Source organism: Oncorhynchus keta, unplaced genomic scaffold (assembly GCF_023373465.1).
Source record: "Oncorhynchus keta strain PuntledgeMale-10-30-2019 unplaced genomic scaffold, Oket_V2 Un_contig_5219_pilon_pilon, whole genome shotgun sequence".
Lineage (NCBI taxonomy): Eukaryota > Metazoa > Chordata > Actinopteri > Salmoniformes > Salmonidae > Oncorhynchus > Oncorhynchus keta.
This window is the reverse complement of record NW_026288181.1, coordinates 6,126-68,001: the sequence shown is the minus strand read 5'-3', so window position 1 is coordinate 68,001 and position 61,876 is coordinate 6,126. Positions and strand designations below refer to the sequence as shown.

At 44.2% G+C, this 61,876-nt stretch overlaps 2 protein-coding genes and 1 long non-coding RNA gene across 15 annotated transcripts in view; all 3 read left to right on the top strand.

Moving 5' to 3' along the window:
* Window positions 1-7,740: 7,740 nt before the first annotated feature.
* Window positions 7,741-29,748, top strand: LOC127925183 (serine-rich adhesin for platelets-like). Of its 13 annotated transcripts, none has more exons than XM_052510031.1 (7): window positions 7,741-7,856; window positions 7,947-8,018; window positions 8,220-8,338; window positions 17,063-17,108; window positions 17,240-17,337; window positions 17,480-18,275; window positions 29,514-29,748. In XM_052510031.1, exons 1-6 carry the CDS (start codon window positions 7,809-7,811, stop codon window positions 17,853-17,855), a joined length of 759 nt encoding a protein of 252 aa, XP_052365991.1. In that variant the 5' UTR covers window positions 7,741-7,808; the 3' UTR covers window positions 17,856-18,275; window positions 29,514-29,748. The 13 variants fall into 13 exon arrangements, with proteins under 13 accessions (XP_052365991.1, XP_052365989.1, XP_052365987.1 ...); XM_052510029.1 differs by having other exon boundaries at window positions 7,798-8,018; window positions 17,480-17,953; window positions 18,169-18,275; XM_052510027.1 differs by having other exon boundaries at window positions 7,798-8,018; window positions 17,480-17,953; window positions 18,092-18,275.
* A 9,150-nt stretch (window positions 29,749-38,898) lies between these two features.
* Window positions 38,899-53,310, top strand: LOC127925185 (uncharacterized). Its single transcript, XM_052510033.1, has 9 exons — window positions 38,899-39,024; window positions 51,206-51,251; window positions 51,383-51,480; window positions 51,623-51,856; window positions 51,930-52,102; window positions 52,211-52,401; window positions 52,619-52,796; window positions 52,966-53,019; window positions 53,141-53,310. Exons 1-9 carry the CDS (start codon window positions 38,915-38,917, stop codon window positions 53,308-53,310), a joined length of 1,254 nt encoding a protein of 417 aa, XP_052365993.1. The 5' UTR covers window positions 38,899-38,914.
* An 8,379-nt stretch (window positions 53,311-61,689) lies between these two features.
* LOC127925184 (uncharacterized) overlaps window positions 61,690-61,876 on the top strand; it is a 784-nt gene continuing 597 nt past the window's right edge. Inside the window, exon 1 of the long non-coding RNA XR_008120030.1 lies at window positions 61,690-61,706. This is a non-coding gene — a long non-coding RNA (uncharacterized LOC127925184). The remainder of the gene's footprint in view (window positions 61,707-61,876) is intronic.

The window sequence follows — 61,876 nt, the reverse complement described above, 5'->3', positions numbered from 1 at the left end:
TGTTAGCATTTCTCCTTTGCCAAGATAATCCATCCACCTGACAGGTGTGGCATATCAAAGAAGATGATTAAACAGCATGATCATTACACAGGTGCACCTTGTGACAAAAAAGCCACTAAAATATGCAGTTTTGTCACACAACACAATGCCACAGACGCCCCTCCAGAGTTTTGAGGGGAATGTGCAATTGGCATGCTGACTGCAGGAATGTCTACCAGAGCTGTTGCCAGAGAATTTAATGTTAATTTCTCTAACATAAGCCTCCCACAACGTTTGACAGTACATCCAACCGGCCTCACAACCGGAGACCAAGTGTAACCACTCCAGCCGATGACCTCCACATCTGGCTTCTTCGCCAGCAGGGTCGTCTGAGACCAGCCACCTGGACAGCTGATGAAACTGAGGAGTATTTATGTCTGTAATAAAACCCTTTTGTGGGGAAAAACTAATTCCGATTGGCTGGGCCTGGCTCACCAGTGTGCACCTATGCCCCTCCCAGGCTCACCTGTGGCTGCACCCTGCCCAGTCATGTGAAATTACATTTACATTTAAGTCATTTAGCAGACGCTCTTATCCAGAGCGACTTACAAATTGGTGCATTCACCTTATGACATCCAGTAGAACAGCCACTTTACAATAGTGCATCTAAACCTTTAAGGGGAGGGGGGGTGAGAAGGATTACTTATCCTATCCTAGGTATTCCTTAAAGAGGTGGGGTTTCAGGTGTCTCCGGAAGGTGGTGATTGACTCCGCTGTCCTGGCGTCGTGAGGGAGTGTGTTCCACCATTGGGGAGCCAGGGCAGCGAACAGTTTTGACTGGGCTGAGAGGGAACTGTACTTCCTCAGTGGTAGGGAGGCGAGAGCAGGCCAGAGGGTGGATGAACGCAGTGCTCTTGTTTGGGTGTAGGGCCTGATCAGAGCCTGGAGGTACTGAGTGCCGTTCCCCTCACAGCTCCGTAGGCAAGCACCATGGTCTTGTAGCGGATGCGAGCTTCAACTGGAAGCCAGTGGAGAGAGCGGAGGAGCGGGGTGACGTGAAGAACTTGGAAGGTTGAACACCAGACGGGCTGCGGCGTTCTGGATGAGTTGTAGGGGTTTAATGGCACAGGCAGGGGAGCCCAGCCAACAGCGAGTTGCAGTAATCCAGACGGGAGATGACAAGTGCCTGGATTAGGACCTGCGCTGCTTCCTGTGTGAGGCAAGGTCGTACTCTGCGGATGTTGTAGAGCATGAACCTACAGGAACGGGCCACCGCCTTGATGTTAGTTGAGAACGACAGGGTGTTGTCCAGGATCACGCCAAGGTTCTTAGCGCTCTGGGAGGAGGACACAATGGAGTTGTCAACCGTGATGGTGAGATCATGGAACGGGCAGTCCTTCCCCGGGAGGAAGAGCAGCTCCGTCTTGCCGAGTTCAGCTTGAGGTGGTGATCCGTCATCCACACAGATATGTCTGCCAGACATGCAGAGATGCGATTCGCCACCTGGTCATCAGAAGGAGGAAAGGAGAAGATTAATTGTGTGTCGTCTGCATAGCAATGATAGGGAGAGACCATGTGAGGTTATGACAGAGCCAAGTGACTTGGTGTATAGCGAGAATAGGAGAGGACCTAGAACAGAGCCCTGGGGACACCAGTGGTGAGAGCGCGTGGTGAGGAGACAGATTCTCGCCACGCCACCTGGTAGGAGCGACCTGTCAGGTAGGACGCAATCAAGCGTGGGCCGCGCCGGAGATGCCCAACTCGGAGAGGGTGGAGAGGAGGATCTGATGGTTCACAGTATCGAAGGCAGCCGATAGGTCTAGAAGGATGAGAGCAGAGGAGAGAGAGTTAGCTTTAGCAGTGCGGAGCGCCTCCGTGATACAGAGAAGAGCAGTCTCAGTTGAATGACTAGTCTTGAAACCTGACTGATTTGGATCAAGAAGGTCATTCTGAGAGAGATAGTGGGAGAGCTGGCCAAGGACGGCACGTTCAAGAGTTTTGGAGAGAAAAGAAAGAAGGGATACTGGTCTGTAGTTGTTGACATCGGAGGGATCGAGTGTAGGTTTTTCAGAAGGGGTGCAACTCTCGCTCTCTTGAAGACGGAAGGGACGTAGCCAGCGGTCAGGGATGAGTTGATGAGCGAGGTGAGGTAAGGGAGAAGGTCTCCGGAAATGGTCTGGAGAAGAGAGGAGGGATAGGGTCGAGCGGGCAGGTTGTTGGGCGGCCATAGATTAGGGCCTATTGAATTCATTTAATTGACTGATTTCCTTATTTGAACTGTAACTCAGTAAAACCATTGAAATTGTTGAATGTTGCATTTATATTTTTGTTCAGTATAGTTCAAGTCAAACTCCATGGAAGTTGCTAGCATGACTGGCTCTGAGGTAGTTTGCGCTCAGATACACTCTGATTACCGAGAGTCCTCTCCTTAGAGACTCTGCCTACACCACCACCGACAGGCCCCATAGGGCCTGCAGACAGACTTACAAAGAAAGGCTCCTACAGTCGTTAAGTGAAGAGTTTTAGGGGAGACGTGACTGACACCCACCTGTGGTTTAGCTAGGCCTGCTGGATGCAGGATTCTCTCCCAGCCTCCCCAGTGATCCTCAACACACACTCACCCCATATACTTCATATACTTCATATAATTCTAAAGTTGCATGAGATAATTTGATTCCTCTCTCAGACAATTTTACATTACATACAGTCCCAGTGTTTGGACACACCTACTCATTCCAGGGTTTTCTTTATGCCAAGAGCATTCAAAGCTATCATCAAGGCAAAGGGTGGCTACTTTGAAGAATCTAAAATCTAAAATATATTTGGATTTGTTTAAAACTTTTGGTTACTACACGATTCCATATGTGTTATTTCATCATTTTAACGTCTTCACTATTATTCTACAATGTAGAAAATAGTAAAAATAAAGAAAAACCCTTTAAACTTTTGGCTGGTACTGTATGTTTTATTATAAGATAATATACATCATGGTTATAGTGTTTCTTATGCCTCATAGATTAAAATGAGACTGTTGAGTGCGACTGACGATCTGGGGAATTGAGAGACAGTAAAAGCGTGGGTTAAGGAGATTGGATAAGGAGAGAAAATGGAGATGAAGGAGTCTGAAAAGTCACAAAAGTTGTGATGAGCTAACAATATGGCGTTCATACTTGGTTCTTGAAACAAGAACTGAGGAAAGAGACACTGAGACAAGAGAACTGAGGAAAGAGTGTGTGAGGCTCTTTTTTGATAAAATAGCTTGACAGACATGACCACATCAGCTCTGTGATGTCACCAAGTGGGGACTAATGTTCATTACAATAATAGTTAGAATCGTCATCACAATAATAATGCCAATACAGGAAAACAACAACACCAACTCCTTAAAACAACAGTTGTTGAGACAAATAACCTTTCACTTAGCAGATGGTTATTGTTAAAAGTAGTGCTGCACTCGACAAATGTCATTTGAGATGCCCCTATAGAAAATGGATAGAGCTGGGTCGACGAACTCGGAACGCACCACAGGAACCATCGCAAGCCAATCACTATGGAGATGACCATGGAACTCTCCAGCAGCGTCCTCTTAGATGGAACATCTCCTGGGAATCTTGAGTAGTTCTAAACAGAGTGCAGCTGCAACCAAACTCACCAAGTCTGTTTTACCCTGCTTTACAGAGCCCCATGGCTGGGTGTTTTTTAAGCTCCACACCCTCAGCTGACTCCTGGTCTCCCTGAAGCTTCCTCTTGATCATCAGGATGACAAGGCCCAGTAGCACGTAGGCACATGCATCCAGAGCCAGCACCACACCTAAGAGTGAAAGAGAGACTCCAATTGGACTCAGACGCCAGCCTGGTCTCATTGACTAGATGTAACATAGAAAATGTAAATCTGGGGACCGAGACACTACGGTTTCATATTATATGTTATGTTTGGTATGGATATGTAAGACAGATAGTTACTTATGACAAAAATGAAAGAAGGGTGGTTCGTCAGGGTGGATGGGTTGGCATATAACACGAATGTTTAGCAACCCAAAGGTTGCGAGTTCCAATCTGATCACGGCCAACTTTAGAATTTTAGCTAACTAGAAACTTTTTTAACTACTTACTAATTTTTAGCTAATTTTTCAAATACTTAGCATGTTAGCTAATCCCTTCCCTAACACTAACCTTAACCCTTTTAGCTAATCCTTCCCCTAACCCTAACCTTTACCCTGTGACCTAACGCCTAAACGTAACCCTACACCCTAAACTAGCTAGAATTCTCATCATACGTTTCATAAATTTGTAACATGTTGTATGTTTTGCAAATTCACAACATACAGTATAATATGAATTGTAATTCATAACATATTATAAAAAATGGGTGATAGACATTCACAAATGAATACATACCATACATAACATATCATACCAAATGCGGTGTCTCTGATATACATACAGAATAATATGAAATGCTCTGAGACCAGGTTGCACTAGCACCTCCCCTGCTGATAAGAAGGCAACCTCTGAGTTACATTCAATGATACATTATTGACACACACTAATGAAATGGACATGGAAAGGTAGTGGTTCAGTAACGGACAGAAAACAGGGGTGATGAATATACACAATAACTGATAGCACAAGTAGAGCAACAACACTGTTAACAAAGGAAGGATTGTATAAGTGGCATAGCTACCTGCAGAGTATTACACAACAAAGTAAACACAGAGAAGTAACTTACAATAGGCAATATAGTAACTATAAAGAACAACAAGCAAGAATGATACACATTTTACACACTCACTTTGTGCACGCACACTATACCACGAGTCCAGTTAATGGGCAGAGATAGAGAGGTTGATCTCTGGTTGAGGGAGACTGGGAGGAGAAGCAGGAGTTGGGGATCTGGGACACAAGCTGACTGCCTGTGATTTGCTGAACCCCTGGCGACCATGACCCCTAGAAACTAATCAGTGGACAGGCGTGAAGGGACAGTTTACGACACCGCTGGCCTGCTTCGCTACAAACAGATTTTTCCTGCAATCTAGAGCCGTAATCATTATGCTTAATTGATTTTTCTGACATGTCTGGTAAGTATGCAGGCCATTTCAGCTTTCAGGATTTCTGTACAGATCCTTGCAGGCCGTGGATTATCATGCTGAAACATGAGGCGATGGCGGCGGATGAGTGGCATGACAATTGTCCCCGGGGTCTCGTCACAGTATTTCTGTGCATTGAAATTGTCATTGATAGAATGCAATTGTGTTCCCTGTCCATGGCTTATGCCAGCCCATACCATAACCCAACTGCCACCATGGGGCATTCTATTCACAACGTTGACATCAGCAAATCACTCGTCCACACGTTGCCATACATGTGGTCTGCAGTTGTGAGGCCAGTTGGACGTACTGCCAAATTCTCTAAAGCCTCCCGGCTTATGGTAGAGAAATTAACATTAAATTCTCTGCAACAGTCATTTGCATTCTCCTCAAAACTTGAAACATCTGTAGCATTGTGTTGTGTGACAAAACTGCACATTTTAGAGAGGCCTTTTTATTGTCCCCCAGCACAAGGTGCACCTATGTAATGATCATGCTGTTTAAACAAATCCAAATATATTTTATATTTGATATTCTTCAAAGTAGCCACCCTTTGCCTTGGTGACAGCTTTGCACAGTCTTGGCATTCTCTCAACCAGCTTCATGAGGTAGTCACCTGGAATGAATTTCAATGTACAGGTGTGCTTTGTTAAAAGGTCATTTGTGGAATTTCTTTCCTTCTTAATGCGTTTGAGCCAATCAGTTGTGTTGTGACAAGGTAGGGGTGGTAAACAGAAGATAGCCCTATTTGTTAAAATACCAAGTCCATATTTTGGCAAGAACAGCTCAAATAAGATGAGAAACGGCAGTCCGTCATTACTTTAACTTTTGTTTGGTTGCTACATGATTCCATATGTGTTATTTCATAGTTTTGATGTCTTCACTATTATTGTACAATGTTAAAAATAGTAAAAATAAAGAAAACCCTTGAAAGAGTAGATGTGTCCAAACATTTGACTGGTTATGTATATATTGTATATTGCAAATATGGTACAATCCAAGTGTGCAAAGCTCTTGGAGACTTACCCAGAAAGACTCAAAGCTTTAATTGCTGCCAAAGGTGATTCTAACATGTATCTTGAAAACATGTAAATCATTTTCAGTACATTTGCAAAAATGTCAACCATGTTTTCAATTTGTCATTATGGTGTATTGTGTGTAGCTGGAAAGGATAAAAAATTATAATTTCATCCATTTTGAATTCAGGCTGTAAGAAAACAAAATGTGGAATAAGCTAAGCGTTATGAACACTTTCTGAAGGCACTGTATATCTACAAGAACAATATAAATGAGTGACTCTTTGAAAGGGGGTCATATAAACATGGCCTTATTGTTTTCTTCTTCACAGCTATCATGCTATATTGGGCATCGTTTCTCAGACCAAATCTCCATTCTGGCTTAAACAAAGCAATCTGATCATACTCCAGTCAAATTCAAACTATAGGGAATGGCACAAAATGGCTTCTGTAAAGCACCTATACATTGTCCAATCAACATCCACACATTGATTTCATTCTTCGCATCTTTATTAAAACAAACACACTTGTGCAATGTTCAAAAGTGTGTGAGAGATTACCATTAACGTGTGTCTATGTGTGGGGTCAAATTTGGCTGGTCATACATTTGCAAATAGCCGAGATTGGATATTTCAGCACCATGGACAGCAGCAAAATCGGAAAAGCGAGATCTGTCATTCAGCACCACATGGCAGTAGACAGCGGCCATCTCACGTGAAGTTGGCACTGGGAAAATCCCACGTAATGGGAAACGAGGCTTAGGAGGCAAAAATACTGAAGGAGAAGACTCCCACAGGAACCTTATGCGAAACTGTTCTGCCACATTCATTTCAAATGTTACATATTTCGATCTGCAAATAATATAAACTGACTTTTCAAACTACACTGTACAGATTTAGCGTGTCTGTGCATCATAGGTACAACTGCACGAAATTCCCCTCTCAAATATCTGTTTGTGAGAAACAATAAGAAAAACAACTGTTAGACTTTTACAATGCGCACTGTCGTGCATTTTTATATTACCAACAAGACAACGAAGTGATGGTCTATACGCGCCATGGAGACTTATAACGGATACTTCCCACCCAGCAAAAGTTCCCACGCTGAGCGATGTTGTGAACTACACGATTATGCATATAATTCAAGACATACGTTTATTAGCATTCATACATATTTTTAACCGATTAGCTTTGCAAAAGTGTACCTTATGTCAATTCAAAGCTCGGAAATATTGGAATAACGTAAGAGGACTCTGACACTCTAGGCGCACAACAAGATAACACAACAACCACATTTTCAATTGACAATCATTGCTTTAAATATATACGGTTAATAGATTTGTATAGGCATTGGTAAACAATGAATTTAACTTGTAAACCAAGGTTGGATTAGTAGGTCTAAGCAACATGCAGCTGGATACTCGCGTCATGAATCGAAACAGGTTCCAATCCTCATATATACACATTATGACAAAATAAAGAGCTTAATCTTTCAAGACATAAAGACATAGAAGCATACCCATTTATAAAGGTTCTACACATTCCATTTCTCCATAGCAATAGAATGTAAACATTCTATTTTGTGCCAAACATTGCCTACAACTCAATTCTAAGTGCAGCATATTGGACGACTCCACAGTAATTGATCATTCGCGACATTAACTTATTCCTGTTATTTCTAGAGCATCTCGTATATCTATAGCGCTGCGTTTCTACCCCATCTTACCATGGATAGGGTTTGGTGCATTCCGGAGTTCACTTATGGTCCCACAAAGGTAATCTTTGGAGATGTTCATTTTAGCATACTGTAAATGCCTGTGCACAATGTGCATAACAAAGCATCATTATTGTCATTCTCTTCAAAGGAATTCTGCAGAAGCAGCCTTTATTTCCAGACTCTGCAGGCCTGCTGGGAGGAAACATATTACAATAAACAGGTTAGATTCATCCCCCAAAAACATAAACAACAGAAAGAGAGTTGTATTTCAAGACAGTTTAGAGAAGATGGTCATAAGAGTTCTTAATAACACTCGCAAATTGTGATGCATGAACAGTTGTGAAATGTTGCGAGAGGCCCTTCAGAATGCACATGATATGGTATTTCATGGCACTGTCTCACACCTTACCTCATCTTGCAGAAGAAGCTCATGGTCCACTATCTGCTGCTCCAGAGTCAAGGCCAGGTCCCGCACCATGTCACCACGGAGCACATGAGCGGCTGGCTGGTGTCTCAGGGCAAAAAATCCCTTAGGGAGAGGTGAGTACCGCTTCATCATTCACCTTCACTGCCATTCCCTGCCACCAGCAGTACTCCAAGAGGTGTGGGTAAAATAAACAACAGAAAAATCGGAAGCCAGGAAAGTTGAATTGCTCTGTGCTTTATTTGAAGGGTGTGGAAGGAAACCCTGGAGGAAGGGAATGACCTCGCTCGGCTGGTAAGACAATGAGAGTTAGACACATACTACAAGTCAGTGAGCTCTTTACTAGCCTTTCAACAAGTAGTTAGTACAGCAGAATAGATATGTTGTGAAATTTCACTAATCGGACTTCCTGTTTTTTACGGCAGACATGGGAAGTCAACACTTGCCTAAAAATGATAGACATAGAGCACGAGGCTGTCTGCAAGCTCCGCCGCTCCTTGCACTCCACCTCGCCAGCTGACATGTGAGTTCCATGTACTGCCCTGCATATGACTTGATCCATTTATCTACACATCTGTAACTATGCAGAAACAGACTAAGACAGTGTTCTCTGTGAGCACATTGCACATCGTTTAGCTTTGTATTCTCCTTTTTGTTGATTTCAGCGACCCTAAGGTCCACAGCATCGTGGAAAGAGCTGTAAGGAGCATTATGGGCGAGCTGTCCAATGAGCCTCGTAGCAACCTGCTCAGCCCAGCCCAGGTGGTTGTGGAGGTGGTGCCCAGGCTCCTCCTGGCCCTGTGGATTCAGCCAAAGGAAGGCCATTCAGGGCACCCAATCCTAGTAAGCGGGATGGCTGTGGGCATGGTGGCGGCCGTAGTGGAGAAGCTCTCCAGCATGTTAAAGGCCCCTTCCCCTCAAATCCCTTTCTCCCGCGCTGCGGCTTTTGAATCTGTGTGGTCAATCCTCGGGAGAATCAGTCAGTCCTTCTCCACGGATGACCTCCAGAGCCCATTTTATGTGAGATCTGTCTGTGCCTTTGTGGCTGACGAGGTCCAGAGCTGCTTCCCCCCTGCAGCCACCTTACCAGTCCTCCCTGTCGTCGCCGCGGCCATCTCCACCGCACCTCCAGACATTCTAGCAGGTGAGTAAGCAATGATAGAGAGCACTCTGACAGATGCCTGTTGTGATGACATCTCGGTGACTTGTAGTAGTAGAGCTTATCAGGATTGTTGTTGTCACTCCTAACACAGAGGCAGACCCGGCTTCTTCCCACATGGAGGTTGTGAATATCAACGCTAACACAGAGGCAGACCAGGATTCTTCCCACCTGGAGGTTGTGGACATCACCGCTAGCATAGAGGCAAACGAGGCGTCTTCCCACCTAGAGGTTGTGGACATCACCGCTAGCATAGAGGCAGACCAGGCGTCTTCCCACCTAGAGGTTGTGGACATCACCGCTAACATAGAGGCAGACTCTGCTTCTTCCCACCTTGAGGTTGTGGACATCACCCATAACATACAGGCAGACACGGCTTCTTCCCACCTGGAGGTTGTGGACATCACCCATAACATACAGGCAGACACGGCATCTTCCCACCTGGAGGTTGTGGACATCACCCATAACACACAGGCAGACACGGCATCTTCCCACCTTGAGGTTGTGGACATCACCCATAACACACAGGCAGACACGGCATCTTCCCACCTGGAGGTTGTGGACATCACCCATAACACACAGGCAGACACGGCATCTTCCCACCTTGAGGTTGTGGACATCACCCATAACACACAGGCAGACACGGCATCTTCCCACCTGGAGGTTGTGGACATCACCCATAACATACAGGCAGACACGGCATCTTCCCACCTGGAGGTTGTGGACATCACCCATAACATACAGGCAGACACGGCATCTTCCCACCTTGAGGTTGTGGACATCACCCATAACACACAGGCAGACACGGCATCTTCCCACCTTGAGGTTGTGGACATCACCCATAACATACAGGCAGACACGGCATCTTCCCACCTTGAGGTTGTGGACATCACCCATAACATACAGGCAGACACGGCATCTTCCCACCTTGAGGTTGTGGACATCACCCATAACACACAGGCAGACACGGCATCTTCCCACCTGGAGGTTGTGGACATAACATGTAAGACAGAGGAAGACCCGGCCTGTTCCCATCTGGAAGTTGCGGACATAGGCCCTAAAACAGAGGCAGACAGAGCTTGTTCCCACTTGGAGGCTGTGGAAATCACCCCTAAGACAGAGGCAGACCCGGCTAATTCACACCTGGAGGTTCAGGACATCACCCCTAAGACACAGCAAGATCCAGCTTCTTCCCACCTTGAGGTTGTGAACATCATCCGTAACAAAGAGGCAGATCCGGCTTCTTTCCACCTGAATGTTGTGGACATCACCCCTAAGAGAGAGGCAGAGCCCATCTCTTCCCTCTTGGAGGTTGTGGATGTCACACCTGAAGAAAGGACTCTCAAGATGTCCGTCTTCGCCACTCCGCCAACTGACATCCAAGCAGGTGAGTTACACTGACAGGTGCCGTTTGTCATGACATCTTAGTAGAACCTTTCAACTGGCCAGTGTTTAGAACCTGCGGTTTGCATTTGTTTACATTCTGTCCCTCTTTTCTCCCTTTCCAGAGGATGTTTCTGTGGTCATCCCAGATGTCACCCCACATGTCACCAAGGATGTGACACTGGATGTTCCATGTAGAGCAGCATGCAAAGGGAAAGTCCGGCAATTTTTTTTCAGGCTTTGGAGGGCAGTGTGCTGCTGCGCCTGCCACAAGGAAGAGGAGGAACAATATTAGTTATTCATCAGACCTTCAGAAATGAGATTGAACCATAGACCATTAAATTATTTGCATTATAATAATTGGATTCAATTCTGCTTTTCCTGTTTACTACTTAATTTCAGAACATTTCTATAAACGTTCACTTTGCAAGTGTGGAGTAGGTTGTGTAAATAAGTGGGAAACATCCCAATTTTAATGCTTTTAATAATTTACTTACTACACGTAAACAAAACAAAAAAGTAGTATTTGACAACAACAAAAACAGAGGGAGCTCAACCAACGTTGAGTTGCGGTGCAACCAAAACCTTTAATCATCATAGAAAACTAAAAAGCGCAACTCTTGCACACTATAAAAAATGCATTGTTTTATTCAAGCAATGTTAAAAGATGAACATTTTGACCTAATCTACGACAATATGCAAGTTGTGTTTGCCCAGGAAAAGGGTGACCCAGACTCACCCTGGTTCTTGAGGGTTGCAGACAGTGAAAAGATATCATTAAGTAAATGGGACTTTTCAAATCTTGAATAAAAATCTTTAATGAACATAAATGTAAATACAACTGACTTGAGGATCAGAGCAGGCTGGCTGACTGGCTAGCCCTGAAGGCCCTCTGCCTCTACCTCTGTGTGGTTCATCTCAGCCAAGAGGTTGTGTGGGTTGTCTTTCTTTGTGGGTGTGAATCACTGTGACCTCTCCTTCGTCCTGTCCGTTGGCCTGATCAGAAGGCTTGTCATCTCTTTCCTTGCTCACATGAGCAGGAGGAATGGCATCTGGGGTAACCTCCTCTATCTAACGCCTCTTCTTTCTGTCTGTGTTCGACTGAGGTCACTCGTTCGCTTTATATAGCCCTTCGTACATCAGCTGATATCTCAAAGTGCTGTACAGAAACCCAGCCTAATACCCCAAACAGCAAGCAATGCAGGTGTAGAAGCACGGTGGCTAGGAAAAACTCCCTAGAAAGGCCAAAACCTTGGAATAAACCTAGAGAGGAACCAGGCTATGTGGGGTGGCCAGTCCTCTTCTGGCTGTGCCGGGTGGAGATTATAACAGAACATGGCCAAGATGTTCAAATGTTCATAAATGACCAGCATGGTCGTATAATAATAAGGCAGAACAGTTGAAACTGGAGTAGCAGCACGGTCAGGTGGACTGGGGACAGCAAGGAGTAGGAGGAGGTAGGCCATGAAGGAGGAGACGAAAGACAGCTGGGCTCCAGAAACAACACCAACCTCATACTTCATCAGTAGACCTCCCAGGAATATCCCCACCGCACCCACAGGCAGGTTCAACACACCAGGAGAAGTTATAATCACATCTAGTGTTACCAGTGTGCTGGAGTTTCATTTCCACTCATGTTCAACAAACCTACAGGGAATGGGAGAGAACCAAAAAGTTGTATTTACTGTAATTCAACATCAATGCTGACAGGAGGGAACATTTCAGTTGGAGCATGTCCAGGTTTCTATGGCTGTGTTTAGACAGCCCAATTCAGATCTTTTTATAGAGTAATTCAGGGATGCAAACTGGTGAGGGCCCAAAAAGGTGAAAAATTCTAAAATATCCATAGGGGAAGGTAGGTTTTAACTAATTAAACAACAAAGACTATGATCTACATTATCAGTCTCTGTGTGTAAAATAAAACGTGGTTAATGTGAACCTCTCACTGCTAAATAATGTGTAGAAAACAATCCAATGTTATTTGTTGCCAAGACTTTACTGCATAAGACACTCAAGTCTTGACGCCTCATTTTCATCCAATTCTCTCATTCTGAAAATTAACCACAACGTTACTGTAGAGGGAAAACATTAGTTCATAGATAGTTAGTTTGTTAACATTTCACACAGATTGCCAGGGTCCAGTAAGCAACTACGTTAACAATATAACTTGAGGAATGGCAAGAAGTCGTATACCAGTTAATACTATAGCGAGCTGGTTCGTTTACTAACGTTAGCTTATCCGATGTAACGTTCATGCTTGCTAGCCAGCCGGCTGACCTCACTATCCAGCTAATTTTCACACCATAACACAATTATTTGATCAGCTAAGTTGGATAATGTTGCTCAACATTTCTCTGGCAAGCTAACGCGGAGAATTTGATCCAGCTAGCTGTAGTATCTGGGATCTACATCTGTTTATATTAGTTACTGTGCTGTTACTAAGCAGTAATGCATTACGGCAGTGTTACGTTACTACACCTAATAGGAAATGCACATGCGCACTGGAATGCCGCGAACTGTAGAGCTCGAGGGGTTTTTGACTAAACGACAACTAAACTACTCCCGTCTCCTGCCTGGTCATTTCTCCACAACACAAATATTACAGTGGCGACGAGGTAATTAAACTACATAAACGGACATTGCTTGAAGGGAAGAATGTTGCGTGAGTAATGAAACTCAAAAAAAAAATATGTAATTCGTCAGGTATTTTTTATTTTCTTTCGCCAGTAGAGTAGGCTAAGCACTGCTAGCACTGCTAGTACAGTATTCAGGAGCTGCCAAGTAGCAAGACTATTGGAGTCCAGAATAGCGACACTGCCCTCTGGTGGTTAAATAAAAGAAACTGTCATTGAACCCATTGAAATTAGGCGATCTCAGTGGAGCAATATTGTCAAGGAAGAAGAGACGTAACACGGTGTGTACATTCATACAAATGAGTGCAGTGAATGAAGTAATTGCAGAAACTTCTGAAGTGAAGAAGTAGATGAATATTCAGAAAATTAAGGAATATAAGGAAACTGAACAATTAACTGTGAAAATGGCAACCATTGGTCGAGTACCAGAGTTTGAGGCTACAAAGAGGATTTTGATTCCTATTTTGAGCGTTGGCTGGCTGCAAATGAAATCAAAGATGGAAAGAAAGCAGACGTATTTCTTATTGTTTTGGGTCCAACTGAGTATGGATTGCTGAAAGGTCTCATTGAACCAATGAAAGCAGTGGAGTTGAACTATGCAGAACTGACTGAAACTCTTTCAAGGTATTTCAAGCCTAAGCCAATTCTCATTGCAGAACGTTTCAGATTTTACCAACGTCACCAGAGTCAAGGGGAAACCGTGGCTGACTACATCCTTGCTTTGAAAAGGCTGGCAAGTACATGTGAGTTTGCACAATTTCTTGATGATGCTCTCCGAGACAAGTTTGTATGTGGTCTCACAGGTGAAGCATATCACAGAAGGCTCCTGTCAGAGAAGGACCTGACCTTTAAGAAAGCCTGTGATATAGCACTTGGACTCGAGCTTGCCCACAGGGATACTATTGAGCTATCGGGACATGCAGAATGTCAGAAAGGTGTTCACAAGGTCAGTGATGCACGTGGTGAAAAAAGCTCACAAAAGTCACACTTTTTTCAGTCCCGTCCTCAAGGTTACACAAGAACAGAGCAGCCCACATCTCAAAGGTCTAAGCCAAGTTGCTACAGATGTGGGGGAGATAATCATCAGCACAGTGAATGTCGATTCCAAAAGGAAAAGTGACACAATTGTGGAAAGGTTGGACATTTACAGAGTGTGTAAAGCCTCGAAACGCACAGCAAGAGCGCACAAAGTGTCAGACGCAGCACAAGAAGAGGAAGGTACAACTGAAACAGTAGTGGAACTGTTCACAGTGTACACAGCTCAACAACTAAAAGATTAAATCTATCTCAACATGGAGTTAGCGGGAAAACCAGTAAAAATGCAGCTGGACACCGGAGCGTCTGTATCCCTGGTTCCAGAGAGACTCTACAAAGAAAAACTGAAAGAGTGCCCTCTTCAGCCTGCGTCCATCTGCCTTTCTTCATACACTGGTGACACTATTCCTGTGTTAGGGCAGATCCAGGTACCAGTCCGGTATGAGGGGAAGGAGTGGACGCTACCGCTTGTCATTGTTAAAGGAGAAAAATCAGCCTTGCTAGGCAGAAACTGGCTACAAAAGATCAAGTTGAACTGGGGAGAAATATTCAGTCTGAGAAATGACAAACCAGTGAGTCAGGCTACACTCACTAACATGCTGGAGAAGCACAAAGAACTTTTTAAAGATGGCTACGGTGAAATACAAGACTTCACAGCAAAAGTCAGAGTGCAAGAAGGAACCAAGCCTATCTTTCACAAACCACGCCCAGTTCCCTATGCTCTTAAGGGAGCAGTAGAGAAGGAACTGGACCGCCTACAGAAGAATAACATTATAACGAAAGTAGCGAGAAGCGACTGGGCCGCTCCGATTGTTGTAGTCCCAAAGAAAGACAAGACTGTCAGAATGTGAGGTGACTACAAGGTCACAGTAAATCGCTGCATACTACCAGAGGAATATCCACTACCAAATGCTGAGGATCTGTTTGCCACTCTAGCCGGTGGGGCGGTTTTCGGTAAGCTGGACCTGGCATTCGCTTATCAGCAACTGAAGCTGGATCCGGAGTCAGAACAGTATCTGACCATCAATACACACAAGGGGCTATTCAGATTCAATCGCTTGGCCTATGGAATCTCGACAGCTCCAGCGATATTCCAACAAACAATGGATGAGATCTTGGACGGTATAGACCATGTTGTGTGCTTCATGGACGACATCCTCGTGTCAGCACCAACCATTGGAGAGCACCTTGTAGTGCTGGACAAAGTGATGTCAAGACTGGAGAAATACGGAGTGAGAATGAAACGCAGCAAGTGTGAGTTCCTCCAGGACTCAGTGGAGTATCTCGGATACAAGATTGATGCACAAGGCCTGCACCCAACCAACAGCAAGGTGGAAGCAATCGTAAACGCTCCAGCACCCACAAATATCTCAGAGCTGAGGTCATTTTTGGGGTTCCCAAACTATTACGGAAAGTTTGAGGCAAACTTGTCCACATTGTTGCATCCGCTTCACCAACTGCTGCAGGCCGATACAAAGTGGAATTGGTCCCCACAATGCGAAGAAGCATTCAAGACTTGCAAACAGCGTCTGCTAAAGAGCAAGTGGCTTGCCCACTATAACACAGAGATGAAGCTGAGACTCGCGTGTGATGCATCTCCTGACTGTGGACGTACGGGAGAGACAGAACCTGACCTTCCACCCGAACCTGGCCCACCACAGGAAGCCCAGGAGGAGCGGAGATATCCTATTCGACAGCGAAGGGCACCTCAAAGGCTTGACCTGTGAGTTGAGCTGGTTAAGGAGGTAACGGACAGTAAAACAAACACTTTAATATGTCCTAGATAAAAGGAAAGAAAAATGACATTACCTGGGTTAGTTATTAGGACACAAACTCCATCTTCGGGGCAGAATAATCCCCTGGATTTGTGCTGGGCTCTGAAAAGTCTGCTTCAACCCAGTAGTTGAAAAATGTTTAAGAATGCATTGTTCAGATATTGCATACCTAACATATTTACCTTGTTCTCTGGGAGTTAAACACTATGGGGGAGGAGTGTAGTATCTGGGATCTACATCTGTTTATATTAGTTACTGTGCTGTTACTAAGCAGTAATGCTTTGGAGATATTCATTTTAGCATACTGTAAATACCTGTGCACAATGTGCATAACAAAGCACCATTATTGTCATTCTCTTCAAAGGAATTCTGTAGAAGCAGCCTTTATTTCCAGACTCTGCAAGCCTGCTGGGAGGAAACATATTACAATAAACAGGTACGATTCATCCCCCAAAAACATAAACAACAGAAAGAGAGTTGTATTTCAAGACAGTTTAGAGAAGATGGTCATAAGAGTTCTTAATAACACTCGCAAATTGTGATGCATGAACAGTTGTGAAATGTTGTGAGAGGCCCTTCAGAATGCACATGATATGGTATTTCGTGGCACTGTCTCACACCTTACCTCATCTTGCAGAAGAAGCTCATGGTCCCGCACCATGTCACCACGGAGCACATGAGCGACTGGCTGGTGTCTCAGGGCAAAAAATCCCTTAGGGAGAGGTGAGTACCACTTCATCATTCACCTTCACTGCCATTCCCTGCCACCAGCAGCACTCCAAGAGGTGTGGGTAAAATAAACAACAGAAAAATCGGAAGCCAGGAAAGTTGAATTGCTCTGTGTTTTATTTGAAGGGTGTGGAAGGAAACCCTGGAGGAGGGGAATGACCTCGCTCGGCTGGTAAGACAATGAGAGTTAGACACATACTACAAGTCAGTGAGCTCTTTACTAGCCTTTCAACAACTAGTTAGTACAGCAGAATCGATATGTCGATAAATTTCACTAATCGGACTTCCTGTTTCCTACGGCAGACCTGGGAAGTCAACACTTGCCTAAAAATGATAGACATAGAGCACGAGGCTGTCTGCAAGCTCCGCCGCTCCTTGCACCCCACCTCGCCAGCTGACATGTGAGTTCCATGTACTGCCCTGCATATGACTTGATCCATTTATCTTCACATCTGTAACTATGCAGAAACAGACTAAGACAGTGTTTTCTGTGAGCACATTGCACATCGTTGAGCTTTGTCTTCTCCTTTTTGTTGATTTCAGCGACCCTAAGGTCCACAGCCTCGTGGAAAGAGCAGTAAGGAGCATTATGGGCGAGCTGTCCAATGAGCCCCGTAGCAACCTGCTCAGCCCATCCCAGGTGGTTGTGGAGGTGGTGCCCAGGCTCCTCCTGGCCCTGTGGCTTCAGCCAAAGGAAGGCCATTCAGGTCACCCAATCCTAATAAGCGGGATGGCCGTGGGCATGGTGGCGGCCGTAGTGGAGAAGCTCTCCAGCATGTTAAAGGCCCCTTCCCCTCAAATCCCTTTCTCCCGCGCTGCGGCTTTTGAATCTGTCTGGTCAATCCTCGGGAGAATCAGTCAGTCCTTCTCCACGGATGACCTCCAGAGCCCATTTTATATGAGATCTGTCTGTGGCTGACGAGGTACAGAGCTGCTTCCAGCCCCCTGTAGCCACCTTACCAGTCCTCCCTGTCGTCGCTGCGGCCGTCTCCACTGCACCTCCAGACATCCTAGCAGGTGAGTAGCAATGATAGAGAGCACTCTGACAGATGCCTGTTGTGATGACATCCCGGTGACTTGTAGTTGTAGAACTCATCAGGATTGTTGTTCATCACCACTAACATAGAGGCAGACTCTGCTTCTTCCCACCTTGAGGTTGTAGACATCACCCATAACACACAGGCAGACACGGCATCTTCCCACCTAAATGTTGTGGACATCACTCCTAATAGAGAGGCAGAGCCCATCTCTTCCCTCTTGGAGGTTGTGGATGTCACACCTGAAGAAAGGACTCTCAAGATGGCCATCGTCGCCACTCTCCCAACTGACATCCAAGCAGGTTAGAAACACTGACAGGTCCATTTGTCATGACATCTTAGTAGAACCTTTCAACTGGCCAGTGTTTAGAACCTACGGTTTGCATTTGTTTACATTCTGTCCCTCTTTTCTCCCTTTCCAGAGGATGTTGCTGTGGTCATCCCAGATGTCACCCCACACGTCACCAAGGATGTGACACTGGATGTTCCATGCAGAGCTGCATGCAAAGGGAAAGTCCGGCAATTTTTTTTCAGGCTTTGGAGGGCAGTGTGCTGCTGCGCCTGCCACAAGGAAGAGGAGGAACAATATTAGTTATTCATCAGACCTTCAGAAATGGGATTGAACCATAGACCATTAAATTATTTGCATTATAATAATTGGATTCAATTCTGCTTTTCCTGTTTACTACTTAATTTCAGAACATTTCTATAAACTTTCTTTTGCAAGTGTGGAGTAGGTTGTGTAAATAAGTGGGAAACATCCAAATTTTCATTCTTTTAATGATTTACTTACTACATGTAAAAAAAGTAGTATTTGATAACAAAAAAATGAAGGGAGCTCAACCAACGTTGAGTTGAGGTGCAACCAAAACCTTTAATCATCATAGAAAATGAAAAGGCGCAACTCTTGCGCACTATAAAAATGCATTTTTATTCAAGCAAGGTTAAAAGATGAACATTTTGGCCCCGTCTATGCGTCCACACGCTCCACAACACACTCGTCTGGTGAAAAGAGGTGAAATGAAGGTAGTAGGAAAAGGGAATTCCACAGTAACTATGCTGAACATAAATGTAAACGCAACATGTGAAGTGTTGGTCCCATGTTTCATGAGCTGAATTGAAAGATCCCAGAAGTTTTCCATACGCACAAAAAGCTTATTTCTCTCATGTTTTATGCAGAAATTTGTTAGCATTTCTCCTTTGCCAAAATAATCCATCCACCTGACAGGTGTGGCATATCAAGAAAATGATTAAACAGCATGATCATTACACAGGTGCACCTTGTGCTGGAGACAAAAAAAAGCCACTCTAAAATATGCAGTTTTATCACACAACATAATGCCACAGATGCCCCTCAAGTTTTGAGGGAATGTGCAATTGGCATGCTGACTGCAGGAATGTCTACCAGAGCTGTTGCCAGAGAATTTAATGTTCATTTCTCTAACATAAGCCTCCCACAACGTTTGACAGTACATCCAACCGGCCTCACAACCGGAGACCAAGTGTAACCACTCCAGCCGATGACCTCCACATCCGGCTTCTTCACCAGCAGGGTCGTCTGAGACCAGCCACCCAGACAGCTGATGAAACTGAGGAGTATTTCTGTCTGTAATAAAACCCTTTTGTGGGGAAAATTCCGATTGGCTGGGCCTGGTTCCCCAGTGTGTGCACCTATGCCCTCCCAGGCCCACCTGTGGCTGCACCCCTTCCCAGTCATGTGAAATCCATAGATTAGGGCCTATTGAATTAATTTAATTGACTGATTTCCTTATTTGAACTGTAACTCAGTAAAACCATTGAAATTGTTGAATGATGCATTTATATTTTTGTTCAGTATAGTTCAAGTCAAACTCCATGGAAGTTGCTAGCATGACTGGCTCTGAGGTCGTTTGCGCTCAGATACACTCTGATTACCGAGAGTCCTCTCCTTAGAGACTCTGCCTACACCACCACCGACAGGCCCCATAGGGGGCCTGCAGACAGAGACTTACAAAGAAAGGCTCCTACAGTTGTTAAGTGAAGAGTTTTACCCATAGGCCTGAGTTAGGGGAGACGTGACTGACACCCACCTGTGGTTTAGCTAGGCCTGCTGGATGCAGGATTCTCCCCCAGCCTCCCCAGTGATCCTCAACACACACTCACTCCATATACTTCATATACTTCATATAATTCTAAAGTTGCATGAGATAATTTGATTCCTCTCTCAGACAATTTTACATTACATACAGTACCAGTGTTTGGACACACCTACTCATTCCAGGGTTTTTCTTTATGCCAAGAGCATTCAAAGCTATCATCAAGGCAAAGGGTGGCTACTTTGAAGAATCTAAAATATATTTTGGATTTGTTTAAAATGGTTACTACATGATTCCATATGTGTTATTTCAGCATTTTAACATCTTCACTATTATTCTACAATGTAGAAAATAGTAAAAATAAAGAAAAACCCTTTAAACTTTTGGCTGGTACTGTATGTTTTATTATAAGATAATACATCATGGTTATAGTGTTTCTTATGCCTCATAGATTAAAATGAGACTGTTGAGTGCGACTGACGATCTGGGGAATTGAGAGACAGTGAAAGGGTGGGTTAAGGAGATTGGATAAGCAGTGAAAATGGGTGAGCTAACAATATGGCGTTCATACTTGGTTCTTGAAACAAGAACTGAGGAAAGAGACAGGCTTGCAAACATGAAAAAGGACACCAGGCACATTCTGAATGTCTCATGTAACAATTAGTCTTTGGCCAAATAAAGGTGTGAGGTTATTTTTTGATAAAATAGCTTGACAGACATGACCACATCAGCTTTGTGCTGTCACCAAGTGGGGACTAATGTTCATTATAATAATAGTTATAATCGTCATCACAATAATAATGCCAATACAGGAAAACAACAACACCAACTCCTTAAAACAACAGTTGTTGAGACAAATAACCTTTCACTTAGCAGACGGTTATTGTTAAAAGTAGTGCTGCACAAATGTCATTTGAGATGCCCCTATAGAAAATGGATAGAGCTGGGTCGACGAACTCGGAACGCACCACAGGAACCACCGCAAGCCAATCACTATGGAGATGACCATGGAACTCTCCAGCAGCGTCCTCTTAGATGGAACATCTCCTGGGAATCCTGAGTAGTTCTAAACAGAGTGCAGCTGCAACCAAACTCACCAAGTCTGTTTTACCCTGCTTACAGAGCCCCATGGCTGGGTGTTTTTAAAGCTCCACACCCTCAGCTGACTCCTGGTCTCCCTGAAGCTTCCTCTTGATCATCAGGACGACAAGGCCCAGTAGCACGTAGGCACATGCATCCAGAGCCAGCACCACACCTAAGAGTGAAAGAGAGACTCCAATTGGACTCCAGACTCCAGCCTGGTCTCATTGACTAGATGTAACATGGAAAATGTAAATCTGGGGACTGAGACACTACGATTTCGTATTATATGTTACGTTTGGTATGGATATATAAGACAGATAGTTACTTAAGACAAAACTGAAAGAAGGGTGGTTCGTCAGGGTGGATGGGTTGGCATATAACACGAATGTCTAGCAACCCAAAGGTTGCGAGTTTGAATCTCATCACGGCCAACTTGAGAATTTTAACTAACTAGAAATGTTTTAACTACTTACTAATTTTTAGCTTAGCATGTTAGCTAATCCCTTCCCTAACACTAACCTTAACCCTTTTAGCTAATCCTTCCCTAACCCTAACCTTTACCCTGTAACCTAACTCCTAAACGTAACCCTACACCCTAACCTAACTAATGTTAGCCAACTAGCTAACATTTCGCTTGTAACTTGTAACATATTGTACGTTTTGCAAATTCAAAACATACAAATGAAATCAATCAAATCAAATTGTATTTGTCAGATACACATGGTTAGCAGATGTTAGTGCGAGTGTAGCGAAATGCTTGTGCTTCTAGTTCCGACAATGCAGTAATAACCAACAAGTAATCTTGCTAACAATTCCAAAACTACGACCTTATAGACACAAGTGTAAGGGGATAAAGAATATGTACATAAAGATATATGAATGAGTGATGGTACAGAGCGGCATAGGCAAGATACAGTAGATGGTATTGAGTGCAGTATATACATATGAGATGAGTATGTAAACAAAGTGGCATAGTTAAAGTGGCTAGTGATACATGTATTACATAAGGATGCAGTAGATGATATAGAGTACAGTATATACGTATACATATGAGATGAAAAATGTAGGGTATGTAAACATTATATTAGGTAGCATTGTTTAAAGTGGCTAGTGATATATTTTACATCATTTCTCATCAATTCCCATTATTAAAGTAGCTGGAGTTGAGTCAGTGTGTTGGCAGCAGCCACTCAATGTTAGTGGTGGCTGTTTAACAGTCTGATGGCCTTGAGATAGAAGCTGTTTTTCAGTCTCTCGGTCCCAGCTTTGGTGCACCTGTGCTGACCTCGCATTCTGGATGATAGCGGGGTGAACAGGCAGTGGCTCGGGTGGTTGCTGTCCTTAATGATCTTTATGGCCTTCCTGTGACATCGGGTGGTGTAGGTGTCCTGGAGGGCAGGTAGTTTGCCCCCGGTGATGCGTTGTGCAGACCTCACTACCCTCTGGAGAGCCTTATGGTTGTGGGCGGAGCAGTTGCCGTACCAGGCGGTGATACAGCCCGACAGGATGCTCTCGATTGTGCATCTGTAGAAGTATAATATGAATTGTAATTCGTAACATATTATAAAAATTGGGTGGTAGACATTCACAAATGAATACACACCATACATAACATATCATACCAAATGCGGTGTCTCTGATATACATACAGAATAATACGAAATGCTCTGAGACCAGGTTGCACTAGCACCTCCCCCGGGCTGGTAAGAAGGCAACCTCTGAGTTACATTCAATGATACATTATTGACACACACTAATGAAATGGACATGGAAAGGTAGTGGTTCAGTAACAGACAGAAAACAGGGGTGATGAATATACACAATAACTGATAGCACAAGTAGAGCAACAACACTGTTAACAAAGGAAGGATTGTATAAGTGGCATAGCTACCTGCAGAGTATTACACAACAAAGTAAACACAGAGAAGTAACTTACAATAGGCAACAGAAGTAACTATAAAGAACAACAAGCAAGAATGATACACATTTTACACACTCACCTTGTGCACACACACTATACCACGAGTCCAGTTGATGGGCAGAGATAGAGAGGTTGATCTCTGTCTCTGGTTGAGGGAGACTGGGAGGAGAAGCAGGAGTTGGGGATCTGGGACACAAGCTGACTGCCTGTGATTTGCTGAACCCCTGGCGACCATGACTCCTAGCAACGAATCAGTGGACAGGCATGAAGGGACAGTTTACGACACCGCTGGCCTGCTTAGCTACAAACAGATTTTTCCTGCAATCTAGAGCCAGAATCATTATGCTTAATTGATTTTTCTGACATGTCTGGTAAGTATGCAGGCCATTTCAGCTTTCAGGATTTCTGTACAGATCCTTGCAGGCCGTGGATTATCATGCTGAAACATGAGGCGATGGCGGCGGATGAGTGGCATGACAATTGTCCCCGGGGTCTCGTCACAGTATTTCTGTGCATTGAAATTGTCATTGATAGAATGCAATTGTGTTCCCTGTCCATGGCTTATGCCAGCCCATACCATAACCCAACTGTCACCATGGGACATTCTATTCACAACGTTGACATCAGCAAATCACTCGTCCACACGTTGCCCTACATGTGGTCTGCAGTTGTGAGGCCAGTTGGACGTACTGCCAAATTCTCTAAAGCCTCCCCGGCTTATGGTAGAGAAATTAACATTAAATTCTCTGCAACAGTCATTTGCATTCTCCCTCAAAACTTGAAACATCTGTAGCATTGTGTTGTGTGACAAAACTGCACATTTTTGAGAGGCCTTTTATTGTCCCCCAGCACAAGGTGCACCTATGTAATGATCATGCTGTTTAAACAAATCCAAATATATTTTATATTTGATATTCTTCAAAGTAGCCACCCTTTGCCTTGGTGACAGCTTTGCACAGTCTTGGCATTCTCTCAACCAGCTTCATGAGGTAGTCACCTGGAATGAATTTCAATGTACAGGTGTGCTTTGTTAAAAGTTCATTTGTGGAATTTCTTTCCTTCTTAATGCGTTTGAGCCAATCAGTTGTGTTGTGACAAGGTAGGGGTGGTAAACAGAAGATAGCCCTATTTGTTAAAAGACCAAGTCCATATTTTGGCAAGAACAGCTCAAATAAGCAACGAGAAACGGCAGTCCGTCATTACTTTAACTTTTGTTTGGTTGCTACATGATTCCATGTGTTATTTCATAGTTTTGATGTCTTCACTATTATTGTACAATGTTAAAAATAGTAAAAATAAAGAAAAACCCTTGAAAGAGTAGATGTGTCCAAACATTTGATTGGTTATGTATATATTGTATATTGCAACTATGGTACAATCCAAGTGTGCAAAGCTCTTGGAGACTTCCCCAGAAAGACTCAAAGCTTTAATTGCTGCCAAAGGTGATTCTAACATGTATTGTGAAAACATGTAAATGAGATATTTCTGTATTTCATTTTCAATACATTTGCAAAAATGTCAAACATGTTTTCAATTTGTCATTATGGTGTATTGTGTGTAGCTGCAAAGGATAAAAAATTATAATTTTATCCATTTTGAATTCAGGCTGTAAGAAAACAAAATGTGGAATAAGTTAAGGGTTATGAACACTTTCTGAAGGCACTGTATATCTACAAGAACAATATAAATGAGTGACTCTTTGAAAGGGGGTCATATAAACATGGCCTTATTGTTTTCTTCTTCACAGCTATCATGCTATATTGGGCATCGTTTCTAAGACCAAATCTCCATTCTGGCTTAAACAAAGCAATCTGATCATGCTCCAGTCACGCTATAGGGAATGGCACAAAATGGCTTCTGTAAAGCACCTATTCATTGTCCAATCAACATCCACACATTGTTTTAATAAAGATGCAAAGAATGAAATCAAACACATGTGTGCAATGTTCAAAAGTGTGTGAGAGATTACCATTAACATTTGTGTATGTTTTGGGTCAAGTTTGGCTGGTCATACATTTGCAAATAGCCGAGATTGGATATTTCGGCACCATGGACAGCAGCGAAATCGGAAAAGCGAGATCTGTCATTCAGCACCACATGGCAGTAGACAGCGGCCATCTCATGTGAAGTTGGCAGTGGGAAAATCCCACGTAATGGGAAACGAGGCTTAGGAGGCAAAAAGACTGAAAGAGAAGAGTCCCACAGGAACCTTATGCTAAACTGTTCTGCCACATTCATTTCAAATGTTACATATTTCGATCTGCAACTAATATAAACTGGCTTTTCAAACTACACTGTACAGCTTTAGTGTGTCTGTGCATCATAGGTACAACTGCACGAAATTCCCCTCTCAAATATCTGTTTGTGAGAAACAATAAGAAAAACAACTGTTAGACTTTTACAATGCGCACTGTCGTGCATTTTTATATTACCAACAAGACAACGAAGTGATGGTCTATACGCGAGGGGAACGGCACCTCAGTACCTCCAGGCTCTGATCAGGCCCTACACCCAAACAAGGGCACTGCGTTCATCCACCTCTGGCCTGCTCGCCTCCCTACCACTGAGGAAGTACAGTTCCCGCTCAGCCCAGTCAAAACTGTTCGCTGCTCTTGGTTCCCTCACGACGCCAGGACAGCGGAGTCAATCACCACCTTCCAGAGACACCTGAAACCCCACCTCTTTAAGGAATACCTAGGATAGGATAAAGTAATCCTTCTCATTTAGATGAACTATTGTAAAGTGGCTGTTCCACTGGATGTCATAAGGTGAATGCACCAATTTGTAAGTCGCTCTGGATAAAGAGCGTCTGCTAAATGACTTAAATGTAATGTAATGTAATACGCGCCATGGAGACTTATAACGGATACTTCCCACCCAGCAAAAGTTCCCACGCTGAGCGATGTTGTGAACTACACTATTATGCATATAATTCAAGACATACGTTTATTGGCATTCATACTCTTATTTTTAACCGATTAGCTTTGCAAAAGTGTACCTTATGTCAATTCAAAGCTCGGAAATATTGGAATAACGTAAGAGGACTCTGAAACTCTAGGCGCACAACAAGATAACACAACAACCACATTTTCAATTGACAATCATTGCTTTAAATATATACGGTTAATAGATTTGTATAGGCATATATAAACAATTAATTTCACTTGTAAACCAAGGTTGGATTAGTAGGTCTAAGCAGCATGTCGCTGGACAGAATTTCCAATCCTCATATATACACATTATGACAAAATAAAGAGCTTAATCTTCAAGACATAAAGAGATAGAAGCATACCCATTTATAAAGGTTCTACACATTCCATTTCTCCATAGCAATAGAATGTAAACATTCTATTTTGTGCCAAACATTGCCTACAACTCAATTCTAAGTGCAGCATATTGGACGACTCCACAGTAATTGATCATTCGCGACTTTAACTTATTCCTGTTATCTCTAGAGCATCTCGTATATCTATAGCGCTGCGTTTCTACCCCATCTTACCATGGATAGGGTTTGGTGCATTCCGGAGTTCACTTATGGTCCCACAAAGGTAATCTTTGGAGATATTCATTTTAGCATACTGTAAATACCTGTGCACAATGTGCATAACAAAGCATCATTATTGTCATTCTCTTCAAAGGAATTCTGCAGAAGCAGCCTTTATTTCCAGACTCTGCAGGCCTGCTGGGAGGAAACATATTACAATAAACAGGTAAGATTCATCCCCCAAAAAACATAAACAACAGAAAGAGAGTTGTATTTCAAGACAGTTTAGAGAAGATGGTCTTAAGAGTTCTTAATAACACTCGCAAATTGTGATGCATGAACAGTTGTGAAATGTTGTGAGAGGCCCTTCAGAATGCACATGATATGGTATTTCGTGGCACTGTCTCACACCTTACCTCATCTTGCAGAAGAAGCTCATGGTCCACTATCTGCTGCTCCAGAGTCAAGGCCAGGTCCCGCACCATGTCACCACGGAGCACATGAGCGACTGGCTGGTGTCTCAGGGCAAAAAATCCCTTAGGGAGAGGTGAGTACCACTTCATCACTCACCTTCACTGCCATTCCCTGCCACCAGCAGCACTCCAAGAGGTGTGGGTAAAATAAACAACAGAAAAATTGGAAGCCTGGAAAGTTGAATTGCTCTGTGTTTTATTTGAAGGGTGTGGAAGGAAACCCTGGAGGAGGGGAATGACCTCGCTCGGCTGGTAAGACAATGAGAGTTAGACACATACTACAAGTCAGTGAGCTCTTTACTAGCCTTTTCAACAACTAGTTAGTAAAGCAGAATCGATATGTTGTGAAATTTCACTAATCGGACTTCCTGTTTCCTACGGCAGACCTGGGAAGTCAATACTTGCCTAAAAATGATAGACATAGAGCACGAGGCTGTCTGCAAGCTCCGCCGCTCCTTGCACTCCACCTCGCCAGCTGACATGTGAGTTCCATGTACTGTCCTGCATATGACTTGATCCATTTATCTTCACATCTGTAACTATGCAGAAACAGACTAAGACAGTGTTTTCTGTGAGCACATTGCACATCGTTTAGCTTTGTCTTCTCCTTTTTGTTGATTTCAGCGACCCTAAGGTCCACAGCATCGTGGAAAGAGCTGTAAGGAGCATTATGGGCGAGCTGTCCAATGAGCCCCGTAGCAACCTGCTCAGCCCATCCCAGGTGGTTGTGGAGGTGGTGCCCAGGCTCCTCCTGGCCCTGTGGCTTCAGCCAGAGGAAGGCCATAGGGTGCACCCAATCCTAATAAGCGGGATGGCCGTGGGCATGGTGGCGGCCGTAGTGGAGAAGCTCTCCAGCATGTTAAAGGCCCCTTCTCCTCAAATCCCTTTCTCCCGCGCTGCGGCTTTTGAATCTGTGTGGTCAATCCTCTGGAGAATCAGTCAGTCCTTCTCCACGGATGACCTCCAGAGCCCATTTTATGTGAGATCTGTCTGTGCCTTTGTGGCTGACGAGGTACAGAGCTGCTTCCAGCCCCCTGCAGCCACTTTACCAGTCCTCCCTGTCGTCGCCGCGGCCATCTCCACCGCACCTCCAGACATCCGAGCAGGTGAGTAGCAATGATAGAGAGCACTCTGACAGATGCCTGTTGTGATGACATCTCGGTGACTTGTAGTAGTAGAGCTCATCAGGATTGTTGTTGTCACTCCTAACACAGAGGCAGACCCGGCTTCTTCCCACATGGAGGTTGTGAATATCAACGCTAACACAGAGGCAGACCAGGATTCTTCCCACCTGGAGGTTGTGGACATCACCGCTAACATAGCTAACATAGAGGCAGACCAGGTGTCTTCCCACCTAGAGGTTGTGGACATCACCGCTAACATAGAGGCAGACTCTGCTGTTCCCACCTGGAGGTTGTGGACATCACCGCTACATAGAGGCAGACTCTGCTTCTTCCCACCTAGAGGTTGTTGACATCACCGCAGGTTGTTCTTCCCACTTGGAGGTTGTGGATCACCGCTAACATAGAGGCAGACTCTGCTTCTTCCCACTTGGAGGTTGTCATCACCAAACATAGAGGCAGACTCTGCTTCTTCCCACCTGGAGGTTGTGGACATCACCGCTAACATAGAGGCAGACCAGGCGTCTACCCACCTGGAGGTTGTGGACATCACCGCAAACATAGAGGCAGACCAGGCTTCTTCCCACTTGGAGGTTGTGGACATCACCGCAAACATAGAGGCAGACCAGGCTTCTTCCCACTTGGAGGTTGTGGACATCACCGCAAACATAGAGGCAGACCAGGCATCTTCCCACTTGGAGGTTGTGGACATCACCGCTAACATAGAGGCAGACTCTGCTTCTTCCCACCTGGAGGTTGTGGACATCACCGCAAACATAGAGGCAGACTCTGCTTCTTCCCACCTGGAGGTTGTGGACATCACCGCAAACATAGAGGCAGACTCTGCTTCTTCCCACCTGGAGGTTGTGGACATCACCGCTAGCATAGAGGCAGACCAGGCATCTTCCCACTTGGAGGTTGTGGACATCACCGCTAGCATAGAGGTAGACCCTGCTTCTTCCCACCTGGAAGCTGCGGACATCGGCCCTAAAACAGAGGCAGACAGAGCTTGTTCCCACTTGGAGGTTGTGGAAATCACCCCTAAGACAGAGGCAGACCTGGCTAATTCACACCTGGAGGTTCAGGACATCACCCCTCAGACACAGCAAGATCCAGCTTCTTCCCACCTAAATGTTGTGGACATCACCCCTAATAGGGAGGCAGAGCCAATCTCTTCCCTCGTGGAGGTTGTGGATGTCACACCTGAAGAAAGGACTCTCAAGATGGCCATCGTCGCCACTCTGCCAACTGACATCCAAGCAGGTTAGAAACACTGACAGGTCCATTTGTCATGACATCTTAGTAGAACCTTTCAACTGGCCAGTGTTTAGAACCTACAGTTTGCATTTGTTTACATTCTGTCCCTCTTTTCTCCCTTTCCAGAGGATGTTGCTGTGGTCATCCCAGATGTCACCCCACACGTCACCAAGGATGTGACACTGGATGTTCCATGCAGAGCTGCATGCAAAGGGAAAGTCCGCCAATTTTTTATCAGGCTTTTGAGGGCAGTGTGCTGCTGCGCCTGCCACAAGGAAGAGGAGGAACAATATTAGTTATTTGTCAGACCTTCAGAAATGGGATTGAACCATAGAACATTAAATTATTTGCATTATAATAATTGGATTCAATTTTGCTTTTCTTGTTTACTACTTAATTTCAGAACATTTCTATAAAATTTCACTTTGCAAGTGTGGAGTAGGTTGTGTAAATAAGTTGGAAACATCCCAATTGTAATTATTTTAATGATTTACTTACTACATGTAAAAAAAAAAAGTAGTATTTGATAACAAAAAAATGGAGGGAGCTCAACCAACGTTGAGTTGAGGTGCAACCAAAACCCTTAATCATCATAGGAAATGAAAAGGCGCAACTCTTGCGCACTATAAAAAATGCATTTTTTATTCAAGCAAGGTTAAAAGATGAACATTTTGGCCCCGTCTATGACGATATGCAAGTTGTAAAAGGGTGACCCAGACTCACCCTTTTTCTTGAGGGTTGCAGACAGTGAAAATATATCATTAAGTAAATGGGACTTGATATCCTGTTCTGGCTACCTCTTTAGGGGTGTGCACCTTAAATCTCTAACGGTTTGTTGTGGGGTTCGGTTGTTCTGGGGAGAGTCTGAAGTTCGATCTTTAGCAATGAGTGTGGAGGCTGTCCCCCTCCCAAAGTGTAATGACTGCGATGATGAAAACTAGGAGGAGCCACTGAGACATGTGATGAGGGCAAGGAAGATCACTCTGCAAGGACGGGATAGGACACATCACAACACTGCTGCTCATTCATATTCAAACCCACCTCAGACTATCAACACAAACATGGATGCACACACTCATTTGCGCACGCCCCCACACACACACAATGAACTTACCTGTACATATCACATCATGTCACCCACTTCTCCTCCATCCCACTACCGAGTCTCCAGTACCTAGTCCACACGCTCCACAACACACTCGTCTGATGAAAAGAGGTGAAATGAAGGTAGTAGGAAAAGGGAATTCCACAGTAACTATGCTGAACAAAAATGTAAACGCAACATGTGAAGTGTTGGTCCCATGTTTCATGAGCTGAATTGAAAGATCCCAGAAGTTTTCCATACGCACAAAAAGCTTATTTCTCTCATGTTTTATGCAGAAATTTGTTAGCATTTCTCCTTTGCCAAAATAATCCATCCACCTGACAGGTGTGGCATATCAAGAAAATGATTAAACAGCATGATCATTACACAGGTGCACCTTGTGCTGGAGACACAAAAAAAAGCCACTCTAAAATATGCAGTTTTGTCACACAACACAATGCCACAGATGCCCCTCAAGTTTTGAGGGAATGTGCAATTGGCATGCTGACTGCAGGAATGTCTACCAGAGCTGTTGCCAGAGAATTTAATGTTCATTTCTCTAACATAAGCCTCCCACAACGTTTGACAGTACATCCAACCGGCCTCACAACCGGAGACCAAGTGTCACCACTCCAGCCGATGACCTCCACATCCTGCTTCTTCACCAGCAGGGTCGTCTGAGACCAGCCACACGGACAGCTGATTAAACTGAGGAGTATTTCTGTCTGTAATAAAACCCTTTTGTGGGGAAAAACTAATTCCGATTGGCTGGGCCTGGCTCCCCAGTGTGTGCACCTATGCCCTCCCAGGCCCACCTGTGGCTGCACCCCTGCCCAGTCATGTGAAATCCATAGATTAGGGCCTATTGAATTCATTTAATTGACTGATTTCCTTATTTGAACTGTAACTCAGTAAAACCATTGAAATTGTTGAATGTTGCATTTATATTTTTGTTCAGTATAGTTCAAGTCAAACTCCATGGAAGTTGCTAGCATGACTGGCTCTGAGGTCGTTTGCGCTCAGATACACTCTGATTACCGAGAGTCCTCTCCTTAGAGACTCTGCCTACACCACCACCGACAGTCCCCATAGGGGGCCTGCAGACAGAGACTTACAAAGAAAGGCTCCTACAGTCGTTAAGTGAAGAGTTTTACCCATAGGCCTGAGTTAGTGACTGACACCCACCTGTGGTTTAGCTAGGCCTGCTGGATGCAGGATTCTCCCCAGCCTCCCCAGTGATCCTCAACACACACTCACTCACCCCATATACTTCATATAATTATAAAGTTGCATGAGATAATTTGATTCCTCTCTCAGACAATGTTACATTAAATACAGTCCCAGTGTTTGGACACACCTACTCATTCCAGGGTTTTTCTTTATGCCAAGAGCATTCAACGCTATCATCAAGGCAAAGGGTGGCTACTTTGAAGAATCTAAAATATATTTTGGATTTGTTTAAAAAAAAAAATGGTTACTACATGATTCCATGTGTTATTTCAGCATTTTAACATCTTCACTATTATTCTACAATGTAGAAAATAGTAAAAATAAAGAAAAACCCTTTAAACTTTTGGCTGGTACTGTATGTTTTATTATAAGATAATACATCATGGTTATAGTGTTTCTTATGCCTCATAGATTAAAATGAGACTGTTGAGTGTTACTGACGATCTGGGGAATTGAGAGACAGTGAAAGGGTGGGTTAAGGAGATTGGATAAGGAGAGAAAATGGAGATGAAGGAGTCTGGGGTGTGAACGAGTGGGAGGTGGAGAGACAACGATGACAGAGCGAAGAGGAAAAATGCTTGTATTGTATCATTTCATGAGTCTATCAAAAGTTGTGATGAGCTAACAATATGGCGTTCATACTTGGTTCTTGAAACAAGAACTGAGGAAAGAGACAGGCTTGCAAACATGAAAAAGGACACCAGGCACATTCTGAATGTCTCATGTAACAATTAGTCTTTGGCCAAATAAAGGTGTGTGAGGCTCTTTTTTGATAAAATAGCTTGACAGACATGACCACATCAGCTCTGTGCTGTCACCAAGTGGGGACTAATGTTCATTACAATAATAGTTAGAATCGTCATCACAATAATAATGCCAATACAGGAAAACAACAACACCAACTCCTTAAAACAACAGTTGTTGAGACAAATAACCTTTCACTTAGCAGATGGTTATTGTTAAAAGTAGTGCTGCACTCGACAAATGTCATTTGAGATGCCCCTATAGAAAATGGATAGAGCTGGGTCGACGAACTCGGAACGCACCACAGGAACCACCGCAAGCCAATCACTATGGAGATGACCATGGAACTCTCCAGCAGTGTCCTCTTAGATGGAACATCTCCTGGGAATCTTGAGTAGTTCTAAACAGAGTGCAGCTGCAACCAAACTCACCAAGTCTGTTTTACCCTGCTTACAGAGCCCCATGGCTGGGTGTTTTTTAAGCTCCACACCCTCAGCTGACTCCTGGTCTCCCTGAAGCTTCCTCTTGATCAGCAGGACGACAAGGCCCAGTAGCACGTAGGCACATGCATCCAGAGCCAGCACCACACCTAAGAGTGAAAGAGAGACTCCAATTGGACTCCAGACTCCAGCCTGGTCTCATAGACTCGATGTAACATAGAAAATGTAAATCTGGGGACCGAGACACTACGATTTCGTATTATATGTTACGTTTGGTATGGATATATAAGACAGATAGTTACTTAAGACGAAAATGAAAGAAGGGTGGTTCGTCAGGGTGGATGGGTTGGCATATAACACGAATGTCTAGCAACCCAAAGGTTGCGAGTTTGAATCTCATCACGGCCAACTTGAGAATTTTAGCTAACTAGAAATGTTTTAACTACTTACTAATTTTTAGTATGGTCCTTCTGTAGCTCAGTTGGTAGAGCATGGCGCTTGTAACGCCAGGGTAGTGGGTTCGATTCCCGGGACCACCCATACGTAGAATGTATGCACACATGACTGTAAGTCGCTTTGGATAAAAGCGTCTGCTAAATGGCATATATTATATTATATTATTTAGCTTAGCATGTTAGCTAATCCCTTCCCTAACACTAACCTTAACCCTTTTAGCTAATCCTTCCCCTAACCCTAACATTTACCCTGTAACCTAACTCCTAAACGTAACCCTACACCCTAACATTTACATTTACATTTAAGTCATTTAGCAGACGCTCTTATCTAACTAATGTTAGCCAACTAGCTAACGTTAGCCACCTAGCTAGAATTCTTATCATACGTTTCGCTTGTAACTTGTAACATATTGTACGTTTTGCAAATTCAAAACATACAAATGAAATCAATCAAATCAAATTGTATTTGTCACATACACATGGTTAGCAGATGTTAGTGCGAGTGTAGCGAAATGCTTGTGCTTCTAGTTCCGACAATGCAGTAATAAACAAGAAGTAATCTTGCTAACAATTCCAAAACTACGACCTTATAGACACAAGTGTAAGGGGATAAAGAACATGTACATAAAGATATATGAATGAGTGATGGTACAGAGCGGCATAGGCAAGATACAGTAGATGGTATTGAGTGCAGTATATACATATGAGATGGGTATGGCTAGTGGCTAGTGATACATGTATTACATAAGGATGCAGTAGATGATATAGAGTACAGTATATACGTATACATATGAGATGAATAATGTAGGGTATGTAAACATTATATTAGGTAGCATTGTTTAAAGTGGCTAGTGATATATTTTACATAATTTCCCATCAATTCCCATTATTAAAGTGGCTGGAGTTGAGTCAGTGTGTTGGCAGCAGCCACTCAATGTTAGTGGTGGCTGTTTAACAGTCTGATGGCCTTGAGATAGAAGCTGTTTTTCAGTCTCTCGGTCCCAGCTTTGGTGCACCTGTGCTGACCTCGCATTCTGGATGATAGCAGGGTGAACAGGCAGTGGCTCGGGTGGTTGCTGTCCTTGATGATCTTTATGGCCTTCCTATGACATCGGGTGGTGTAGGTGTCCTGGAGGGCAGGTAGTTTGCCCCGGTGATGCGTTGTGCAGACCTCACTACCCTCTGGAGAGCCTTACGGTTGTGGGCGGAGCAGTTGCCGTACCAGGCGGTGATACTTCCCGACAGGATGCTCTCGATTGTGCATCTGTAGAAGTATAATATGAATTGTAATTCGTAACATCTTGTAACGGCGTTCTTCGTTTGTCGAAAGAGAGTCGGACCGAAATACAGCATTGTTGTTACTCATGATCTTTAATGAAGGATCGCGATACATGAACATAACTTATACAAATACAAAAACAACAAAAACGGAACGTGAAACCTAATTACAGCCTATCTGGTGAAACTACACAGAGACAGGAACAATCACCCACGAAATACAAAGCGAAACCCAGGCTACCTAAATACGGTTCCCAATCAGAGACAACGAGAATCACCTGACTCTGATTGAGAACCGCCTCAGGCAGCCAAGCCCATACAACACCCCTACTCAGCCGCAATCCCAATAACCACAAAACCCCAATACGAAATACAACAAAACAAACCCCTGTCACACCCTGGCCTGACCAAACAATCAACGAAAACACAAAACACAAAGACCAAGGCGTGACACATATTATAAAAAATGGGTGATAGACATTCACAAATGAATACATACCATATCATACCAATGCGGTGTCTCTGATATACATACAGAATAATACGAAATGCTCTGAGACCAGGTTGCACTAGCACCTCCCCGGCTGGTAAGAAGGCAACCTCTGAGTTACATTCAATGATACATTATTGACACACACTAATGAAATGGACATGGAATGGTAGTGGTTCAGTAACGGACAGAAAACAGGGGTGATGAATATACACAATAACTGATAGCACAAGTAGAGCAACAACACTGTTAACAAAGGAAGGACTGTATAAGTGACATAGCTACCTGCAGAGTATTACACAACAAAGTAAACACAGAGAAGTAACTTACAATAGGCAACAGAAGTAACTATAAAGAACAACAAGCAAGAATGTGCACGCACACTATACCACGAGTCCAGTTGATGGGTAGAGATAGAGAGGTTGATCTCTGTCTCTGCTTGAGGGAGACTGGGAGGAGAAGCAGGAGTTGGGCATCTGGGACACAAGCTGACTGCCTGTGATTTGCTGACCCCTGGCGACCATGACTCCTAGTAACTAATCAGTGGACAGGCGTGAAGGGACAGTTTACGACACCGCTGGCCTGCTTCGCTACAAACAGATTTTTCCTGCAATCTAGAGCCGTAATCATTATGCTTAATTGATTCTTCTGACATGTCTGGTAAGTATGCAGGCCATTTCAGCTTTCAGGATTTCTGTACAGATCCTTGCAGAACGTGGATTATCATGCTGAAACATGAGGCGATGGCGGCGGATGAGTGGCATGACAATTGTCCTCGGGGTCTCGTCACAGTATCTCTGTGCATTCAAATTGTCATTGATAGAATGCAATTGTGTTCCCTGTCCATGGCTTATGCCAGCCCATACCATAACCCAACTGCCACCATGGGGCATTCTATTCACAACGTTGACATCAGCAAATCGCTCGTCCACACGTTGCCTTACATGTGGTCTGCAGTTGTGAGGCAAGTTGGACGTACTGCCAAATTCTCTAAAGCCGCCTCGGCTTATGGTAGAGAAATTAACATAAAATTCTCTGGCAACAGTCATTTGCATTCTCCCTCAAAACTTGAAACATCTGTGGCATTGTGTTGTGTGACAAAACTGCACATTTTACAGAGGCCTTTTATTGTCCCCCAGCACAAGGTGCACCTATGTAATGATCATGCTGTTTAAACAAATCAAAATATATTTTATATTTGATATTCTTCAAAGTAGCCACGCTTTGCCTTGGTGACAGCTTCATGAGGTAGTCACCTGGAATGAATTTCAATGTACAGGTGTGCTTTGTTAAAAGTTCATTTGTGGAATTTCTTTCCTTCTTAATGCGTTTGAGGCAATCAGTTGTGTTGTGACAAGGTAGGGGTGGTATACAGAAAATAGCCCTATTTGGTAAAAGACCAAGTCCATATTTTGGCAAGAACAGCTCAAAGAAGCAAAGAGAAACGGCAGTCCGTCATTACTTTAACCTTTGTTTGGTTACTACATGATTCCATATGTGTTATTTCATAGTTTTGATGTCTTCACTATTATTGTACAATGTTAAAAATAGTAAAAATAAAGAAAAACCCTTGAAAGAGTAGATGTGTCCAAACATTTGACTGGTTATGTCTATATTGTATATTGCAAATATGGTACAATCCAAGTGTGCAAAGCTCTTGGAGACTTCCCCAGAAAGATTCAAAGCTTTAACTGCTGCCAAAGGTGATTCTAACATGTATTGTGAAAACATGTAAATTAGATATTTCTGTATTTCATTTTCAATACGTTTGCAAAAATGTCAAACATGTTTTCAATTTGTCATTATGGTGTATTGTGTGTAGCTGGAAAGGATAAACAATTATAATTTCATCCATTTTGAATTCAGGCTGTAAGAAAACAAAATGTGGAATAAGTTAAGCGGTATGAACACTTTCTGAAGGCACTGTATATCTACAAGAACAATATAAATGAGTGACTCTTTGAAAGGGGGTCATATAAACATGGCCTTATTGTTTTCTTCTTCACAGCTATCATGCTATATTGGGCATCGTTTCTCAGACCAAATCTCCATTCTGGCTTAAACAAAGCAATCTGATCATGCTCCAGTCAAATTCACACTATAGGGAATGGCACAAAATGGCTTCTGTAAAGCACCTATACATTGTCCAATCAACATCCACACATTGATTTCATTCTTCGCATCTTTATTAAAACAAACACACTTGTGGAATGTTCAAAAGTGTGTGAGAGATTACCATTAACGTGTGTGTATGTGTGGGGTCAAGTTTGGCTGGTCATACATTTGCAAATAGCCGAGATTGGATATTTCAGCACCATGGACAGCAGCGAAATCGGAAAAGCGAGATCTGTCATTCAGCACCACATGGCAGTAGACAGCGGCCATCTCATGTGAAGTTGGCACTGGGAAAATCCCACGTAATGGGAAACGAGGCTTAGGAGGCAAAAAGACTGAAGGAGAAGACTCCCACAGGAACCTTATGCTAAACTGTTCTGCCACATTCATTTCAAATGTTACATATTTCGATCTGCAAATAATATAAACTGACTTTTCAAACTACACTGTACAGCTTTAGTGTGTCTGTGCATCATAGGTACAACTGCACGAAATTCCCCTCTCAAATATTTGTTTGTGAGAAACAATAAGAAAAACAACTGTTAGACTTTTACAATGCGCACTGTCGTGCATTTTTATATTACCAACAAGACAACGAAGTGATGGTCTATACGCGCCATGGAGACTTATAACGGATACTTCCCACCCAGCAAAAGTTCCCACGCTGAGCGATTTTGTTAACTACACTATTATGCATATAATTCAAGACAAACGTTTATTGGCATTCATACTCTTATTTTTAACCGATTAGCTTTGCAAAAGTGTACCTTATGTCAATTCAGAGCTCGGAAATATTGGAATAACGTGCTTAAGAGGACTCTGACACTCAAGGCGCACAACAAGATAACACAACAACCCTATTTTCAATTGACAATCATTGCTTTAAATATATATGGTTAATAGATTTGTATAGGCATATATAAACAATTAATTTCACTTGTAAACCAAGGTTGGATTAGTAGGTCTAAGCAGCATGTCGAAACAGGTTCCAATCCTCATATATACACATTATGACAAAATAAAGAGCTTAATCTTTCAAGACATAAAGACATAGAAGCATACCCATTTATAAAGGTTCTACACATTCCATTTCTCCATAGCAATAGAATGTAAACATTCTATTTTGTGCCAAACATTGCCTACAACTCAATTCTAAGTGTAGCATATTGGACGACTCCACAGTAATTGATCATTCGCGACATTAACTTATTCCTGTTATCTCTAGAGCATCTCGTATATCTATAGCGCTGCATTTCTTCACCATCTTACCATGGATAGGGTTTGGTGCATTCCGGAGTTCACTTATGGTCCCACAAAGGTAATCTTTGGAGATATTCATTTTAGCATACTGTAAATACCTGTGCACAATGTGCATAACAAAGCATCATTATTGTCATTCTCTTCAAAGGAATTCTGCAGAAGCAGCCTTTATTTCCAGACTCTGCAGGCCTGCTGGGAGGAAAGATATTACAATAAACAGGTAAGATTCATCCCAAAAAAAACATAAACAACAGAAAGAGAGTTGTATTTCAAGACAGTTTAGAGAAGATGGTCATAAGAGTTCTTAATAACACTCGCAAATTGTGATGCATGAACAGTTGTGAAATGTTGTGAGAGGCCCTTCAGAATGCACATGATATGGTATTTCGTGGCACTGTCTCACACCTTACCTCATCTTGCAGAAGAAGCTCATGGTCCACTATCTGCTGCTCCAGAGTCAAGGCCAGGTCCCGCACCATGTCACCACGGAGCACATGAGCGACTGGCTGGTGTCTCAGGGCAAAAAATCCCTTAGGGAGAGGTGAGTACCACTTCATCACTCACCTTCACTGCCATTCCCTGCCACCAGCAGCACTCCAAGAGGTGTGGGTAAAATAAACAACAGAAAAATTGGAAGCCTGGAAAGTTGAATTGCTCTGTGTTTTATTTGAAGGGTGTGGAAGGAAACCCTGGAGGAGGGGAATGACCTCGCTCGGCTGGTAAGACAATGAGAGTTAGACACATACTACAAGTCAGTGAGCTCTTTACTAGCCTTTCAACAACTAGTTAGTAAAGCAGAATCGATATGTTGTGAAATTTCACTAATCGGACTTCCTGTTTCCTACGGCAGACCTGGGAAGTCAATACTTGCCTAAAAATGATAGACATAGAGCACGAGGCTGTCTGCAAGCTCCGCCGCTCCTTGCACTCCACCTCGCCAGCTGACATGTGAGTTCCATGTACTGTCCTGCATATGACTTGATCCATTTATCTTCACATCTGTAACTATGCAGAAACAGACTAAGACAGTGTTTTCTGTGAGCACATTGCACATCGTTTAGCTTTGTCTTCTCCTTTTTGTTGATTTCAGCGACCCTAAGGTCCACAGCATCGTGGAAAGAGCCCTAAGGTCCACAGCATCAATATGGGAAAGAGCTGTAAGGAGCATTATGGGCGAGCTGTCCAATGAGCCCCGTAGCAACCTGCTCAGCCCATCCCAGGTGGTTGTGGAGGTGGTGCCCAGGCTCCTCCTGGCCCTGTGGCTTCAGCCAGAGGAAGGCCATAGGGTGCACCCAATCCTAATAAGCGGGATGGCCGTGGGCATGGTGGCGGCCGTAGTGGAGAAGCTCTCCAGCATGTTAAAGGCCCCTTCTCCTCAAATCCCTTTCTCCCGCGCTGCGGCTTTTGAATCTGTGTGGTCAATCCTCGGGAGAATCAGTCAGTCCTTCTCCACGGATGACCTCCAGAGCCCATTTTATGTGAGATCTGTCTGTGCCTTTGTGGCTGACGAGGTACAGAGCTGCTTCCAGCCCCCTGCAGCCACTTTACCAGTCCTCCCTGTCGTCGCCGCGGCCATCTCCACCGCACCTCCAGACATCCGAGCAGGTGAGTAGCAATGATAGAGAGCACTCTGACAGATGCCTGTTGTGATGACATCTCGGTGACTTGTAGTAGTAGAGCTCATCAGGATTGTTGTTGTCACTCCTAACACAGAGGCAGACCCGGCTTCTTCCCACATGGAGGTTGTGAATATCAACGCTAACACAGAGGCAGACCAGGATTCTTCCCACCTGGAGGTTGTGGACATCACCGCTAACATAGAGGCAGACCAGGTGTCTTCCCACCTAGAGGTTGTGGACATCACCGCTAACATAGAGGCAGACCAGGTGTCTTCCCACCTAGAGGTTGTGGACATCACCGCTAACATAGAGGCAGACTCTGCTTCTTCCCACTTGGAGGTTGTGGACATCACCGCTAACATAGAGGCAGACTCTGCTTCTTCCCACCTAGAGGTTGTTGACATCACCGCAAACATAGAGGCAGACTCTGCTTCTTCCCACTTGGAGGTTGTGGACATCACCGCTAGCATAGAGGCAGACTCTGCTTCTTCCCACTTGGAGGTTGTGGACATCACCGCAAACATAGAGGCAGACTCTGCTTCTTCCCACTTGGAGGTTGTGGACATCACCGCTAGCATAGAGGCAGACCAGGCATCTTCCCACTTGGAGGTTGTGGACATCACCGCAAACATAGAGGCAGACCAGGCTTCTTCCCACTTGGAGGTTGTGGACATCACCGCAAACATAGAGGCAGACCAGGCATCTTCCCACTTGGAGGTTGTGGACATCACCGCAAACATAGAGGCAGACCAGGCATCTTCCTACTTGGAGGTTGTGGACATCACCGCTAGCATAGAGGCAGACTCTGCTTCTTCCCACCTGGAGGTTGTGGACATCACCGCTAGCATAGAGGCAGACTCTGCTTCTTCCCACTTGGAGGTTGTGGACATCACCGCAAACATAGAGGCAGACTCTGCTTCTTCCCACCTGGAGGTTGTGGACATCACCGGACATCACCGCTAGCATAGAGGCAGACCAGGCATCTTCCCACTTGGAGGTTGTGGACATCACCGCTAGCATAGAGGTAGACCCTGCTTCTTCCCACCTGGAAGCTGCGGACATCGGCCCTAAAACAGAGGCAGACAGAGCTTGTTCCCACTTGGAGGTTGTGGAAATCACCCCTAAGACAGAGGCAGACCTGGCTAATTCACACCTGGAGGTTCAGGACATCACCCCTCAGACACAGCAAGATCCAGCTTCTTCCCACCTAAATGTTGTGGACATCACCCCTAATAGGGAGGCAGAGCCAATCTCTTCCCTCGTGGAGGTTGTGGATGTCACACCTGAAGAAAGGACTCTCAAGATGGCCATCGTCGCCACTCTGCCAACTGACATCCAAGCAGGTTAGAAACACTGACAGGTCCATTTGTCATGACATCTTAGTAGAACCTTTCAACTGGCCAGTGTTTAGAACCTACAGTTTGCATTTGTTTACATTCTGTCCCTCTTTTCTCCCTTTCCAGAGGATGTTGCTGTGGTCATCCCAGATGTCACCCCACACGTCACCAAGGATGTGACACTGGATGTTCCATGCAGAGCTGCATGCAAAGGGAAAGTCCGCCAATTTTTTATCAGGCTTTTGAGGGCAGTGTGCTGCTGCGCCTGCCACAAGGAAGAGGAGGAACAATATTAGTTATTTGTCAGACCTTCAGAAATGGGATTGAACCATAGAACATTAAATTATTTGCATTATAATAATTGGATTCAATTTTGCTTTTCTTGTTTACTACTTAATTTCAGAACATTTCTATAAAATTTCACTTTGCAAGTGTGGAGTAGGTTGTGTAAATAAGTTGGAAACATCCCAATTGTAATTATTTTAATGATTTACTTACTACATGTAAAAAAAAAAAGTAGTATTTGATAACAAAAAAATGGAGGGAGCTCAACCAACGTTGAGTTGAGGTGCAACCAAAACCCTTAATCATCATAGGAAATGAAAAGGCGCAACTCTTGCGCACTATAAAAAATGCATTTTTTATTCAAGCAAGGTTAAAAGATGAACATTTTGGCCCCGTCTATGACGATATGCAAGTTGTAAAAGGGTGACCCAGACTCACCCTTTTTCTTGAGGGTTGCAGACAGTGAAAATATATCATTAAGTAAATGGGACTTGATATCCTGTTCTGGCTACCTCTTTAGGGGTGTGCACCTTAAATCTCTAACGGTTTGTTGTGGGGTTCGGTTGTTCTGGGGAGAGTCTGAAGTTCGATCTTTAGCAATGAGTGTGGAGGCTGTCCCCCTCCCAAAGTGTAATGACTGCGATGATGAAAACTAGGAGGAGCCACTGAGACATGTGATGAGGGCAAGGAAGATCACTCTGCAAGGACGGGATAGGACACATCACAACACTGCTGCTCATTCATATTCAAACCCACCTCAGACTATCAACACAAACATGGATGCACACACTCATTTGCGCACGCCCCCACACACACACAATGAACTTACCTGTACATATCACATCATGTCACCCACTTCTCCTCCATCCCACTACCGAGTCTCCAGTACCTAGTCCACACGCTCCACAACACACTCGTCTGATGAAAAGAGGTGAAATGAAGGTAGTAGGAAAAGGGAATTCCACAGTAACTATGCTGAACAAAAATGTAAACGCAACATGTGAAGTGTTGGTCCCATGTTTCATGAGCTGAATTGAAAGATCCCAGAAGTTTTCCATACGCACAAAAAGCTTATTTCTCTCATGTTTTATGCAGAAATTTGTTAGCATTTCTCCTTTGCCAAAATAATCCATCCACCTGACAGGTGTGGCATATCAAGAAAATGATTAAACAGCATGATCATTACACAGGTGCACCTTGTGCTGGAGACACAAAAAAAAGCCACTCTAAAATATGCAGTTTTGTCACACAACACAATGCCACAGATGCCCCTCAAGTTTTGAGGGAATGTGCAATTGGCATGCTGACTGCAGGAATGTCTACCAGAGCTGTTGCCAGAGAATTTAATGTTCATTTCTCTAACATAAGCCTCCCACAACGTTTGACAGTACATCCAACCGGCCTCACAACCGGAGACCAAGTGTCACCACTCCAGCCGATGACCTCCACATCCTGCTTCTTCACCAGCAGGGTCGTCTGAGACCAGCCACACGGACAGCTGATTAAACTGAGGAGTATTTCTGTCTGTAATAAAACCCTTTTGTGGGGAAAAACTAATTCCGATTGGCTGGGCCTGGCTCCCCAGTGTGTGCACCTATGCCCTCCCAGGCCCACCTGTGGCTGCACCCCTGCCCAGTCATGTGAAATCCATAGATTAGGGCCTATTGAATTCATTTAATTGACTGATTTCCTTATTTGAACTGTAACTCAGTAAAACCATTGAAATTGTTGAATGTTGCATTTATATTTTTGTTCAGTATAGTTCAAGTCAAACTCCATGGAAGTTGCTAGCATGACTGGCTCTGAGGTCGTTTGCGCTCAGATACACTCTGATTACCGAGAGTCCTCTCCTTAGAGACTCTGCCTACACCACCACCGACAGTCCCCATAGGGGGCCTGCAGACAGAGACTTACAAAGAAAGGCTCCTACAGTCGTTAAGTGAAGAGTTTTACCCATAGGCCTGAGTTAGTGACTGACACCCACCTGTGGTTTAGCTAGGCCTGCTGGATGCAGGATTCTCCCCCAGCCTCCCCAGTGATCCTCAACACACACTCACTCACCCCATATACTTCATATAATTATAAAGTTGCATGAGATAATTTGATTCCTCTCTCAGACAATGTTACATTAAATACAGTCCCAGTGTTTGGACACACCTACTCATTCCAGGGTTTTTCTTTATGCCAAGAGCATTCAACGCTATCATCAAGGCAAAGGGTGGCTACTTTGAAGAATCTAAAATATATTTTGGATTTGTTTTAAAAAAAAAAATGGTTACTACATGATTCCATGTGTTATTTCAGCATTTTAACATCTTCACTATTATTCTACAATGTAGAAAATAGTAAAAATAAAGAAAAACCCTTAACTTTTGGCTGGTACTGTATGTTTTATTATAAGATAATACATCATGGTTATAGTGTTTCTTATGCCTCATAGATTAAAATGAGACTGTTGAGTGTTACTGACGATCTGGGGAATTGAGAGACAGTGAAAGGGTGGGTTAAGGAGATTGGATAAGGAGAGAAAATGGAGATGAAGGAGTCTGGGGTGTGAACGAGTGGGAGGTGGAGAGACAACGATGACAGAGCGAAGAGGAAAAATGCTTGTATTGTATCATTTCATGAGTCTATCAAAAGTTGTGATGAGCTAACAATATGGCATTCATACTTGGTTCTTGAAACAAGAACTGAGGAAAGAGACAGGCTTGCAAACATGAAAAAGGACACCAGGCACATTCTGAATGTCTCATGGAACAATTAGTCTTTGGCCAAATAAAGGTGTGTGAGGCTCTTTTTGATAAAATAGCTTGACAGACATGACCACATCAGCTCTGTGCTGTCACCAAGTGGGGACTAATGTTCATTACAATAATAGTTAGAATCGTCATCACAATAATAATGCCAATACAGGAAAACAACAACACCAACTCCTTAAAACAACAGTTGTTGAGACAAATAACCTTTCACTTAGCAGATGGTTATTGTTAAAAGTAGTGCTGCACTCGACAAATGTCATTTGAGATGCCCCTATAGAAAATGGATAGAGCTGGGTCGACGAACTCGGAACGCACCACAGGAACCACCGCAAGCCAATCACTATGGAGATGACCATGGAACTCTCCAGCAGTGTCCTCTTAGATGGAACATCTCCTGGGAATCTTGAGTAGTTCTAAACAGAGTGCAGCTGCAACCAAACTCACCAAGTCTGTTTTACCCTGCTTACAGAGCCCCATGGCTGGGTGTTTTTAAGCTCCACACCCTCAGCTGACTCCTGGTCTCCCTGAAGCTTCCTCTTGATCAGCAGGACGACAAGGCCCAGTAGCACGTCGAGGCACATGCATCCAGAGCCAGCACCACACCTAAGAGTGAAAGAGAGACTCCAATTGGACTCCAGACTCCAGCCTGGTCTCATAGACTCGATGTAACATAGAAAATGTAAATCTGGGGACCGAGACACTACGATTTCGTATTATATGTTACGTTTGGTATGGATATATAAGACAGATAGTTACTTAAGACGAAAATGAAAGAAGGGTGGTTCGTCAGGGTGGATGGGTTGGCATATAACACGAATGTCTAGCAACCCAAAGGTTGCGAGTTTGAATCTCATCACGGCCAACTTGAGAATTTTAGCTAACTAGAAATGTTTTAACTACTTACTAATTTTTAGTATGGCCCTTCTGTAGCTCAGTTGGTAGAGCATGGCGCTTGTAACGCCAGGGTAGTGGGTTCGATTCCCGGGACCACCCATACGTAGAATGTATGCACACATGACTGTAAGTCGCTTTGGATAAAAGCGTCTGCTAAATGGCATATATTATATTATATTATTTAGCTTAGCATGTTAGCTAATCCCTTCCCTAACACTAACCTTAACCCTTTTAGCTAATCCTTCCCCTAACCCTAACATTTACCCTGTAACCTAACTCCTAAACGTAACCCTACACCCTAACATTTACATTTACATTTAAGTCATTTAGCAGACGCTCTTATCTAACTAATGTTAGCCAACTAGCTAACGTTAGCCACCTAGCTAGAATTCTTATCATACGTTTCGCTTGTAACTTGTAACATATTGTACGTTTTGCAAATTCAAAACATACAAATGAAATCAATCAAATCAAATTGTATTTGTCACATACACATGGTTAGCAGATGTTAGTGCGAGTGTAGCGAAATGCTTGTGCTTCTAGTTCCGACAATGCAGTAATAAACAAGAAGTAATCTTGCTAACAATTCCAAAACTACGACCTTATAGACACAAGTGTAAGGGGATAAAGAACATGTACATAAAGATATATGAATGAGTGATGGTACAGAGCGGCATAGGCAAGATACAGTAGATGGTATTGAGTGCAGTATATACATATGAGATGGGTATGGCTAGTGGCTAGTGATACATGTATTACATAAGGATGCAGTAGATGATATAGAGTACAGTATATACGTATACATATGAGATGAATAATGTAGGGTATGTAAACATTATATTAGGTAGCATTGTTTAAAGTGGCTAGTGATATATTTTACATAATTTCCCATCAATTCCCATTATTAAAGTGGCTGGAGTTGAGTCAGTGTGTTGGCAGCAGCCACTCAATGTTAGTGGTGGCTGTTTAACAGTCTGATGGCCTTGAGATAGAAGCTGTTTTTCAGTCTCTCGGTCCCAGCTTTGGTGCACCTGTGCTGACCTCGCATTCTGGATGATAGCAGGGTGAACAGGCAGTGGCTCGGGTGGTTGCTGTCCTTGATGATCTTTATGGCCTTCCTATGACATCGGGTGGTGTAGGTGTCCTGGAGGGCAGGTAGTTTGCCCCCGGTGATGCGTTGTGCAGACCTCACTACCCTCTGGAGAGCCTTACGGTTGTGGGCGGAGCAGTTGCCGTACCAGGCGGTGATACTTCCCGACAGGATGCTCTCGATTGTGCATCTGTAGAAGTATAATATGAATTGTAATTCGTAACATCTTGTAACGGCGTTCTTCGTTTGTCGAAAGAGAGTCGGACCGAAATACAGCATTGTTGTTACTCATGATCTTTAATGAAGGATCGCGATACATGAACATAACTTATACAAATACAAAAACAACAAAAACGGAACGTGAAACCTAATTACAGCCTATCTGGTGAAACTACACAGAGACAGGAACAATCACCCACGAAATACAAAGCGAAACCCAGGCTACCTAAATACGGTTCCCAATCAGAGACAACGAGAATCACCTGACTCTGATTGAGAACCGCCTCAGGCAGCCAAGCCCATACAACACCCCTACTCAGCCGCAATCCCAATAACCACAAAACCCCAATACGAAATACAACAAAACAAACCCTGTCACACCCTGGCCTGACCAAACAATCAACGAAAACACAAAACACAAAGACCAAGGCGTGACACATATTATAAAAAATGGGTGATAGACATTCACAAATGAATACATACCATATCATACCAAATGCGGTGTCTCTGATATACATACAGAATAATACGAAATGCTCTGAGACCAGGTTGCACTAGCACCTCCCCCGGCTGGTAAGAAGGCAACCTCTGAGTTACATTCAATGATACATTATTGACACACACTAATGAAATGGACATGGAATGGTAGTGGTTCAGTAACGGACAGAAAACAGGGGTGATGAATATACACAATAACTGATAGCACAAGTAGAGCAACAACACTGTTAACAAAGGAAGGACTGTATAAGTGACATAGCTACCTGCAGAGTATTACACAACAAAGTAAACACAGAGAAGTAACTTACAATAGGCAACAGAAGTAACTATAAAGAACAACAAGCAAGAATGTGCACGCACACTATACCACGAGTCCAGTTGATGGGTAGAGATAGAGAGGTTGATCTCTGTCTCTGCTTGAGGGAGACTGGGAGGAGAAGCAGGAGTTGGGGATCTGGGACACAAGCTGACTGCCTGTGATTTGCTGACCCCCTGGCGACCATGACTCCTAGTAACTAATCAGTGGACAGGCGTGAAGGGACAGTTTACGACACCGCTGGCCTGCTTCGCTACAAACAGATTTTTCCTGCAATCTAGAGCCGTAATCATTATGCTTAATTGATTCTTCTGACATGTCTGGTAAGTATGCAGGCCATTTCAGCTTTCAGGATTTCTGTACAGATCCTTGCAGAACGTGGATTATCATGCTGAAACATGAGGCGATGGCGGCGGATGAGTGGCATGACAATTGTCCTCGGGGTCTCGTCACAGTATCTCTGTGCATTCAAATTGTCATTGATAGAATGCAATTGTGTTCCCTGTCCATGGCTTATGCCAGCCCATACCATAACCCAACTGCCACCATGGGGCATTCTATTCACAACGTTGACATCAGCAAATCGCTCGTCCACACGTTGCCTTACATGTGGTCTGCAGTTGTGAGGCAAGTTGGACGTACTGCCAAATTCTCTAAAGCCGCCTCGGCTTATGGTAGAGAAATTAACATAAAATTCTCTGGCAACAGTCATTTGCATTCTCCCTCAAAACTTGAAACATCTGTGGCATTGTGTTGTGTGACAAAACTGCACATTTTACAGAGGCCTTTTATTGTCCCCCAGCACAAGGTGCACCTATGTAATGATCATGCTGTTTAAACAAATCAAAATATATTTTATATTTGATATTCTTCAAAGTAGCCACGCTTTGCCTTGGTGACAGCTTCATGAGGTAGTCACCTGGAATGAATTTCAATGTACAGGTGTGCTTTGTTAAAAGTTCATTTGTGGAATTTCTTTCCTTCTTAATGCGTTTGAGGCAATCAGTTGTGTTGTGACAAGGTAGGGGTGGTATACAGAAAATAGCCCTATTTGGTAAAAGACCAAGTCCATATTTTGGCAAGAACAGCTCAAAGAAGCAAAGAGAAACGGCAGTCCGTCATTACTTTAACCTTTGTTTGGTTACTACATGATTCCATATGTGTTATTTCATAGTTTTGATGTCTTCACTATTATTGTACAATGTTAAAAATAGTAAAAATAAAGAAAAACCCTTGAAAGAGTAGATGTGTCCAAACATTTGACTGGTTATGTCTATATTGTATATTGCAAATATGGTACAATCCAAGTGTGCAAAGCTCTTGGAGACTTCCCCAGAAAGATTCAAAGCTTTAACTGCTGCCAAAGGTGATTCTAACATGTATTGTGAAAACATGTAAATTAGATATTTCTGTATTTCATTTTCAATACGTTTGCAAAAATGTCAAACATGTTTTCAATTTGTCATTATGGTGTATTGTGTGTAGCTGGAAAGGATAAACAATTATAATTTCATCCATTTTGAATTCAGGCTGTAAGAAAACAAAATGTGGAATAAGTTAAGCGGTATGAACACTTTCTGAAGGCACTGTATATCTACAAGAACAATATAAATGAGTGACTCTTTGAAAGGGGGTCATATAAACATGGCCTTATTGTTTTCTTCTTCACAGCTATCATGCTATATTGGGCATCGTTTCTCAGACCAAATCTCCATTCTGGCTTAAACAAAGCAATCTGATCATGCTCCAGTCAAATTCACACTATAGGGAATGGCACAAAATGGCTTCTGTAAAGCACCTATACATTGTCCAATCAACATCCACACATTGATTTCATTCTTCGCATCTTTATTAAAACAAACACACTTGTGGAATGTTCAAAAGTGTGTGAGAGATTACCATTAACGTGTGTGTATGTGTGGGGTCAAGTTTGGCTGGTCATACATTTGCAAATAGCCGAGATTGGATATTTCAGCACCATGGACAGCAGCGAAATCGGAAAAGCGAGATCTGTCATTCAGCACCACATGGCAGTAGACAGCGGCCATCTCATGTGAAGTTGGCACTGGGAAAATCCCACGTAATGGGAAACGAGGCTTAGGAGGCAAAAAGACTGAAGGAGAAGACTCCCACAGGAACCTTATGCTAAACTGTTCTGCCACATTCATTTCAAATGTTACATATTTCGATCTGCAAATAATATAAACTGACTTTTCAAACTACACTGTACAGCTTTAGTGTGTCTGTGCATCATAGGTACAACTGCACGAAATTCCCCTCTCAAATATTTGTTTGTGAGAAACAATAAGAAAAACAACTGTTAGACTTTTACAATGCGCACTGTCGTGCATTTTTATATTACCAGCAAGACAACGAAGTGATGGTCTATACGCGCCATGGAGACTTATAACGGATACTTCCCACCCAGCAAAAGTTCCCACGCTGAGCGATTTTGTTAACTACACTATTATGCATATAATTCAAGACAAACGTTTATTGGCATTCATACTCTTATTTTTAACCGATTAGCTTTGCAAAAGTGTACCTTATGTCAATTCAGAGCTCGGAAATATTGGAATAACGTGCTTAAGAGGACTCTGACACTCAAGGCGCACAACAAGATAACACAACAACCCTATTTTCAATTGACAATCATTGCTTTAAATATATATGGTTAATAGATTTGTATAGGCATATATAAACAATTAATTTCACTTGTAAACCAAGGTTGGATTAGTAGGTCTAAGCAGCATGTCGAAACAGGTTCCAATCCTCATATATACACATTATGACAAAATAAAGAGCTTAATCTTTCAAGACATAAAGACATAGAAGCATACCCATTTATAAAGGTTCTACACATTCCATTTCTCCATAGCAATAGAATGTAAACATTCTATTTTGTGCCAAACATTGCCTACAACTCAATTCTAAGTGTAGCATATTGGACGACTCCACAGTAATTGATCATTCGCGACATTAACTTATTCCTGTTATCTCTAGAGCATCTCGTATATCTATAGCGCTGCATTTCTTCACCATCTTACCATGGATAGGGTTTGGTGCATTCCGGAGTTCACTTATGGTCCCACAAAGGTAATCTTTGGAGATATTCATTTTAGCATACTGTAAATACCTGTGCACAATGTGCATAACAAAGCATCATTATTGTCATTCTCTTCAAAGGAATTCTGCAGAAGCAGCCTTTATTTCCAGACTCTGCAGGCCTGCTGGGAGGAAAGATATTACAATAAACAGGTAAGATTCATCCCAAAAAAACATAAACAACAGAAAGAGAGTTGTATTTCAAGACAGTTTAGAGAAGATGGTCATAAGAGTTCTTAATAACACTCGCAAATTGTGATGCATGAACAGTTGTGAAATGTTGTGAGAGGCCCTTCAGAATGCACATGATATGGTATTTCGTGGCACTGTCTCACACCTTACCTCATCTTGCAGAAGAAGCTCATGGTCCACTATCTGCTGCTCCAGAGTCAAGGCCAGGTCCCGCACCATGTCACCACGGAGCACATGAGTGACTGGCTGGTGTCTCAAAAAATCCCTTAGGGAGAGGTGAGTACCACTTCATCATTCAGCTTCACTGCCATTCCCTGCCACCAGCAGCACTCCAAGAGGTGTGGGTAAAATAAACAACAGAAAAATTGGAAGCCAGGAAAGTTGAATTGCTCTGTGTTTTATTTGAAGGGTGTGGAAGGAAACCCTGGAGGAGGGGAATGACCTCGCTCGGCTGGTAAGACAATGAGAGTTAGACACATACTACAAGTCAGTGAGCTCTTTACTAGCTTTTCAACAACTAGTTAGTACAGCAGAATCGATATGTTGTGAAATTTCACTAATCGGACTTCCTGTTTCCTACGGCAGACCTGGGAAGTCAACACTTGCCTAAAAATGATAGACATAGAGCACGAGGCTGTCTGCAAGCTCCGCCGCTCCTTGCACCCCACCTCGCCAGCTGACATGTGAGTTCCATGTACTGTCCTGCATATGACTTGATCCATTTATCTACACATCTGTAACTATGCAGAAACAGACTAAGACAGTGTTTTCTGTGAGCACATTGCACATCGTTTAGCTTTGTCTTCTCCTTTTTGTTGATTTCAGCGACCCTAAGGTCCACAGCATCGTGGAAAGAGCTGTAAGGAGCATTATGGGCGAGCTGTCCAATGAGCCCCGTAGCAACCTGCTCAGCCCATCCCAGGTGGTTGTGGAGGTGGTGCCCAGGCTCCTCCTGGCCCTGTGGCTTCAGCCAGAGGAAGGCCATTCAGGACACCCAATCCTAGTAAGCGGGATGGCCGTGGGCATGGTGGCGGCCGTAGTGGAGAAGCTCTCCAGCATGTTAAAGGCCCCTTCCCTCAAATCCCTTTCTCCCCGCTGCGGCTTTTGAATCTGTGTGGTCAATCCTCGGGAGAATCAGTCAGTCCTTCTCCACGGATGACCTCCAGAGCCCATTTTATGTGAGATCTGTCTGTGCCTTTGTGGCTGACGAGGTACAGAGCTGCTTCCAGCCCCCTGCAGCCACTTTACCAGTCCTCCCTGTCGTCGCCGCGGCCATCTCCACTGCACCTCCAGACATCCGAGCAGGTGAGTAGCAATGATAGAGAGCACTCTGACAGATGCCTGTTGTGATGACATCTCGGTGACTTGTAGTAGTAGAGCTCATCAGGATTGTTGTTGTCACTCCTAACACAGAGGCAGACCAGGCGTCTTCCCACCTGGAGGTTGTGGACATCACCGCTAACATAGAGGCAGACCAGGCGTCTTCCCACCTGGAGGTTGTGGACATCACCGCTAACATAGAGGCAGACCAGGCGTCTTCCCACCTGGAGGTTGTGGACATCACCGCTAACATAGAGGCAGACCAGGCGTCTTCCCACCTGGAGGTTGTGGACATCACCGCTAACATAGAGGCAGACCAGGCATCTTCCCACCTGGAGGTTGTGGACATCACCGCAAACATAGAGGCAGACTCTGCTTCTTCCCACCTGGAGGTTGTGGACATCACCGCTAGCATAGAGGCAGACTCTGCTCCTTCCCACCTGGAGGTTGTGGACATCACCGCAAACATAGAGGCAGACTCTGCTTCTTCCCACCTTGGAGGTTGTGGACATCGGCCCTAAAACAGAGGCAGACAGAGCTTGTTCCCACTTGGAGGTTGTGGAAATAACCCCTAAGACAGAGGCAGACCCGGCTAATTCACACCTGGAGGTTCAGGACATCACCCCTAAGACACAGCAAGATCCAGCTTCTTCCCACCTTGAGGTTGCGAACATCATCCGTAACAAAGAGGAAGATCCGGCTTTTTTTCCACTTGAATGTTGTGGACATCATCCTTAACAGAGTGGCAGATCCAGCTTCTTTCCATCTAAATGTTGTGGACATCACTCCTAATAGAGAGGCAGAGCCCATCTCTTCCCTCTTGGAGGTTGTGGATGTCACACCTGAAGAAAGGACTCTCAAGATGGCCGTCTTCACCACTCTGCCAACTGACATCCAAGCAGGTGAGTAACACTGACATGTGACGTTTGTCATGACATCTTAGTAGAACCTTTCAACTGGCCAGTGTTTAGAACCTACGGTTTGCATTTGTTTACATTCTGTCCCTCTTTTCTCCCTTTCCAGAGGATGTTGCTGTGGTCATCCCAGATGTCACCCCACACGTCACCAAGGATGTGACACTGGATGTTCCATGCAGAGCAGCATGCAAAGGGAAAGTCCGGCAATTTCTTTTCAGGCTTTGGAGGGCAGTGTGCTGCTGCGCCTGCCACAAGGAAGAGGAGGAACAATATTAGTTATTCATCAGACCTTCAGAAAAGGGATTGAACCATAGACCATTAAATTATTCACATTATAATTGGATTCAATTCTGCTTTTCTTCTGTTTACTACTTAATTTCAGAACATTTCTATAAACTTTCTCTTTGCAAGTGTGGAGTAGGTTGTGTAAATAAGTGGGAAACATCCCAATTTTAATGCTTTTAATAATTTACTTACTACATGTAAACAAAACAAAAAAAGTAGTATTTGACAACAAAAAAACCGAGGGAGCTCAACCAACGTTGAGTTGAGGTGCAACCAAAACCTTTAATCATCACAGAAAACGAAAAAGCGCAACTCTTGCACACTATAAAAAATGCATGTTTTATTCAAGCCAGGTTAAAAGATGAACATTTTGGCCTAGTCTATGAAGATATGCAAGTTGTGTTTCCCAGTTAAAGGGTGACCCAGACTCACCCTGGTTCTTAAGGTTTGCAGACAGTGAAAAGATATCATTAAGTAAATGGGACTTTTCAAATCTTGAATAAAAATATTTAATGAACATGAATTTAAATACAACTGACTTGAGGATCAGAGCGGGCTGGCTGACTGGCTAGCCCTGAAAGCCCTCTGCCTCTAACTCTGTGTGGTTCATCTCAGCCAATAGGTTGTGTGGGTTGTCTTTCTCTCTGTGGGTGTGAATCACTATGACCTCTCCCTTGGCCTGCCTGTTGGCCTGATCAGAAGGCTTGTCATCTCTTTCCTTGCTCGCATGAGCAGGAGGAATGGCATCTGGGGTAACCTCTCCTCTCCCACCTCTCCCTACTGTCTGTGTTCGACTGAGGTCACTCGTTCTCTCTCCCTGGGTGTTGGATAATTCCTCCTCCACTGTGTCTTTGTGAGCTTGAAGGAGTTATCCTGTTCTGGCTACCTCTTTAGTTCTGGCACCTTAAATCTCTTTCGGTTTGTTGGGGGTTCAGTTGTTTTGGGGAGAGTCTGAAGTTCGATCTCTAGCAATGAGTGTGGGGCTGTCCTGTGGGGTGTCCTACTCCCTCCTAAACTGTAAGAATCATAAAATATGGGACGAGATGTTAAAAACTGTCCATTGTGCCAATAGATGGAATGCACTCGCATGAGATTTGCCGTGATGTTGACAGAGTGGCATGGGAGGTTTATTTCTTAGACTGGGGTAAGATGTCAATTTTTGGGACACATCCTCAGTAGTGTGCCTTCGAATCAGTGGGTGTTTCGGCCTTTAATCACTAAACACCCTCATCAAGGTGGCCAGCTAAAGGGTGATCAAGCCTTAGCTTGTGTCCCATGCCCAATTAAGATGTCCCACGGGACAATGCAAGGCAGGGGCGTCCTCTTCCCTGAGCCAGCCATACAGCTGACCGCATACCTCATATGCCCTCCTCAAGTTGGAGGAATCTGAATTGGGTTCTCAGGTGGGGGTGGGGGTCATGAAGTTATAGCCCAGCAAGGGTCCTTCCGTTTGATCCAGATCCACTGGCTGCCTCTTTCAGCTGCTTGAGAAACTGCTCTGACGGTCTGCCGCAGAGCCTGTCCATGGATTCCAAGTGTTTTCAGCAACCTGATGATGGAAGAAGCCACGAATCCTCTGCATCCCACTTCAACTGGCCAGACTTTTGCATTCCAGCCACGCTGAGTTGCGTCTGCTGCCAACTCTGTGTAACGCAGTTTCTTACGCTCGTAGGCCTCTTCAACAGAGTTTTCCCACGGGACTGTGAGCTCTATGATGTACACAGCCTTTCGTGAAGGGGACCAGAGTACCATGTCTGGCCTAAGGTTGGTAGAAGCAATCTCGGGTGGAAAAATGAGTTGCTGGCCAATATCGACAAGCATCTTCCAGTCCCGGGCTATGGCTTGGTGTCCAGTTTCTGGCTTTGTAGGAGGATACTTGGGCCTTTTCTGTCCCTCCGGATCAAATCAAATCAAATGTATTTGTATAGCCCTTCGTACATCAGCTGATATCTCAAAGTGCTGTACAGAAACCCAGCCTAAAACCCCAAACAGCAAACAATGCAGGTGTAAAAGCACGGTGGCTAGGAAAAACTCCCTAGAAAGGCCAAAACCTAGGAAGAAACCTAGAGAGGAACCGGGCTATGTGGGGTGGCCAGTCCTCTTCTGGCTGTGCCGGGTAGAGATTATAACAGAACATGACCAAGATGTTCAAATGTTCATAAATGACCAGCATGGTCGAATAATAATAAGGCAGAACAGTTGAAACTGGAGCAGCAGCACAGTCAGGTGGACTGGGGACAGCAAGGAGCCATCATGTCAGGTAGTCCTGGGGCACGGTCCTAGGGTTCAGGTCAGTTGAAACTGGAGCAGCAGCATGGCCAGGTGGACTGGGGACAGCAAGGAGTCATCATGTCAGGTAGTCCTGGGACATGGTCCTAGGGCCCAGGCCAGTTGAAACTGGAGCAGCAGCATGGCCAGGTGGACTGGGGACAGCAAGGAGTCATCATGTCAGGTAGTCCTGGGTCATGGTCCTAGGGCTCAGGTCCTCCGAGAGAGAAAAGAAAGAGAGAAGGAGAGAATTAGAGAACGCACACTTAGATTCACACAGGACACCGAATAGGACAGGAGAAGTACTCAGATATAACAAACTGACCCTAGCCCCCCGACACATAAACTACTGCAGCATAAATACTGGAGGCTGAGACAGGAGGGGTCAGGTGACACTGTGGCCCCATCCGAGGACACCCCGGACAGGGCCAAACAGGAAGGATATAACCCCACCCACTTTGCCAAAACACAGCCCCCCACACCACTAGAGGATATCTTCAACCACCAACTTACCATCCTGAGACAAGGCCGAGTATAGCCCACAAAGATCTCCGCCACGGTACAACCCAAGGGGGGCGCCAACCCAGACAGGCCGACCACAACAGTGAATCAACCCACCCAGGTGACGCACCCCCAGGGACGGCACGAGAGAGCCCCAGCAAGCCAGTGACTCAGCCCCGTAACAGGGTTAGAGGCAGAGAATCCCAGTGGAAAGAGGGAACCGGCCAGGCAGAGACAGCAAGGGCGGTTCGTTGCTCCAGAGCCTTTCCGTTCACCTTCCCACTCCTGGCCAGACTACACTCAATCATATGACCCACTGAAGAGATGAGTCTTCAGTGAAGACTTAAAGGTTGAGACCGAGTTTGCGTCTCTGACATGGGTAGGCAGACCGTTCCATAAAAATGGAGCTCTATAGGAGAAAGCCCTGCCTCCAGCTGTTTGCTTAGAAATTCTAGGGACAATTAGGAGGCCTGCGTCTTGTGACCGTAGCGTACGTGTAGGTATGTACGGCAGGACCAAATCAGAGAGGTAGGTAGGAGCAAGCCCATGTAATGCTTTGTAGGTTAGCAGTAAAACCTTGAAATCAGCCCTTGCTTTGACAGGAAGCCAGTGTAGAGAGGCTAGCACTGGAGTAATATGATCACATTTTTTTGGTTCTAGTCAGGATTCTAGCAGCCGTATTTAGCACTAACTGAAGTTTATTTAGTGCTTTATCCGGGTAGCCGGAAAATAGAGCATTGCAGTAGTCTAACCTAGAAGTGACAAAAGCATGGATTCATTTTTCTGCATCATTTTTGGACAGAAAGTTTCTGATTTTTGCAATGTTACGTAGATGGAAAAAAGCTGTCCTCTAAATGGTCTTGATATGTTCTTCAAAAGAGAGATCAGGGTCCAGAGTAACGCCGAGGTCCTTCACAGTTTTATTTGAGACGACTGTACAACCATTAAGATTAATTGTCAGATTCAACAGAAGATCTCTTTGTTTCTTGGGACCTAGAACAAGCATCTCTGTTTTGTCCGAGTTTAATAGTAGAAAGTTTGCAGCCATCCACTTGCTTATGTCTGAAACACATGCTTCTAGCGAGGGCAATTTTGGGGCTTCACCATCACCACCGGATGAATGTTGTTGTTTTGACGGGATTGCTTGTTTTTGTTGGAGGTAATGAATTGGTTGCACTCCTCTTGGTCTCAAGTGCTGCAGCCAGGCTCTTGAGGACCTGATTGTGCCTCCAGGTGTAGCGGCCTTGTGAGAGGCTGGTCTTGCAACCTGTCATTATATGCCTGAGAGTCGCTGGAGCTGGGCAGAGGGGCAGGTCGAGTCCTCGCCATACCATTGATGTAGATTTTTTGGTGATGGAAGCACATCATAAACAGCTCTTATGATCAAGCTGATGTTGCTTGCCTCCATTTGCCAAAGCTCACTCCAGTTGATCTTTCTCCTCTCCAGGCCTTCCCACCGCATCCATTGCCCTTGTTTAGCAAGAGAGACAGCCTTTGCACTTCTTGCAGTCTCCTCCTGTCTGCGCACCTCCTCGACAACCAGCTTCCTGCGTTCAGATGTTTTTGCCTTATGGAATGTTGGTTTGCTTGCTGCCAGGCCAAAGCCTCCTCTTCCATGCTGGATATTCCCCACAATGTCTTGGTGTCTCAGGGCTGATGTTGCTTGCTGCACAGCCTTGGATGATGTCAATTTCCGTCCAGTTTGTAGGGAAGGTGCAGCCCTGCTAATGGTCTGGTCTTTGGAGTCCTTCAATGTCATCTGAAGTCTTACTTTAGAGCACTTGTACTCCTCTGTTAGACTTGTAAGAGGTAGTTCAAGGACCCCTTTGCCATAGAGGCCGATGTTACTCAGCTGGGACACCCAGCCATTTCTTCACGTATGAGGTAATGGTTCGCTCCATCTTCTCCACTGTTGTTATTGGGACCTCATAGACGGTGAGTGGCCACATTACCCGGGGGAGAAGTCCAAACTGTAGGCACCAAAGCTTGAGCCTCCCAGGCAGTAGGGTCTTGTTGATGTTCTCAAGACCGTCGGCGATGTCCTGCCTTACTTTCCGCTCTTGATCTTTATCCCGGAGGCTTTCGTTGTACCATCTACCCAGGCTCTTGATGGGTTGCTCAGACACCGTTGGTATCGGGTCATCTCCAATGCAGAACCTCACATCTTTAAGCTGTCCCTTGACTATGGAGATGCTTCGAGATTTGCTTGGCTTGATTTTCATCCGGGCCCACTTGATGTTATCCTGCAGATTTGCAAGTAGCCGCCTGGTGCATGCTGCAGTGGTGGTCAGTGTAGTCATGTCATCCATGTATGCTCGGATAGGTGGGAGACGGAGCCCTTCCTTAGTTCTCTCACCGCCGACCACCCATCTCGATGCCCTGATGATGACTTCCATGGCCATAGTGAAGGCCAGAGGAGAAATTGTACAGCCTGCCATTATGCCTACTTCCAAGCGCTGCCATGTTGTTGTGAAGTCAGGTGTTGTGAAACACAATTGCAGGTCTTGGAAATAGGCCTTTACCAGTGTAGTGATGGGTTCTGGTATGTGGAAAATGTTGAAGGATTCCCAGAGGAGTTCATGGGGAACTGAGCCAAAGGCATTGGCCAGGTCGAGAAAGATGACATAGAGGTCTCTCTTGTCCTTCTTAGCTGTTTGGATCTGGTGCCAAATCATACTAGTATGTTCCAGGCAACCAGAGAAATCAGGAATGCCTGCTTTCTGTACAGATGTATCAATGTACTTGTTCCTTTCCAGATAAGTGGACAGCCTCTGTGCTATTATACTGAAAAATATCTTCCCTTCGACGTTGAGAAGGGAGATTGGTCGGAATTGACTGATGTCTGTCGCATCCTTCTCTTTCGGGATTAGCACACCACCAGCCCTTCGCCATGCCTTTGGTATTATTTCCTTCTGCCACACTATCCTCATGAGCCTCCAAAGAAAGCGTAGAACATCCGGGGCGTTCTTGTAGAGCTTGTATGGTACTCCATTAGGCCCATGAGCCGAGGCCGCTCTTGCTCTTCGGACAACGTTCTCTACTTCCCTCAATTTAGGAGGGTCAGTGTTCAGATTGAATTCTGGTGGTTGAATAGGTGGGATGTCATGTGGGATGACTATCTGCTCATGCCTTTTCATGTCCTGGTGGACCTTCTCCAGATGTTCTTCCAGTTCAGGCTTTGGAGTTTTTAGGATTTCGCACTTTTCCTTTGCGAAGAGATCTTTGACAAACTTAAAGGGTTTTTATAGAACCGTGTTCTTGAGTGTTCCTTCTTCCTACGAAGTTTCCTTAAGTTTTCCGCTCTTCGCAAGGTTGCCAGCCGACATTTAATGTCTGCTTGGAGTAGCATGAGACCTTCTCTCTCTGCATCAGAGGCCTTCTTCCACTGCTTCCTCAGCTGCCTACTCTCTCTGACAAGTATCTCGATCTCCTGCTGCCTCCTAGATTTGGCTGGCACGGGTGGTGTCTTGCCACTTCTCCTTTCGTTTACTCCAAAGCGCTCTTCTCCGTAGTGGTAGATAATGTCTCCCATCCTTTCAAGCTTTTTCTCTGCTGTTCCTACCTGTTGTTCCAAGATTTTGTCAGGTCGTTGTTGATTGATTCCCACTCTCTCTTTTCAACGGCTTTGGGCCACTTCACACTCGGTCTGTGCCCTTTGATCTTTTCCTCTTTTAGAGGTCTCTGTGGTTGGGTGAGTTCATCCACCGGCATTTCTGTGCTTGTGTTATCCTCCTCAGTTACAGGGGTGCTGATGCTCTGCGAACTTTGGTTTGCGTCCCGTCGCTGTGCTTCATTCGACTGATTTGACTGGCTGCTTCGTAAGAAGTACTGGTCAATGTGAGGTCCCTGTCTGCTCTCCCAAGCACCTTTTCCTCCCTTGATGGATCCTTAACCCCCTTGCCGATGTTACTCTCTCCCAACCACAGCTGCACACCTGAAGTGTGTGTCCTTCTGCTGTTATGGTTGTCTCATGTGCTGTGTTCCTACTCGTAGTCGTTTCCGTTCCTGGGTCCGTAACCGTGTGATCAGTCGTTGAGCCATCTTGCACCCCAGCTCTCGCAGGCTCTTGGGGCATGTTCCTTTGTACCAACGTTGAGTTGAGGTGCAACCAAAACCTTTAATCATCATAGAAAACGAAAAGCGCAACTCTTGCACACTATAAAAAATGCATGTTTTATTCAAGCAAGGTTAAAAGATTAACATTTTGGCCTAGTCTATGACGATATGCAAGTTGTGTTTGCCCAGTAAAAGGGTGACTCAGACTCACCCTGGTTCTTGAGGGTTGCAGACAGTGAAAAGATATCATTAAGTAAATGGGACTTTTCAAATCTTGAATAAAAATATATAATGAACATGAATTTAAATACAACTGACTTGAGGATCAGAGCAGGCTGGCTGACTGGCTAGCCCTGAAAGCCCTCTAACTCTGTGTGGTTCATCTCAGCCAATAGGTTGTGTGGGTTGTCTTTCTCTCTGTGGGTGTGAATCACTATGACCTCTCCCTTGGCCTGCCTGTTGGCCTGATCAGAAGGCTTGTCATCTCTTTCCTTGCTCGCATGAGCAGGAGGAATGGCATCTGGGGTAACCTCCTCCTCTCCCTACTGTCTGTGTTCGACTGAGGTCACTCGTTCTATCTCCCTGGGTGTCGGATAGTTCCTCCTCCACTGTGTCTTTGTGAGCTTGAAGGGAGTTATCCTGTTCTGGCTACCTCTTTAGGGGTGTGCACCTTAAATCTCTTTCGGTTTGTTGGGGGTTCAGTTGTTTTGGGGAGAGTCTGAAGATCGATCTCGAGCAATGAGTGTGGGGGCTGTCCTGCGGGGGTGTCCCCCTCCCTCCTAAACTGTAATGACTGCGATGATGAAAAAGTAGGAGGAGCCACCGAGACATGTGATGAGGGTAAGGAAGAGCACTCTGCAAGGACAGGATAGGACACATCACAACACTGCTACTCATTCATATTCAAACCCACCATAGACTATGCATGCACTCATTGGCGTGCTCCCCCACACACACACAATGAACTTACCTGTACATATCAGAATCATACATTCAACGGCCACCTCTTCCACAACATTTCTTGATCCCCCACCTCAAACATGTTGAGTCAATACCAGATGCTGGAATGCAGGTGCAGAAGGGTCTAGTATGTAATGATGTGATACCATGCGTACCCCATATCCTGTGTTTGTGTTGATGTTTTTGTATTGAACCTTTATTTAAACAGGGAGTCACATTGAGATGAAACATCTATTTTACAAGAGTGTCATATTGTCATATTGAACTACCAGAGAGAACCTTCTCCACATAGGAATTGTATAATTTTTTTTCCATACATCAAAAATAATACTTTGCCAATCAGATAAGGCACCAAGAAGGCCCACGTTAATGGTTGAAAGTAACTTATGTCAGTGCGAATGAGTAACACTGAGTGTATATGTAACAGGGTTATATTGGTGATTCCGCTTGCCACTTTATTGTTAAGCCAATGGGTTTTTGGTTTGAGTTTGTCTTGCCTTCACCTACTCAACATGGCATCTTATTGGCTGGTTTGCGTAGCTTGCTTACGAGGGGGGATGTTCCAGTTAGAATCGTCCCAGTGAACAAGCACCAAACCAGCGGTAAGTTGTTGGTTGCCAAGCACTGTACATCAAAAGTGATTTTTATACTCTCAAGTGATGATTTAAATGTACAATTTATATAAAATTGTTTGTAAATGTTATTCGAACATCACACATAAGATGCAGCGGTTTTTGGAGAATATTTGTTGTGCATTTTGTTGTAAAGAATT

What these genes read in the sequence shown, in the direction of transcription:
- LOC127925183 (XM_052510021.1), top strand. Translation starts at nt 9,499, where the DNA reads ATGGAGGTTGTGAATATCAACGCTAACACAGAGGCAGACCAGGATTCT. An exon ending in CGGCATCTTCCCACCTGGAG is followed by an intron (nt 10,045 to 10,152) that starts GTTGTGGACATC and finishes TCCCACCTTGAG; the next exon opens with GTTGTGGACATCACCCATAA. An exon ending in GCCAACTGACATCCAAGCAG is followed by an intron (nt 10,769 to 18,395) that starts GTGAGTTACACT and finishes CTCCCTTTCCAG; the next exon opens with AGGATGTTGCTGTGGTCATC.
- LOC127925185 (XM_052510033.1), top strand. Translation starts at nt 38,915, where the DNA reads ATGGTCCACTATCTGCTGCTCCAGAGTCAAGGCCAGGTCCCGCACCAT. An exon ending in GGAATGACCTCGCTCGGCTG is followed by an intron (nt 51,252 to 51,382) that starts GTAAGACAATGA and finishes TTCCTACGGCAG; the next exon opens with ACCTGGGAAGTCAACACTTG. An exon ending in CCCACCTCGCCAGCTGACAT is followed by an intron (nt 51,481 to 51,622) that starts GTGAGTTCCATG and finishes TGTTGATTTCAG; the next exon opens with CGACCCTAAGGTCCACAGCA.